Source organism: Peromyscus eremicus, chromosome X (assembly GCF_949786415.1).
Source record: "Peromyscus eremicus chromosome X, PerEre_H2_v1, whole genome shotgun sequence".
Classification (NCBI taxonomy): domain Eukaryota; kingdom Metazoa; phylum Chordata; class Mammalia; order Rodentia; family Cricetidae; genus Peromyscus; species Peromyscus eremicus.
Genome location: NC_081439.1, coordinates 31,266,656 through 31,319,085, shown reverse-complemented (window position 1 = coordinate 31,319,085; position 52,430 = coordinate 31,266,656). Strand labels below are relative to the sequence as shown.

At 39.7% G+C, this 52,430-nt stretch overlaps 2 protein-coding genes across 2 annotated transcripts; both read right to left on the bottom strand.

The window, feature by feature from the left end:
* Positions 1 to 3,040: 3,040 nt before the first annotated feature.
* Positions 3,041 to 47,965, bottom strand: Mbtps2 (membrane bound transcription factor peptidase, site 2). Its single transcript, XM_059250498.1, has 11 exons — positions 47,784 to 47,965; positions 43,436 to 43,584; positions 41,291 to 41,507; positions 29,854 to 29,957; positions 26,158 to 26,285; positions 13,785 to 13,903; positions 11,834 to 12,014; positions 8,726 to 8,820; positions 7,955 to 8,150; positions 5,708 to 5,783; positions 3,041 to 3,964 (listed from the first exon to the last, which is right to left on the bottom strand). The coding sequence occupies exons 1-11, from the start codon at positions 47,856 to 47,858 to the stop codon at positions 3,742 to 3,744; spliced, it is 1,563 nt and encodes a 520-aa protein (XP_059106481.1). The 5' UTR covers positions 47,859 to 47,965; the 3' UTR covers positions 3,041 to 3,741.
* Positions 18,482 to 22,381, bottom strand: Yy2 (YY2 transcription factor). The gene is made up of 2 exons (XM_059250499.1): positions 22,094 to 22,381; positions 18,482 to 21,554 (listed from the first exon to the last, which is right to left on the bottom strand). The coding sequence occupies exon 2, from the start codon at positions 21,504 to 21,506 to the stop codon at positions 20,385 to 20,387; it is 1,122 nt and encodes a 373-aa protein (XP_059106482.1). The 5' UTR covers positions 21,507 to 21,554; positions 22,094 to 22,381; the 3' UTR covers positions 18,482 to 20,384.
* Positions 47,966 to 52,430: the final 4,465 nt, after the last annotated feature.

Genomic DNA, 52,430 nt, shown 5'->3' with positions numbered 1-52,430 from the left:
ATATAATAATATGTGTTAATATTATTATATTGATATTAATATATTATATATTAATATTAACACAAAGCTGACAGACAGACAGACAGACAGACACACACACACACACACATACACACACACACACACACACACACCACTAATGAAATGTGGCTGTCCTCCTTAAAGCAAACATTTCCAAAATGATAAACATGGGCACCTTACCTAAAAGATTTCTTTCTGAGGCCTGTAGTAACTGTCATATACAAATTATATAAATGGAAATGGAAGGCTACTTTTAGAATTAAGAATTTAAGAACAACTAAGATCTTACTTTATGTAAGGGGGACATTTCTATAGAAAAAAATGTACACTAAAAAAGTCAATTGCTTCTTGGCCTTTTTGGCTAAGATCAAGTATAAAAAATATAGCAAGACGCCGGGCGGTGGTGGCGCACGCCTTTAATCCCAGCACTCGGGAGGCAGAGCCAGGCGGATCTCTGTGAGTTCGAGGCCAGCCTGGGCTACCAAGTGAGTTCCAGGAAAGGCGCAAAGCTACACAGAGAAACCCTGTCTTGAAAAACCAAAAAAAAAAAAAAATAACAAGACACAGATGATAACCATAAAATGCTGGTTTACATGTGTTCTTTTATTGCTAAACATGAAATTCTGACAATTATTATACCATCAAGTTAAGGCCTAAAAATTAATTACAGCTCACTCAAAAGAGTTATTGAAAAAATATCTGTGTGCCACTAGTATGTGGATGCTCAATAAATACCAAGGACACAATGATGACAGAGAGTCACATCACTATGAAGCATATGTTTACAATTTGCTGTTAGCACAATGACCTAGAAGTGATTATCAAAAAGTCAAGTTTAACTGTATGTTTCTTCAAACTGAGATGCTGAAAATAATATATACATTCTTTACAATTACAGATGATTAAAATAAAAACCTTAAAATGTAAACAATGCAGAATAGGAACACTGAGAATAAAGTCTTACTGTTGAACAAAGTGACAACACAAAGATACTTCTTCAAATCACCAAAATAAATCATTTTTCCAATATAATTCATTTTTCTAATTGCTCTACAGAAACCAAAATGGATTTTTCCATAAAGATCATAATACACCAGTGACATAAAGATCTTCCAAGTTTTTTTTATGTTAACATATATATATATATACAGTAAATATTCAACAATCCTTTTTACAGTTTAAATAGAAGCATGCTTTTCTATCCATAAATAAACACTAATCATCGTCCATTCAAGCACATTAAGCACTTCTGAGATCTCATGCACTGTGCAGGGAGACAAAGCTGAGTATGAATGACACAGTCCTCACAGTAGAAGAGCCCACAGTGAAGCTGAAGAGACAATATGTAACATCTCCTTTTTAATCAATGGAGCCATTTGTATACAAATCTGCTGGACTTCCAGGAGGAGAGAAGGTCCCACACCCTAACCCTACAGATTAGCTGACAGAGGTGTTCAGCAGCTAATAGGAAATGAGGTTTTCTTTTGTTGTTGCTGTTGCTTTCGCTCAGAAAATGAAGTTAGTGGATAGAATTTCCTCTTATTAAAGTATTTTCAAGGCCTATGGGGTAGTTCAGTGGTAGAGTGCTTCCTAGCATGTGAGGCTATGCTGGGTTCAAAAGTACCACACCAAACAATAATTGTTTTCCTCAGTATTGAAAAAAATGATTTACACACATACATTTTCATTAGTAAACTGCTTAATGCATGCGATCAAGTTAATTATGTGAGTATTCACGGCATTCTCTAAGCTTTACCTAAAAAGGTCTGTGCATTTTTTGTATGCAAATACATTTTGGTCCTGAGTGACCACAGAAGACAGCAAATGCCATATTTTCTGGGATAAGTAAAAATTACTAAATTTGTATGCTTTTAGTACTGTTAGCAACTAATGGCCCATCATTCATAAAATCTCAAAATGATATTTAGTGGATGATTCCTATTAAAGAATGAAGGCAAATTTGTAATAAAGTCTAAACATTTCTAAAAATTGATTTAAAAGTTTTAGGCGCTTAAGATGACTAATGTTCTGAAAAAGGTAACCTCATGAAGTACCTTACTTTAGGAAGGAGGTATATAGCTGGTTATTAATGAATGAATCATTGTCTTTTGTCACTTCTAATGTGTGTGTTTCATCAAATGTATATTTTTCATGAAAGAAACAGTATGTGCATATATCCCTAAGAATAACAGCTTCACCGACTAGCTAATTTTCTGAATTTCCCAGGGTTCCACGGTTGCCCACAAGACCACCTGCTGTTCTTTGGGGCTCAAGAGTCTGTTCCTAGACTGGGAAATCCACATTTGGGCAGCCATTTTCACTATCTTACCAAGTCTTTGTGTACTCACAGAGGTAGCTTAGGAGGAGACGGAAAACAAAGAATAGGTGTTTAATCCCCCAACAGAGAAAAACATACTAGATGCTGGTGAGGACAGAGTATGGCTCAGGGTTGAATGCTGTTGCAGCATAAAGAAAAAGATCTACCCTGGAAGAGTTCCAAGCTGCAAAACTCTAGAAAGTGGTGACTAGATTTGCTGCAGTGTCTGCTCTGTTGTGATCTGTTAGAGGACTCAGCTTAGATCTCAAATTCACCTCTAACTGCCTGAGCTCACATGCTGCTGTGGGAGATCCTTCCCGCAGCATACTCTATAGAACAAGGCTAGTGTGTTGTGAGGGTGTGAAGATACACTGTGAAAAAGACGATACTTGTGCAACAAAACTGTCTTATCACATCACAGGCCTTATCTACTTTCAACTTTACCCATTTACTTGGTATCACTTGCACAGAGTTTTTGCTTTTATGTTAGCAGATACTTTCATAGAATTTCACTGGTTTAATTGTAATTCAGACCTCGGTATTCAGAGTATACAATAATACACCATTAAACTTTAAAATACTTTTCAAACAAGGTAAAGACAAGCATTATAAAACCAAGAACACTTGCTTAATCTTCCATTTAACCAAAATCAAGTCTCCCTAAATCTTTAATGATGAGTATGTGTGTGTGTCTGGTTTTTTTTTTTGTGTGTGTGTGTCTGTGTGTGTGTGTGTATTTGAGACAGGGTCTTGCTATATAGCCAGTGCTGTCCTGGAACCCACTATGTAGCTAAAGATGGAAGACCTTGAATTTATGATCCTTTTGTGTAGCCTCCCAAACACATACAGGCAAGTGTTGGGATTATAGGTGTGCACCACCACATCACCTTAATGGCACTTTCCAATAAATTTTTTCCTGGGGTGGGGGATATAGCTTAGTGGGAGAAAACTTGCTTAGCATTAAGTAGAATAAGTGAGGCCCTGGCTTCAAACTCTAGTAAAACTCACACACACACACACACACACACACACACACACACACACACACACAAAATTTTACCACCAGATTCTGCTTTCCCTTTTACTATTCCAAAATGCTATATAGTCACACAAAATATTATTACAAGAATTAATTTTCACATGTTTACAAATTGTTTCACAAACATTCCAAGTTTGCACATTCAATCTTTAAACCCAGAATGTAGTCAGGACTTATGTTTTTCATTTCTTCCACTCCTTTTCTACTACAGAGTTTGGATTCTCTAGATATAGGAGGAGTTCAAAGATGTTGGCCAAGATGTTTTAAGGAAACACTTTACAATTCATACCTAGTAAGAATTTCAATGGCAACAGATATTGCCGTGTAGCTGTACTTCATACATTCTGTTGGATGAGAGCAAATATTACCGTGCTGTAACCATCCAGAGTCCCAGTGTCACATTGGCAGCCAAAAGTACACTGCCACCAAGCAAGATGAAAAATCCTATCAGATCTTTGACATCGTTGTCTCCAATCACTGAGGTAAGGGTAGCATCCAGGAAAGAGTTTAAAATCCATTGACCATCCAAGGCAAAGCAGGGTACTGCATTAACAATAGCTAGAGCTCCGGAAAGAGAAATCAGATACCTGGGTAAAGATTAGTTAAAGAGCTAGCTATGAAGTGCAAGTGGAAACCATCTTTTGAGAAGTCAGAAAACACTGGACTAGGAGGTGAGATTACAGTAGGCGTCTCTATTTTAAGTCTCAAACATTCTTTTTTATAGCTCTATTCTTTGAAACAAATAAGTTAATATTACTTGGAAGTTCAAAAACTTGGAATAGAAAAATAAAGGCAAACTAACAAATCTACAATGGATTTAATGATAAAACAAACAGAAAGAAATGCAGGCCTAAGAAATCAAGGAACAAGCTGCCAGCAATCTTAGGATCTTGTGCACACTAGGCAATGCTCTACTACTTAACTATGATGCCAGACCCCACATTATTATTTTTTTAAATCTTGAAACTGGGTCTTGCTGTACAAGCTGGTGATATTCTTGTCTCAGCCTCCTAAGTGTTAGGATTACAAGCATGTACCAACACACCAGTCCCCAGATTACTTCAAATTTTTTTTTATATTATGTGTATATATGTGTGCCTGTGTAAATGTATGTGTACCACATGCATACAGAAGGCCATGGAGGTCAGAATAGGTGTTTGGATCCCCTGGAATTGGAGTTATAGATGGTTGTGGGCCACTATGTGGGTGCTGGGAATGGAAACCTGGGTCCTCCAGGATAGCAGTCAGTGCTCTCCAGCCCAAAATTACTTTTTGTTGTTATTGTTGAGACAGGCTTTCTCTATGTAGTCCTGGCTGTCTTGGATCTCACTCTGTGGACCAGGCTGGCCTCAAACTCACAGAGATCTGCCTGCCTCTGCCTCTCAAGTGCTAGGATTAAAGGCATACACCACCACTGTCTGATTATTAATAAGCTCAAGTAGGGTGGGGCAGTGGTGCTATATGCCTTTAACCCTAGCACTCGGGAGGCAGAGGCAGGTGGATCTCTGTGAGTTGGAGGCCAGCCTGATCTACAGAGCAAGTTCTAGGACAGCCAGGGCTACACTGCAGGGCCCTGTCTCAAAAAAAAAAAAAAAAAAAAAAAAAAAGCAAAAAGCTCAATTCGGGGAGAATTCATCATTTCACGAGTAATTGAAGCATCATCCTTTATAAACTTCTTGTAAATTAAGCTCTCAAGTTGTATTATGGGTTCCTTCCTTTCTGCACCGTTTTTATAGGTGTATTTATATATCTCTATTATATTTCCTGTATAACTATATGCTTTTGTGGGGCTAGAGACATGGCTCAGCAGAGCAGTGGTTGGTCTTGCAGAGGACCTGGGTTCAATTCCCAGTACCCACAAGGCAGTTCAGCATATTCAACTCATTTCTGTCGCCCCCTTCTGGCCTCTGTGGGCATTGCATGCACATAGTACACAGACATACCTGAGGTGTCTTGGTGGAAGTGTGCTCCTTGGAACTCTGAGGAAAACTGAAGCTGGCAAGCAGTGGAGACATGAAGCTCCTGTAAGGAGAGTCCACCTTCTCTGCATGTTTCAGGCACTTCCTTCCTGGGAGCTAATTGTTGTAATGCCCACCCACTGTTCTTCCCACAGTCCTCCTTTCTGTATCTTAACCTTTCTCCATACCCAATCGAGTTTTCTTCACTGACTTTTCCCTCATATGTAAAACCTAATCTTTCATCTTTAGTCTCATTTTCAGTTGTAAGCAATTAAATGATAAGGCCTCTATTTGTAATGCTCTGCTCAAGGTAAAAATGATGAAGCCTCAAATAATGCACTTTTAAAGTATTGTTCAAACCAGAAAGGATACTTGACAAATGTCTCCACAATCACTGGCAGATCTATGCTTAGAAAGTTGAAACGTGGGATAAAACTCGTGATGCTCACTAAAAATGAAAAACAAGGAGTAATAAATGTTATCCATATCAGATAAGCAACAACACTATAGATTTACCATACGGTCAAAAATTGCACTAGTCTATTAAAATGAGTGAGCAAACCTTTCCTATACAGGTATAAGCAAGCGATATACCTTATATATAAGGAATCAGGGCCAGACCTTTAATTCCATTACTTGGGAAGCAGAGGCAGGAGGATCTTTGTGAGTCTAGCCTGGTCTATAAAGCAAGTTCCAGGTCAGCCATGGCTATACAGTAAGACCTTGTCTCAAAACAAAAAAAAAGAAGGAAAAAAAAGAGGGATAGAAGGAGGAAGAGAAAGCAGTTAATAAGCATCTACTAAGTATAATGGAATGAAAAAACTTATGTCCCAATGTATACTTATGTTTTGAGGTTACAGTTAGATAAAGCAGACTACAGACCAATTATGACTACCAAATATAGTGTGACTTGAAAATATAAGTTATGGGGGCTGGAGAGATGGCTCAGAGGTTAAGAGCACTGGCTGTTCTTCCAGAGGTCCTGAGTTCAATTCCCAGCAACCACATGGTGGTTCACAACCATCCATAATGAGATCTGGTGCCCTCTTCTGGCCTGCAAGCCTACATGTAGGCAGAATATTGTATACATAATAAATAAATAAATCTTTAAAAAAAAAAGAAAATATAAGTTATATCAAAAGCATTTTTATCTTTTCAAAGAGGTGTATTCTAAAAATTGCATTTGTTCCAACTATTATGCTATTTAAAATGATTGCTTCTTTATTGCTAAGATAAAGATTAACATGAGGGAATCTTTAAAGTTCCCATACTCTGTGGATTCCATTACCCTGTTTTGGTCTAAAATGTATCCAGTCATTAGGCAAAACTCACAATCCATATCTAAATTAATCCCAACTAGAACTATTTCTTCATTTATTGAGAATATATTCAATACTGCCTGGAGTCACTTAACATCAAACCAATAAACAAGGAAAATGATGCAGGCTGTCTCTCACTATATAACTATAAGACAGATCACATGGGGTGGAGCTCGCCTTTAGTCCCAGCACTCGGGAGGCAGAGGCAAGCAGATCTCTGAGTTTGAGGCCAGCACCAGCCTAGTCTACAAAGTGAGTTCCAGAATAGCCAGGGTGACAGAGAGAAAAACAAAAAAGAACAAAAACTATGAAGCAGTTTTGTGTGTGGTGCTGTGTGCCTTTAGTCCCAGCATTCAGGAGGCATCGGCAGGCATATCTCTATGAGTTTTAAGGTATGCCTGGTATATGTAGCAAGTTCTAGGCCAGCCAGGGCTACATAGTAAGTCTCTAACTAAAAAAAAAAAAAAGTAATAAACAAGAAGAAAAGCCTTTTAAAGAATAGCACAAAATTCAAATATTCATCTACTGATAAATGGATAAAGGAAATATGGTCAGTCAAGGATGAACCTTGAAAACATTATGCTACATGAAATAAGCCAGTTGTAAAATATTCATTTTATATGAAACTTATAGAACAGGCACATTTATAGAAACAGAAAGCATATTAATGGTTGCCAAAGGCAAGGGATGTTCATGTTGGGCTGGGGATAAACCTCAGATGGTAGAATGCTTGCCTAGCATGTATGAAGCCCTGGGTTTTATCCCCAGAGCCATATGAAACAGGGTGTGGTGGTGTACCCCCTATAACCCCAGCACTCAGGAAGTGATAACAGGAAGATCAGGATGTCAACATTGTCCTCAGTTATATAGGGAGTTTGAGGCCAGTCTTGTCTACATGAGACCTTGTCTCAAAAGAGACCTTGTCACATTCATGAGACCTTGTCACATTCATGTGCCATGCACTTTTATGTATTCTGGTAATCTCAAGAGCATGCAGCTCTTGCCACTGTTTTGGAGAGTTTGGAAACATTTTATGACCTTGTGGAAAACATCAAGAGATTATCTATCTGACTTGGGCAAAAATTATAGGGAAGAAAAAAGAAATGCCATTCTCTATAGGCTAATTATTTTTCTTCTACTTTAACTCCACTTAATGCATAAGAACAAGTTAAAACTTTGATTGATAAGTGATCAAATTTATAATAAATGGAATCAACACAAGGATTTATATTAAGTTCTTGCAACTGAGAATATATATGAACTTCATGATTTTTAAAGAGTCTATTCCCATAATACCTACCTGTGTAGTGAAGATGCAGTGGATGCCCTACATACAGCATATCAATTTGAGGTGGATGTTTCACTTTTATTAATCGAGTGTGAGTTTCCAATGATGGTACTATACAGAAACTTGGACTTGAGCTGGTTTTGCAATCTTTGTTGGTTCTACAAACTTGAGTAGCTTCAACTGCTTTCCGGGCAGGTAGACATGTATGCTAAAAATATAATATTAGTCAATATTAAAAAATTATTTATTAGCCGGGCGGTGGTGGCGCACGCCTTTAATCCCAGCACTCGGGAGGCAGAGCCAGGCGGATCTCTGTGAGTTCGAGGCCAGCCTGGGCTACCAAGTGAGTTCCAGGAGAGGCACAAAGCTACACAGAGAAACCTTGTCTCAAAAAACCAAAAATAAATAAATAAATAAATAAATAAATAAATAAATAAATAAATAAAAAATACAAAATTATTTATTAACATGAAAAATCTAGGTTGCATTCCTTCATGTTTTTCTCATCATCCAGCAGACTAGGAATGACCTTCATATAAAAGGAATGCTATTGATGTGCACCTACTATAAACTAAATATCAGTATTCCATGTTTGCTTTGTGGATATCATACCACTATAATTTTTAGATTCTCAGATAAAATGTGATATCTGAAACATGAAGGTCTTAATTAAATGACACAAAGCAAATAGAATAAAGAAAGTTTTATAGCTTTTGTTTTGGCTTTATCTATTTATTATAGTAACTATGTCAGACAAGCAAGATTGCCTTGGGGGCAACTTACCAAACGTTTATTAAAATTATTTCTGTAGGAAAAACACACATCTGTGAGGCTGTGATTGTTACAGCATTCAGTAGAACCATCTAGTCGTTTGTATGCTAAAAAGAAACATAGTACTCATTAGAATCGATTTACATAGAAGTATATTTGTTGAAAATTCTGCTTTTTAAAGACAAAAACAGTAAGTAGAGTGGTATATAAATCCCGAAGCAACTGATAATGCAGTATCTAGCTTGACAGCTACTGGCTATAATTTAATTTTATAATATTAAAAAGACCCAATTTGAAATGAGAAGCTACATTCAGGTGCTGGCATTAGTATAGCTCAGTTGGTTCAGTGTTTGTCTAGCACACATGGAAGCCTGGGTTTGATCCCTGGCATCCTATAAACCAGGCAAGGTGGCACACACATATAATTCCAACACATAGAAGGTGAAGGCAGACCAGAAGTTCAAGCTCATCTTCAACTAAGTACTGAGTTAAAGACCAACTTGCGTTACATGAGACCTTGTCCAAAACGTAAACGAAACACAGACAAAGCAGCTGCACTTACTCCAGGTTAGGTGTCCCTATAAACTGATCCACCCATAAAGCTAAAGCTAGAGTGAGATTTAGGTTCTGTGATAGTAACTCCAGGCTCTTTCTGAAGTATATAGTGAAGAAGGGCCTGTCTACCAACTTCTAAAAAGGGACATTTGGGAGTAAGGGACTCTGACCAATGTTTCAACCTTAAAGAATCAGATTGGTCACTAAAAAAAAAAAAAAAAAATCTTAGTATTAGTGGACAAGACATCTGGACTTCTCCCAATTCCATACAAAACAAAGCACTGAGCATTACCTATGAAATACTTTAAAGGGAGGGAGGGAAGGAGAGCGAGAGACAGAGACAGAGATAGACAAGAAGGGAAGAGAGGGAAAGAATCCTGAATCAAATCAAGCCTCTAAATTTGAAAAAGACTACGTAAAGTTTGAGAAAACAAGTGACTCAGTTTCAATAAACATGACATTTCAAAAACAAGGGGTACTGAGATAAACTGAAGAGATTTAAAAGGCATAATAACACCATAACATTAAAACAATAGCTCAGTGAGTAAAAGCGCTTGTCACCCAGCTACGCAAGCCTGATGGCCTGAGTTCCATCCCTAGATCCCACAGAAAGGCGGAAGGAGAGAAACAACTTCACAAAGTTGTCCTCTGACTTCCATACATTAGCAGCATCCCCACACACACACACATATGCACACAGTAAATAAATGTAGAAATAAAGAAAATGTTTTATACCAAAAGGCTCATGGATATATGGAAGATTAAATCTGAAAAGAATCTGGGAGGTGACCTTTTCAGAGGTAAATAAGTTTAGCCTTCTCACCTGCTGCACAGGCCAACAAACGTACTTCCCAGGTCTTTTTGAAAGGTGAGACAACCTTCCCTACATTTCTGCTAAACAAAACACACTAAAGAACACTACCCCAGATGGGTCTGGACATGTTAGCATCCATACATGGCTACTAGAACTGCTTCTGTTTAGGTATATTTTAGTGAGAAAAAGGAAGGGATTATTTTTTTTTTTTAAGAGATCCACCTGCCTCTTCTTCCCAAGTGCACCACCACCTGGTTTGGAAGGGACTCTTAAATGTGCAGAGGGCTTTGTCTTTGCCAATTTCTTTGGATTTCTTTTCATTTTTCCTTATTGCATGTCTGTGTATTATTACAGAATTACTATTATGCAGCCAGGCGGTGGTGGTGCACACCTTTAATCCTAGCACTCAGGACACAGAAGCAGGTGGATCTCTGTGATTTCAAGGCCAGCCTGGTCTACCTAGTGCATTCTAAGACAGCTAGGGCTGTTACACAGAGAAACCCTGTCTCGAAAAACAAACAAACAAAAAAGAATGCTTACGCGTTGATCTTATTTCCTTGGTTGTTAGCTATTAGTTCTTTATCTGATCATACAACAGCTTATACAGGTTTAACTCAGTGTTTATCTAGCACCAAAGGAAAAAAAAATGCTTCTGGCAAGAATTGCTTCTTGTTATGTTTAAAATATTAGACATAGCTGGGAGCAGAAGAGATGATCTCCCCAGCAAGAGCACATCAACAGGTTGTCCAGTGCTGAATGATCAGCACTAAAACCATGCATGTAACATTATATGGACCAAACAGGTTATATTTAAGAATATATATTATATACGTATACATCTATTCATGCAATAACAGTGAAAAAAGAGGCCATGAATTTGAAGGAGAGTGGGAAGGGGTATATGGGATGGTTTTGAGAGAAGAAAAGGGAAGGGAGAAATGTAAGTATATTATAATCTCAAAAATGTTTTAAATGCTTAAAATTTAGACTTAAATTTAGGTACAATTATGTGTCTACACATGTGAAAATATACTACACTGGTGTATTTACTAAAATGTGGTTAATTAATTATAGTTGATGGTTGTTTTGATTTTTGGTTTTGGTTTTGGTTGTAGTGGGGATTGAACCTTGGGCCTCATGCAAGGGCAGGCAAACACTCTACTACTGAGCTACACACCCAGAGTCCATACTGTTGAACATGGATGTTGATTTGAGCATTTTTGTTTGTTTTTATTGCGAGACAGGGTTTCTCTCTATGTAGCCCTAGCTATCCTGGAACTCACTCTCTGTAGACCAGGCTGGCTTTGAACTCAGAGATCCTCCTGCCTCTGCCTCCCAAGTGCTGGGATTAAAGGCGTTCACCACCACATCCAGCCAATTTCATACATTTTTAAAATTATTATTTTTCTGTGGTACTAGAGATGGAACTCGGGTCCTTGCACAGGTTCTATCACAAACACAGGTTCTTGCACAAATCTTCTATCACTTGAGTTATACACTCAGCCCAAACAAAAGTGTTCTGAGTTCTAAAAGTCAAATATAATATTATAAAAGAAATTAGAAGTTCAACAATATATAATATAGGCAACAAATACCCAACATACCAAGAAGAATATCTATTAGTTTGGGCCTGTTTATTTTAATAGCTTGCTGTAAAACAATTGCAACAAAATAAATCAATAGGTCTTAGGGTTAGTAATGGAAGGGACTGGTACTTGAAGCATTATGTTATATTGAGAAAATGCACACACCTCTAACTGGGAAGCTTAATTGTTGTAATGTTGATGCACTTATACAGTAACCAATTTGGGGCTCATATGCAATGGTATCTAAACATTCATTCCAATCTTGCACATTAGTAACAGGGCAATCCTGAAGATGAGTGACAAGGTCTCCCACAAAAAGGCCTCGGGGTCCAATGGCAGGTGAATCCTTGGGAAGAAGGAAAATCAAATCAAACAATGTATTAGCAAGCTATAATCAATCTAAACTAACCATAATAATAGACACTGCACTAATTAAAAGTAGAATACTTTTTAACATTTTTATTAGCTCTTTGAGAATTTCACACAACGTATTTTGAACTTATTCACCCCTCCCTCAACTCCCTCGAACAACCCTCTCCACTCTCCCATTCCTTTCCATTCAGCTTGGAGTTTTCTTCAAAGTAGAGTATTTTGAATAATGCATAAAATAATCCATGTCTAAATCCAAAATGTATAGTCAAACAATTTTAATTGCATTCCTCTGTTCACCAAGACTATGAAGTGTGTGGGGGAGAAGACATGAAGCTTGGGGGGGGGTGACAGGGAGGTGGGGGTAGATCTGGGAAGAGTTAAGGGGAAGAGTGAATATAACCAAATACGTTATATGAACTTGTCAAAGAATAGTATTTTTTAAATTAAAAAGAACCAAAACAGAATAAATATGTACCTAATGAATATAAACAAATTCTGTCATTCTAAAAATAAATAAATAAGCTGGGTGTGGCAGCATACACCTGTAATCAGCACTGGGGAAACCGAGGGCTACACAGTCAGACCCTGTCTCAAAATGAATACATTTTAAAAAAGAAAAGAAAAATCTTTGCAAGCCTTCAGGGGAACAACAAAATAAAATAAAATAAAATAAAATTAAAAAAAAGAAAACCAGAATGAACAGAAACAGGAGCTGAGGAGGCAGCTGTTGGTAAGTGCTTGCTGTGCAAGCATGAGGACCTGAGTTGGGATGCCCAGAACTCACCCGCACACAAAAACATAAAGTGGTTTCTACCTGCGGAAGCAGACAGTAAGATCCCTGCGGCTTGCTGGCCAGCCAGCATAGTCAAATGGGTGAGCTCCAGGCTCAGTGAGAGACCCTGTCTTAAACATCAAGGAGGAGACCTCAAGAGATGGCTTAGTGGTTAGAGCACTGGTTGTTCTTCCAGGAAACCCAAGGTTTGATTCCCAGCACCCACATGGTGGCTAACAACTGTTTGTAACTCCAGTTCCAGGGGATCCAAAACCCTTTTCAGGCACCTGAGAGGTATGTGTCTATGTGTGTTTGTGTGTGTGTACACATATTCACATTCATATGTGTGTGTACGTGTAGGCAAAACTCCCATACACATAAAATGATACAATTTAAAAAATAAGTGTTCAAAGCTAGCCCACTCTACATTGTGAGTTTTAGGACATCTAGGACTACATAGTGAGACCCTGTCTCAATAAATAAATGCATATTAGGGGAGAGCATTAAGGAAAACACCTGATGTCGATCTCTGGCCTCCACACGCATCAACACACACACATGCACACACCCACTTGAACACCGATTATAAACACATAGAAAATACCTGCTTATTAAAATTCAAGAGAGATGGCTCAGCAGTTAAGCTGTTCTTCCAAAGGACCTGAGTTCGGTTCCCAGTACCCATGGAAGGTGGCTCTCAAGAAGCTCTAATTCCAGCTCCAGGGTATCCCAGACAGTCTTCTAGACTTTGTGGGCACTGTTGCTCTTTCAGAGGACCTGAGTTCAGTCCCCAGCATCCATGTGAGGCAGCTTACAACCACCTCCAACTCCAGCTTCAGGGGATCAAACAATTTTCATGACATTAGAAAAAAATCCAACATATTTCCCCACACTGTGTTTGCATCTGGAGGGATTTTGAACATTACAAGCGAGCATCTGGTGAGAGCACACCCTAGGTGACCCATTACTAACCTCTGCGACTTCAGTGATAAGTACCCCAACTCCAGTATAGTAAAATGGCAAGAGGATTATCGGGAGGAGAACAAGAGCTAAAATCCCAAGGAGAGCAAGGACAAAATTATGCCATATACCTGCAAAGAGAGAGGATCAAAGTAGTAAGTTCAACAGTAGCAAGAACGATATAGTTTGCTTGACTTCATAACACATGGCATTCCAATAAGATTATAAATAGAACGGGAGTTGTGAGGCAGAAGGATCTACTCCCTGTTGCAGCAGACATATGCTCACTAAGTCTGCCTTCATTTCAGATACTAAAATCGGAAATGTACATAATACTATAATTATGAAGACATTATGAGATTAGGATTTAATATAAGTAGAACCAACACCTTCTAACTATGCATTCTTTATAGAATATACATATACATCCTTAATTTAAACATGCCCATGTTCTTTGATACAAAGCTCAAGTATATACAAACCAAAGTCAAGGTGAAATTAAAAAGCAAAATTCTTAGGGCTGGGGAAATGGTTCAGTAGGTAAAACACTTGCTGTACAAGCATAAGAATCTGAACTGAAGCAGGGCAGCGGTGGTGCACGCCTTTAATCCCAGCACTCGGGAGGCAGAGGCAGGCAGATTTCTGTGAGTTCGAGGCCAGCCTGGTCTACAGAGGGAGATTCAGGAAAGGCGCAAAACTACACAGAGAAACCCTGTCTCGAACCCCCCCCCCCAAAGAATCCGAACTGAGATCCCTAGAATCTGCATGACAGCTGAGCACAGAGGAACCTATCTGTAATTTCAGCACTGGGGGTGAAGACAGGCAGACCCTGGGGGCTCACTGGCTAGCCAGTCTAAAACCATGAGCTCTAGGTTCAGTGAGAGACACTGTCTCACCAAACCTGGTGGTGGGGAGGAGGGAGAAAGGTGTGGACATCAGTCTCTGACCTCCTCAAGTGCATGCTTGGGTGACTGCACCTGTGCATACATTGCATACACCCCCCACACAATAATAAAAAATTTTTTAAAGACTTTTTTTTTTAATTCGGAGCTGAGGACCGAACCCAGGGCCTTGCGCTTGCTACCACTGAGCTAAATCCCCAACCCCTAAAGATTTTTGAAAATGTATTTAAAAAATTTAAAATTATATTATTTTAGTGTGTGCACACTCATGTGTGCTACAGTATACATACACATGGGAATCAAAGTACAACTTGTCAGAGGTTTTTGTTTTCTCCCATGTGAGGCCTGGTGACTGAACTCAGGTCATGAGACTTAGCAGCAAATGCCTTTATCCAGGGGCTGGAGAGATGGCTCAGAGGTTAAAGAGCACTGACTGCTCTTCCAGAGGTCCTGAGTTCAATTCCCAGCAACCACATGGTGGCTCACAACCATCTGTAATGAGATCTGGTGCCCTCTTCTGGCCTGCAGGGATATGTGCAAACAGAACACTGTATACATAAAATAAATAAATAAATCTTTAAAATAATGCCTTTATCCACTGAGTTGGCTCAATGCCTCAGTATAAAATTATTTATCAAATATAGTTAGCAAATATGGAAAAACTATCAAAATTATAGCAATCTCATCAATCCCATGTCTTAGATCTGGTACAAATGCAATTATTATAAACTCATTATTAAAAATCTTTTCATTAGCTGGGCAGTGGTGGCACACGCCTTTAATCCCAGTACTCAGGAGGCAGAGGCAGGTAGATCTTTATGAGTTTGAGGCCAGGCTGGTCTACAGAGCTAGTTCCAGGACAGTCAGGACTGTTACACAGAGAAACCCTGTCTCAACCTCCTTCCCCTAATCTTTTAATTATTATGTGTGTGTGAACTTGTGGAAGCCAGATATATGGGATCCCCTGAAGCTGGAACCACAGGCAGTTGCAAGCTGCACTATGTGGGTGCTGGGAACTGAACTCAGGTTATCTAGAAGAGAATATGCTTTTAAGGGCTCAGCCATTTCTCCAGCCCATAAACCTACCCATTTACTTATCAAGCTCCTTATTAACAATCACTTTACCAGCGTTGTGATAAACAGCTTGCTTTAACTGTTTATGTACCTAAGTAAGTATGTATGTGCAAGAGCAGAGCGAACACTAGAAAGGCGGGGCCCTAGGAAGGCGGGGCCCTAGAAAGGCGGGCTCTAGGAGGAAGGCGGGGCCCTAGAAAGGCGGGCCCTCGGAGGAAGGGGGGCCCTAGGAAGGCGGGCTCTAGGAGGAAGGCGGGGCCCTAGAAAGGCGGGCCCTCGGAGGAAGGGGGGGGGCCTAGGAAGGCAGGGCCCTATGAAGGCAGGGCCTTAGAAAGGCGGGCTCTAGGAAGGCGGGGCCCTAAAAAGGCGGGCTTTAGGAAGGCGGGGCCCTAAAAAGGCGAGCTTTAGGAAGGCGGGGCCTTAGAAAGGCGGGCTTTAGGAAGGCGGGGCCTTAGAAAGGCGGGCTTTAGGAAGGCGGGGCCTTAGAAAGGCGGGCTCTAGGAAGGCGGGGCCCTAAAAAGGCGGGCTCTGGGAAGGCGGGGCCCTAGAAAGGCGCGCCCTGGGAAGGCGGGCTCTGGGAAGGCGGGCTCTGGGAAGGCGCGCCCTGGGAAGGCGCGCCCTGGGAAGGCGCGCCCTGGGAAGGCGGGCTCTGGGAAGGCGCGCCCTGGGAAGGCGGGCTCTGGGAAGGCGCGCCCTGGGAAGATGCTCCCTGGGAAAGCGGGCTCTGGGAAGGCGCACCCTGGGAAGGTGCTCCCTGGGAAGGCGCACCTGCAGCTGTGGTAAAGAACCCAAGCGTTGCTCCACTAGGTGGCAGGCAATTACTCTGCCAAGGCCTGCCCCAAGCCAAAATAGGCCTCAAAGGATGAGTGTGGGGAGGGGAGGTTATGGTTCATTAGACAAAAAAGTGCAAACAAAAGGGAAGAGGGGAGCAAAGGACAAACAGGCTGAAGTGGTTGACCAAGAAACTAAAGATCTACCTGCAGAAAAACAACCAAGAAACCGAAACAAGAGTCCAGCCTCTGAAGTACAAAAGTCTGACGAACCATGCATCATGTCTGTCTCCCTCCTTGTATAATATAGGGGATTATTATTTTTTTTTTGAGACAGGGTTTCTCTGTGTAACAGCCCTGGCTGTCCTGGAACTCACTCTGTAGACCAGGCTGGCCTTGAACTCAGATTCACCTGCCTCTGCCTACCAAGTGCTGGTATTAAAGGTGTCTGCCACCACCATCTGGCTTTCCAGAGGAATATTTTTATCAACTACTTTGTAAATGCAGTTTTTTAGCTCTAGAAATATATATATAAATGGGAGGAATTCTACCTCATCCTATTTTAAGTGTAAATTATTTTTTAATATGATCAATTCACTTTTTGGTACAAACAATAATAGTGGGATACTGAACCAGGGAAGGCTATAGCTGTCTTGGAGTCAACATAACAGTCCACATAGCAGGGAGGATCATGAGTGAGACCAACCTGGGCTACATAGGGAAACAAACCCTGGTCCAATAAACAGCAGCAACAAGTAAACCCCAAACAAACAGAAACCCCAATATGGTCCATTGGCTCTGCTGTAATAAATCTTTCCCACTTTATAATAATATACTCACACTTTCTTATAGTAATTTCAAAGCTTCATTAAAAAAAATAAAAAGGGACCAATTCTATCACTAGATTGGTAAGGGTTCTTGCTGCCAAGCCTGATGACCCGAGTTCCATTCCCAAGTCCCACATGGCAGAAGACAAGATTTCCTTTAAGTTGTCTTCTGATCTTCGAATGCATGCCATAGCATGCACATGGCCACACCCACCTCTCCTAACTTCACTAAACAGACAGAATATTAAAAAATAAAGATAAGTCAATCTAAACATGGTGCGTCATGCCTATAATCTCAGCACCTGGGAAGCTGAGGAAGAATTGCTGCAAGTTACAGGCCAGCATGGACTACATTGTAAATTTCAAGGCAGCCTGGGCTATGACAAACAGAACAATCAAAACCAAGGAAAACCCCTCCTTATTTCATGCACTAGAATTTCTTCCAAACAAACTAATTCATAATACTGTATGAATTAGTTGCTAGTAACAGAACAGGCATGGGCATGTGAACAAATGTGGGGTCACACAATAGCACTGGTTTCTTGACCCTATGGATACTTTCCAATTGTCTTCCAGGCTTGCAGCTGGTACTGTTAACCCTCTAAATTCTGAATTTGCCAATGATGGCAAGGTAAGAATGGATGTGTGTGAAGCAGACATGTTTCATTCATCTAAACAACTCCTTGCCCATTAATGCTTTGTTTATAAGTATACTTCTGAAATACTTCATACGACTTTTGCTTTCTCCAGAGCACGGTTTCTTAATAGTGACACAAAAGACAGTTTGGCTAGCTAATTCTTTGTCACCGGTGACTGTCCTGTGCACTATCAGATGTTTTGTTAGAATTACCATTACTGAGCCGGGCGGTGGTGGCGCACGCCTTTAATCCCAGCACTCGGGAGGCAGAGCCAGGCGGATCTCTGTGAGTTCGAGGCCAGCCTGGACTACCAAGTGAGTTCCAGGAAAGGCGCAAAGCTACACAGAGAAACCCTGTCTCGAAAAACCAAAAAAAAAAAAAAAAAAAAAAAAAAAAAAAAAAAAAAAAAGAATTACCATTACTGATTGTTACTGACCTGATGGCAGCAACTTTCCCCTTTCCTTATTTTCTAGCTAAGACATTCACACAAGCAAGCAGTTTTTAATTCTCCAAACAGTTACTTTATTTTTGCTTTTTTCTACCACACAAAAGTACACACCAAACATGCAATCAATTTGAAGACAAAATATTATAAAATCAAACACTACTCTTAGTTGATCAAAGAAATAACACTCAACAACAGCACCTTAGGTACTACGAGGGGAGGGGATGAAGTGACTAAAAGATGCTTAAATTGGCTAATATGACTAAATCATCTAATATTCTATACTGTACAATTCGGCTAAGAGAAACTTACACAAAATGTCTTGACATCAAGGAATAGTGCCAAAATTAAGACGGTAAACAAACCTATAACATTCCTTTAGCAGGATAATATGTATGTATAAAACTGCCCATGTGCCGGGCGGTGGTGGCGCACGCCTGTAATCCCAGCACTTAGGAGGTAGAGGCAGGTGGATCTCTGTGAGTTCGAGACCAGCCTGGTCTACAGAGCTAGTCCAGGACAGGCTCCAAAGCTACAGAGAAACCCTGTCTTGAAAAACCAAAACCAAACCAAACCAAACCAAAACAAAAAACAACCAAAAAAAAAAACTGCCCATGTTTTAAAGACTACCTCTTATCAACATCAACTCCACAGAAACCATATATACAATTACTAAACATATTCCTAAAAGTATAAACATGAGTACTTGGAATACACAATTAAAAAAACGTAAGTAGTAAGTAAACTTCTTATTCATGAGAATGCAAAAGTGCCATTTCTAACACAGTTGTATAAAGAAATGTAATTTGACATGAATTTTATGAGTTATTCTCCTGCCAAAACCAAACTTCACAAAAGCACCATTGCAAAATAAGACAGAGCATCTTATCGAGAATACGGGGCTCATGAATTAGTCTCCTGTTGAAACAAAACTTCACAAAAACACCACTGCAGAACAAAACAGGGCATATTGGCAACATTATGCTGTAAGGTGCATGAATTCTTCTCCTGTCAAAACCAACTTACAATAACACCACTGTAGAATAATACACCTTAGTAATATGAGGTTCATGCATTAGTCTCCTGTTGAAAGCAAGTTTCATAAAAACACTACTGCAGAATAAAGCAGTCATTTTAGCATATAAAGGTCATGAAATCGTCTCTTGTTAAAACCAAACTTCAAAAAAATACTTCAGAAGAAGATAGGATACCTTAGCAATATGAGGTTTATGATGTAGTCTCCTGTTGAACCAAACCACAAAAAAATCACCCGGCAGAAAACACAGAGCATCTTAGCAACAAAGAGGCTTGTGATTTAGTCTCCTGCTGAATTCGAGCTTCTCAAAACACTTCAGAGCAACATAACACAGGCCATCTTTAGAAACAATGTGGTTTATGAGTTAGCCTCCTGTTGAAAGCAAGTTTCATAAAAATACCACTGGAGAATAAAACAGGTCATTTTAGCATATCTAGTTTGTGAAACAGTCTCTTGTTCTAACTACTTTCATGAAAATACCACTGCAGAAGATAGGATATTTTAGCAATATGAGTTTCGTGATTTAGTCTCCTGTTGAAACCAAACTTCTCAAAAAGTCCGGTGCAAAATAACAAAGGCCATCTTTAGCAACAATATGAGCTTTGTGAATTAGTCTCTTGTTGAAACCAAGCTTCAAAAAATAACAGTACAAAACACATGGCATCTCAGCAACTATGTGAGGTTAGTGAATTAGTCTATCTTGTTGAAACCAAACTTCACAAAAACCCCACTGCAGCACAAAATAGGGCATCTTACCAACATAAAACTTTTAACTTTTACTCTATCAAAAGATAAACCTCAGATATGTAGAATTCATCTGCACTAACTTTTCTAGAACTATGCAAACAAGAGGCATATTTATTCCCAGGCACATTAGTGTAAAATACTTCCCAGGCTTCAGAAGGATCTTCTCACTTTCTTTAATGGTCATTCTTGCTCTTAACATGTGTTAAAATATGTGATTTCAAGTTGGTCGACTGAGCGAACTTCTTGTTGCAGGCATCAAATGGGCACACGAAGGGCTTGTCTCCAGTATGAATTCGGACATGAGTGCGCAGATTGAAATCCAGGGAAAAGCGTCTCCCACAGCCTTCAAAGGTACACTGGAAGGGCTTCTCTCCAGTGTGAACCAGCTGATGACGTTTCAGCTTCGAACTCTCAACAAAGGCTTTGCCACATTCTGCACAGACGTGCCCTTTAGGCCCATGGATGTGCAAATGCTTTTTCATGGCGGCGTTATCCCTGAACATCTTCTCGCAGCCTTTATGAGAGCAAGCAATAGGTCTTGGGAAGTCTCCTTTGGGCTTTTTCGGTTTCATGCTTGTAAATTCTGCCAGCTGTTTGGGATCAGACAGGTCAATGCCAGGTATTCCTTCAGGAGGAAATTTCTTTCCTGTCATGTATTCGGAATAATCAGGAGGTGAGTCGCCAGCCTGCCCTTCGGCCATGGGATCTTCTTGTTCAGTAGCCTCCCATATGGCAAAGGGTAATTCTCCTGCAAGAGCTTCGATTTCTATCTGCTTCTGCTCCCACTGTTTGTCGCCCAGGTCAGGGTTCACGCCTTCTTCTGCACTGGCCTCGATAATGGTCGCCAAACTACAGAGATTCCCTTCATAGGGGCTGAGCTCACCTTGACCATGCTCTGTCTCCAAGAAGCCTGAGAAAGAGGCAGTGGTCGGCTGGAGATAGTCGTCTTGATTAGTAACCGGAACAACCATCTGGCTTTCAAATTCAGCACTGATTAGCAGGTTGTCTGAGTCCTGGTAGCCCACCACCTCCTCTCGTGTCTGCACGATGACCATTTCCTGATCATGGTCCCCATTACTCAGGGTACTGCCCGCAAGTGGCTGCAGAGCAATAAGAGGAGAGTGGTAGTGGCCACCATGTGCCCAATCGACACCTACGTCTTCGTACAATTCGATGGTTTGAATTGCACTGGTTTCCACAGAAACCGTTTCTACATTGAGTGGCTGAAGCTCCACAAAATCATCGGGAATTTCTGCGTTTTCTGAGGTGAAACAGACAAGTTTCTCTGAGGCCATGGCTGAGACCCACGTAGCAGTACTGGGTAGCAAGCAGGTGGGAGATTGCTGTGGAGTAGAAAAGAAATCAGGAAAGAAAAGCACGCGCTAGCGTGCTTAGAAACAACAACAACGACAAAACGACAAAAAAAAAAAAAAAAAAAACAACCCAAAAACCCAAGAGCTTGACAACGACAAAACAACAGGAAAAAACGAACCCAAGAGCTCGACAACAACAAAACAACAAGAAAAAAACGAACCCAAGAGCTCGACGACAACAAAACAACAAGAAAAAAACGAACCCAAGAGCTCGACAACAAAACAACAAGAAAAAAATGAACCCAAGAGCTCGACGACAACACGAGAAAAAACGAACCCAAGAGCTTGACAACGACAAAACAAGAAAAAAACGAACCCAAGACCTCAACAACGACAAAACAACAAGAAAAAAACGAACCCAAGAGCTCGACAACACGAGAAAAAATGAACCCAAGAGCTCGACAACGACAAAACAAGAAAAAAACGAACCCAAGACCTCAACAAGGACAAAATAACAAGAAAAAAACGAACCCAAAAGCTCAACAACGACAAAACAAGAGAAAACGAACCCAAGAGCTCGACGAAAAGCGTGCGCTTCGGAGAAAAGCTGGCCGTCGTCTGAGGCGTTAAGTGCTGTTTCCGGCAGGATATGCGCATGCGTTGGACACGCCACTGCATGCGTCACTGGACGTGCCACTGAATACGTCACTGCACTGCGACAGACCATCCAGGAAGCATATCCTGCGCATGCCTAAATGATCTGCCTAAATGATAGCGCACCTCTGAAGGGCTTATGGAGCCTGCACTGGCTTTCCTGCTGTCCTAATTACTAAATGAATATAAATTTCCCTTCTAGGAGGTTCTTTTCTGAAGTTTCCTTATTTTATTTCAGTTGATTTTCTTAACTCCCCTCAGACAGGCTTATATCAGATCTGGAGAAAAGAAAAGTCTCTTTCCTTGTTTTTTTTTTTTTTTTTTTTTGGTTTTTTTGAGACAGGGTTTCTCTGTGTAGCTTTGGTGCCTGTTCTGGATCTTGCTCTGTAGACCAGGCTGGCCTCAAACTCACAGAGATACGACTGCCTCTGCCTCCTGAGTGCTGGGATTAAAGACGTGCACCGCCACCATCCGTCAAGTCTATTCCTTTTTAATTTTACACTTGGTGTCTGCATATTATACAAGCACCCTACCACTGAGCTATATAACCTCAGACTCTTTATAATTCTTTATTATACCTTATTTAACCACAAGACTTACTAATATACGTGCCATAAGTAATACTTGATTGTCTTGTCCATATATATATATATATATATATATATATATATATATATATATATAATTTATTTATTTGGTTTTTCGAGACAAGGTTTCTCTGTGTAGCCCCGGCTTCCTGGAACTCGCTCTGTAGACCAGGTTGGCCTCAAATTCACAGAGATCTGCCTGCCTCTGTCTCCCAAGTGTTGGGATTAAAGTCACGCATGCACCACCACCACCCGGCTTTGTCCTTTAATATATTTAATAAATACATGAAATATCCAACTACTCCTTTTACTATGATTTAAAAAATATTAATATATGTTAATTTTGTTTTAGTCTTAACATCTTAGATGAGGAAAATTTTCCCTGATAGTTTTTAATAGATGATAAATTTTCATTTTCAAAATGTACTGTTAAAGTATCCTTGCCTTCTTGAAATATACCACATTTTGTGCTTTACCACAAAAAATATCTGTCAGTGCTGCATTTTCTTAACAAAACAAAACTTCATTTCTGCTAGGTATTAGAGGGCATATGTCTACACTCTCAAGTCTCTGAAGGTGGAGGCAGGAAGAACTGGCATTCAAGACCAGCTTGGACTACATAGTGAGACCATGTCTCAAAGAACAAAACAAAAAACCCCAAACCCTCCACAAAAATCCAACTACAACAATCAAAACAATAGAAAGCTTAGCTGCCTTCTGTATACGATCTGAAAAAGTTTATGCTAAATTTTCTTTTCTTTTTTTAACTCTACTTCTGATAAAATACATATATATAGAATGAAAACTGTGAAGAAAACTACAAAATATGCTTGAACTATTTTGAAAATATTTGCTGAGTGCTATGCATGTCACTTAAACTTCTGAATTATGATAGTACTTTGGAATGTTAACTTTATACAATACATCCTAACTGCTGTGTGTATCTAAATATTTGCCTCAATATAAACATTATCAGTGAACTAATATTTACTGTATAAATAAACATTGTTTACTAGGTATTAGAACTGCATTGTACTATAATATCAAAGGAAAAGGACTACCATGATGACATTTGGCAATTATTTAATGTTTAAAATGACACATTTTTTGACTACCAAGGCATACATACACTTTATAATCTTTTTTAAGAAAAAAATTTATTAAGGATTTTTTTGTTTGTTTGTTTTTGTTTTTTTCGAGACAGGGTTTCTCTGTGTAGTTTTGGTGCCTGTCCTGGATCTTGCTTTATAGACCAGGCTGGCCTCGAACTCACAGAGATCTTCCTGGCTCTGCCTCCCGAGTGCTGAGATTAAAGGCATGCGCCACCGCCACCAGGCCTTTATTCAGGATTTTATTATTCTACCTATAAAACTTTTAGGGAAATTCTTTATCAACTTTTGTAATTTCTTCTCTTGTAACTAGCCTATTTAGTTAATTTCAGCTATCTTCACATTCTTATATTTCTTCATTTTCTGAAAACTTCTTTTAGATATGAACAAAAAACACTAAAATCATATAATTTTCTGTATATCAGATATTATTCACCAATCTGAATATAAATTCTGTCGATAGCTGTTTCTCCCTGTTGTTTAATGTTTTATTTATTTTTTCCAAATAACTCTTGGGTTTAACACTCTGGCTCTTCTGTAACTTCTTATTTTTTGATTGTATCATTATTAATTACCCCATTATTTCTTTATATGTGGTAATTTTCCCTGTATATTTCTTTATATTATGTGTGATAATTTTCACTGTATGTATGTACATGCACCACATGCCTATCAGGTGTCTGTGGAAGTCTAAAGATTCATCAGATTCCCTGGCCCTGGAGTTAAGGATGGCTGTAAACCACCATGTGGGTGCTGGGAACTAAGGTCCTAAGCTAGCTAGGTCCTCTGCAAGAGCAGCTAGTTCTCTTAACCTCTGAGCCCTCTGTCTAGCTCAGATCACATTAATTCTTAACTATTTTATACTTGTCTTCATATGTCTTAAGTTGATTGCCTGACTGACTTATTTTCATTTCTAATTTTATAATAACTGTGTATGGCATTGAATTTTTCTTTTAGTAAAGCTTTATACTGTGTATCTAGTAAAATTATCTCATTATTATCTATAAATAATTAATCATAATTATCATATCATTAAGCTATTATGTTTTTTAATAAAATGGACCCAATGTGTGATTAAGACAAATTTCTAAATTCTCCTATTATTCTTTAGATTTGAGATTTGTGAATATATGGATTTATTTTTTGTTTGTCAACTTCATGGGCATTTAAAAAGAAATTGACTCCTGTGTTCATAACATACAATCGAACTTACCTATTTTTATATAACTAATTATGAGATTCCATGGTTTTACTTTATAATTATCTCCCATGTTATGAGATGAATATATTATATTTATATTTGTCCTTCTACTTTATCCATTTTGCTTGGCTTGGTGTTCTGATTTGGTATTTCACAGAATAAAAATCACAATTATTAGTTCTCATGGTAGATTGTATTTCTTATTAAGTGACTTTCTATTATTTGCATAGAATATTCTGATATTCCAATATTTGATTAATTTTTGGATAGATTTTTCTAAACACCACAAACTTGGAATACTTTTTAAATCTAAACTAAGGGCTTTTTTGTACTGCTGGAGATCAAACCAAGGGCCTCATAGATGCTAGGCAAGCACCCTACCAGTGAAATATATATATATATTATGATCCCTTAATTAATAGTAGTGTTTTTAAATCAGACAGTGACATGCTTTCAGCATCAATCCTTGCATACCATCTTTTCTTCATTCTTGAATTAGGATTTATCATGTGACTGACTTTTCATGTTCTCTCTTGACTTTTGCACATTTCTTTGTATATTTCAGCTAAGTTGACATTCTTCACGTTGTGGTTTTAGGTTTTGACCATTCCTTTGCTTTAGTAAATATAAAGTTTTCTCCTCTGCTTTTAATTTAAATTTTTAATAATTTATGTTGGTTTAAAAAAATTGCTTTTGGCCAGGCAGTGGTGGCACACACCTTTAATTCCAGCAGTCAGGATAGAGAAGCAGGTGGATCTCTGTGAGTTCAAGGCCAGCCTGGTCCACAGAACGAGTTCCAGGACAGCCAAAGCTGTTCAACACAGTGAAACCCTGTCTCAAAAAACAAGCAAAAACAAAAGAAAACAAAACAAAACAAAACAAATTTGTTTTTGAGGTAGTATAACAAATTTGTTTTTGAGGTAGTATAACAAATTTGTTTTTGAGGTAGTTTAAGAAGTTAAATTTATTAACCAAATGTTATTTTTCATAAGAGTACTTTCAATAAAATCACTAAGCACAGAAAATCCAAACCCAAACAACACAGAAACATTTAAAAAAACCCAATGAAGTCTATTTGTTACCTGCACAGAATATCCTCAGCTGCTGGACTGGTGATATAAGTTGTAAATGGGCGGTGAACAGATCAACAAATGCTCCAGGATAAATAATGAAGAGAAAAATTCCAAAGCCATTAAATCGAACTTGTTCCCTAAGAAAACATGGAAGAAATCATGTAAAACAAATTTACTGATAGTATAGTATTTGTTAAATTAATAATGATGGAATCTTTTTTTTTTGGTTTTTCAAGACAGGGTTTCTCTGTATAGTTTTGTGCCTTTCCTGGAACTCACTCTGTAGACCATGCTGGCCTCGAACTCACAGAGATCCGCCTGCCTCTGCCTCCCGAGTGCTGGGATTAAAGGCGTGTGCCACCACCGCCCGGCATAATGATGTAATCTTAAAATTCATTGTAATTCAAATTAAAAAAAAAATCTCCTTGGATAAGTAAAACATATAAAATAAAAAGTAATAATCATAACTTTAAAATAGTGTAATAAATAATAAAGTTTTGGCCTAGGCGCTAGAGAACACTGAAATATACTTAAAATGCCAAATTTTTAGGATTTTGCTATTGTTGAATATATAATTGAAACTTGATGTATATAAAGATATAGCTAACAATTTTATGAGAAATCAATGATAGAAATTTATACAAAGTACTAGAAACTATTTTCAGAGAAGGACAAGGGGGAATAAATAACTCAAATATATGATTCAAACACATTTGTCTTAGTTATTATAAATAATCCTCAAGATTTATGTAGGTATATTTCTGTTGAGCTAATGTTGACTGCATTTAAAAATAGTTAATGGTGCCAGGCAGTGGTGGCACATGCCTTTAATCCCAGCACTCAGGTAAGATAGTCCTTAAAAGGAGTAGTTTTCCCACCATTTCATTTCTAAAAAACATATATTTAATAGTCTCACAGGTACTATGAGGAAAGTACTACCTTAACAGTAAATGCACAAGACAACCATGTGATTCACTCTTTGTTGGTAATGAAATTTATAAATAATTCATAGTTCATAGTGGCAGACCGTCTATGCAGTCTGCTAGAACTGTAAACCTTGTGAGCTATAACAACAAACCAACCTGCCAAGATTGTTCTGTGGATAACCAACCACTTTTCTGATTGGATTTAGGCCTGTTCTACAGGAGGGAACTCATGCTTCCTACTACTAAACCTGGCTAAAACACTACATGTGGGGAGGTGTGGTGGTTTAATGAGGATGGCTCCCATGAGCTCCTATATTTGAATGCTTAGTCACCAGGGAGTTGAAGTTTGAAACGATTAGAAGGGATAGAGGTGTGACCTTGTTGGAGTAGGTATGGCCTTGCTGGAGGATGTATGTTACTGGGGGTGGGCTTTGAGGTTTCAAAAGCCCATGTCAGGCCCAGTCTCTTTCTCTCTGCCTGCAGATCAGAAAGTAGAACTCTCAGCTACTGCTCCAGTGCCATCTGTGCCTTCCTGCTTCCTGCCATTAAGGATCATGGACTAAACCTCAAAACTGTAAGCAAGCCTCCAGCTAAATGCTTTCTTTTATAAAAGCTGCATTGGTCATGGTCTCTTCACAGTAATAGAATAGTGACTATGACAGGAAGTCACAGGCCCTAAGGAAGAATCTACTATTATTGTTTTGCTAAATAGATATAGTATTAAACTGCCTTCTAAAGCATTAATTATCTTTATATCTATAGATTAGTGCTGTTCTCAATCATTATCAGAGACGCTTGTGCTATTTAATTTTTGCACTGGATGGCAGTTCAACAGACTCACAACTGGTCAAAGTGCAGCAAATAAGTGACTGTGAGTGCTCAGCTGTAAACGGGACATTGATATACACCCATTCCCTCGAGGCTCAGGCAGACACTGGAGAAGCGGAGGCAGAAAGACTAAGACCAGAGTTTGGGAAGGACTGCCGCCAAACTATCTTCCTGATGGAACTTGGCCAGTACACTCATGAACTCACAACAGCTATGGTTGCCTGCAGAAGACCACAAGATCAAACCAGTCGACAGCATAGCATGACTGGAGGAGGAGTTCATGAGGCACTTCCTCCAGCCGAGGAGTGATTGGCAGTTGATGGTTTCTGGGAGATTGCCAATGCTCCAGTGGATGGTACTACAACCATGCATGTAACAGGTAGCACTAACTGAACTTAGTGGGTTACTTACTAAGTGGTGCGGGGAGAACTTGGGAAGGAGATGTGGGGGTCTGAGAGGAGTTGGAGGCAAGGACTAAGGGATGGATATGATCAAAATGTATCATACACATATGTGAAATTCTCAAAGAATAAATAAAAGTATATTTTAAAAGTTTTCCAATATGTTTCACAAACATACTGTAAATTATGAAACTATTAATAATAATGTAAAACCCTAAAGTTTACAGGGCTAAACATATGGAAGGAAAAATGAAATTTATAAGAGGTAACCGGGGCTGGTGAGATTGCTCAGTAATAAAGCTGCTTGTTACCAAACTTGATAACCTGAGTTCAAGTCTAGGAACCCACCTGTAGGAAGAGAAATAATTCCTGAAAAATGTTCTCTACCTCCACACATGTGACACATGTATACACCCATCCCTACACTCACGTACATTGCCTCTTTAAACCAGTAGTGTGCACATATGTTCAAACATGCTGTGTTAAGATGAATGTCTATTATCAGAAGCTAGATTTGTTCATAAGCAACTGGAAAATAATGATTAATCTTCTCCTCTAGAATAGTGATTTGCCTTTTCCCTGGTCCACACATACAAAAGAGAAAACATACCTGTCAGCATGCTTCTGATTATGGCAGGAATTGCCATGGAGTATCAGGGAAGTAGTGACTACCCTTGCCTTCTTCCCATCTTAATTAGTTAGGTGTAAATAGAAAGATACATTTGGGTAGTCAAAACCACCAACACAGCATGACTCCCAAAGTCAGTCCTAGGTCTCATCCTCTATCTTCCACCTGGGTTGCTAGGTAGGCTTAGATATCATTGAACCCAGCACTTCTAGCCAACTTTTTATTCTAGCTAACATGAGACAGGGACAGAAACAGGAAACTGTTTCAGTTGATAAGGTAGAACCAGGTACAGGGGCACACACTTATTTTCCTAATACTTCAGAGACTGAGGCAGGAAGACCCTGAGTTTGAGGCTATCCTGGGCGAAAGAGACCTTTCCTTCTGACTACATTCTGAGCAGTGGCAGAGACTTGAGTTCAGTGACTACCAGAGGACCGGTTAGCAAACTGGTTCTGTGGATAAGGGAGCTTTCTGCCAATCCTGTGACCTGTTGGAATTCTGGAATCCACATGGCAGAAGGAACATAGCAACTTTCACAGGTTGTTCTGTGACTTCCACAAGCATGCCACAGCATGTGCATGTGTGTGCACACATATACAATAAATAAGTATAATTTTAAAATAAAAAAGACTAGATAAAAACCCTGAAGCACTGAGATTACAATCATGCTGGCATAAAGCAAAGGACAGAAAGAGTTAGAATACAGATGATCACATGATTAAAAGGACACATCAGCAATATATTAATTTTTTTCTATAAAAGAGACACTGCCCCAAAATAATAAATGGAGGGCATACATTGAGTAATATCTACCGAAAGGGAAAAAAAAAAATCTCAAATATACCAGATTTGAGGAATGAATCTTCTTAAATGAAAAGCTTCTTTGCATGTAGTAGGAAAAGAGAAAGTTAAATCTTATTACCTAATAGCTGCTATACCGTGTCCAATTTCATGTACAACACCACTAATGAGGACTGCAGCGAAGAAGTAAGTCAGCTGATTGACAGGTAAATTTATACCGGGAACCTGTTTACAGACACAACACAGCAATGATTATCAGTGTGAGTACAGCAGAGTCCTATTTAAAAACCAAGAGGTATGACCTTCACTCTGTCTTACAGCTGAAACCTCCAAACTTAGTATTCCATGATCTAAAAGCATTATGACCATTAATGATCAATTTTTATTTCTAGCATAACTAAGGAAAAGAAGCGATGTTTTGTTTTATTTTAATCTAGGCAATTTCTATAAATCAGGTTTACTATCAATTTAAATGGGATTTAAATTTTAATTTCATTAAATAAAATGGGAAGGACTGCATTAAAAAGTTACATATCTAGATTCCCAAGAACTTCACCATGGGACAGAATGAGGGTACCCTGAGTGCCAGGGAAAGCAGGGTGACAATGAAGCTGGCAGTGGTTGAGCCATCCTTAACTTAAGGGTTGGATGCTCAATTTGGGAACTCTTCTTAAAATTCTTAGTCCTAGCCAGAGACAGTGGTACACGCCTTTAATGCCAGCACCCAGGAGGCAGAGGCAGGTGGATCTCTGAATTGTCAGTCAGCCTGGTCTACAGAGCGAGTTCCAGAATAGCCAGGGCTACCACAGGGAGACCCTGTCTCAAAAAAAAAAAAGTAAAAAATCCTGTTTTTGAACTGTTAAGAGATATCAAGAGTTTGTGCTGAGTCAGACAGGACATTCTCCCAGGCTCTTTTTAATACTCACAAGTTATAAGAGGTAATAAAAGGTAATGGAAGCTATTATAACAAAGTGTCTGGTCAGTGTTGGTGCACCATGCCCTTCATTCCTCTTACCCTTATCAATTTACCTATCAGAAAAATAGAAGCAAAGATACACGACTTAATACAATATAGACTCATGGCCAGATGAAGAAGCAGGAGTTGTTTTACAATCATGTACTCTAAAAATGTTGTGCATTATGAGTATCAGTGCATACCTAAGGAAAGCTTTCTATAGCCAGGCTGAACAGTAAAATTCTCTTAGAGCCAAGAGGTCCAGTAACAAGGTGGTATCTGTTAAGGAGAGAGCTTGAACATATGGACCACACATTTCTCACAGTACAAAGACTTAGAACCCAAAAGAAATCTTTCTGGAGAAAATCCCTTCATTTATGAATTATCATTTGAATACTAACTAAAAGTGCTTAATACAGGCAAATTGGGGTCTAGAGAGATGGATCAGTAGTTAAGAGCAGTATACCGCTCTTGCAGGGGAGGTGGGTTAAACTCCCAGTACTAACATAGTGGCTCACAAAACTGTAACTACAGGTCCAGGGGATCTGACACACTGTTCTGGCCTCCACGAACCAAGTCCACACATGTACATACATGCAGGCAAAAACAATCTTACACATAAAATACAAATAAATAAATCCTTAAAAAACTAAACAGGAAAACTTAAGTAGAAGCCTATAATCCTGCAAACAGAAAACAGGACCATTCTCAATGCTTTGCCGTATCTTTCTAGTCTTTCCCCTTTATACCTACTTTCAAAAATTATACTGTAATTATAAACATGATTTTGAAACTTGTGTTTTCATCTAATATCTCTTCATGAGTATTTTCTAGTTCTATGATTATTTTTTTCTTGTCTTTTTTTTTTTTGGCGGGGGGGGGGGGGGGAGAGTCTTACATATACAGCCGAGTCTACCTACTACCTCAGTCTCCAGAGGGCTGGGATTACATGTCTGCATTATACCACATCTAGCTTAACATGCTTTTTTTTAGGGCTGTAGAGATGGCTCAGTAGTTAAGAGTACTTGTTCTTATACAGGATCCAGCACCCATATCTTGGCTCCCAAAAATTCATAATCCCAGCTCCAGGGAATGTAACAGATATGTCGTGTACATACATTCAAGCAAAACATTCATACATATAACATAAATCAAAAAAATAAATCTTTAGATTAATTTTATGTGTATGAGTGTTTTGTTTGCATGTATGTATGTGCACCACATATGTGCCAGGTGCCCATGATGTCAGAAGAGGACATCAGATCCCCTGGAACTGGAGTTATGGATGGTCATGAGCCATGTAGGTTCTGGGAACCAAACCTGGTCCTCTTTTTTTTTTTTTTTTTTTTTTTTTTTGTTTTTGTTTTTTTTGTTTTTTTGTTTTTCGAGATAGGGTTTCTCTGTGTAGCTTTGCGCCTTTCCTGGATCTCTCTCTCTGTAGACCAGGCTGGCCTCGAACTCACAAAGATCCACCTGCCTCTGCCTCCTGAGTGCTGGGATTAAAGGCGTGCGCCACCACCGCCCGGCGAACCTGGTCCTCTTTAGAGCAACAAATGCTCTTTTTTTTTTTTTAATTTTTTTTTTTTTGGTTTTTCGAGACAGGGTTTCTCTGTGTAGCTTTGCGCCTTTTCCTGGAACTCACTAGGTAGCCCAGGCTGGCCTCGAACTCACAGAGATCCGCCTGGCTCTGCCTCCCGAGTGCTGGGATTAAAGGCGTGCGCCACCACCGCCCGGCCAACAAATGCTCTTAATATCTGAGATACCTCTCTAGCCACTACCTTGTTTTTAGAAGATCTCTCTCTCTCTCTCTCTCTCTCTCTCTCTCTCTCTCTCTCTCTCTCTCTCTCTCTCTCTCTCCTCTCTCCCCCTCTCTCTCCTCCCCTCTCTTCCTCCCTCTCTCCCCCCTCCCTCTCCCTCCCCCCCCTCTCTTCCCCCCCTTCTCTCTCTCTGGAGAGATGGCTCAGTGGTTGAGAGCACTGACTGCTCTTCCAGAGGTCCTGAGTTCAATTCCCAGCACCCACATGGTGGCTCACAACCATCCATAATGAGATCTGGTGCCCTCTTCTGGTGAGCAAACATACATGCAGACAGAACACTGTACACATAATAAATGAATCTAAAAAAAAAAAAAAAAAAAGATCTCTCTCACTTAGAGTTCAATAATTAGGCTAGGCTGCCAGAAAGACCCAAGAATTCTCCTGTCTCTACCTTCTTGCATTAGAGTTGTGAGTATGTACCATCAGGCCTGTTTTTTTTTTTAAACTAGCATCTCAATATGGTTTTTAATCGCTGCATTATGTTTTCTGGAATGAGTTGTTGGTCATTTAACTATTTTACATGTTTTTGCTTTTTGTAATTATTTTTGTGACTTAATTCAATTCTCAAGTGTAAACTTTTGTGCGTGTGCAGGTACATACATGCCTCTGCACACACATGCAGAAGCCAATGATGGGTGCCTTCCTCTATTGCTCTCTACCTTAACTAGTAAATTAATTGTTGCATGTATGTTTGGGAGTATATACTTGCTACACTGTGCCTGTGGAAGCTAGAGGACAACACAGAGGAGTTGGCTCTCTCCTTCCAACATGTGGATCACTCAGATAGTGCAAAGGTTATCAGGCCTAGTGGCTATTATTACCCACTGAGCCATCTTGCTGGCCCCCTCTGTAACCTATGTTTTGAGACAGTGTCTCTCACTGAACCCAAAGCTCCACCATTTCAGCTAGGCTAGATGGCTAGTGAGCTCCAGAGACTGGACTGTCTTCACCACACGATACTGGGGTTGCAGGCTGCAAAGACACATGGGTGCTGGGAATTTGAACTCAGATCCTCCTGCTTTCACAGCAAGTGCTCTTATATCCACTGAGCCATCTCTTCATCCAAAAAGTGACAAATCTGACTTAGCACAGTGAACATTTCTATCAATTTAACACCATGCTACTTCTTATACTTGTTTACTTATGTATTGGCTAGTTTTGTGTGTCAACTTGACATAAGCACCATCCACAATGGGCTGGGGCCATCCCCATCAATCACTAATTAAGAAAATGCCTCACAGCTGGATCTTATGGAGGCATTTTCTCAACTGAGGTTCCCTCATTATATATAACTCTAGCTTGTGTCAAGTTGACATGACTAGCCAGCACAACTGATCCCTTGTCAACTTGACACAAACACATCACTAATAAGCCACAATCTTTCCTTTCTTATTTGTCAAGATCTCACAATAAAATCATAAATAACTTTAAAAGTCCCAGTTTTTACAAATTCAAATACATTAAAATCTCTGTCTCTTTTAAAATATTCAATCTCTCTAAAAATTCAAAATCTCTTAAAAGTCCAAAGTTTTTCAGCTCTGGTCTCCTGTAAAAATCAAAATTACATTATCTTCATATTTCAAGAATAAAGAAGCAGGACACAGTCACAATCAAATCAAATCAAAACCAAACCTTAACCGTGTAAACAACACAATGTTCAACGTCTGGGATCCACTCACTATCTTCTGGGCTCCTCCAAGGGCTTGGGGTCACTTCCTATGCTCCGCCCTCTGCCACACAAACAACTTGTCTTCTAGGCTCTGGTTGGCTCCACTCCACTGCTGCTGCTGTCCTTGGTGGCTATCCCATTGTATGGCCATCTCCAAAACTGCTGGGGTCCTCTGCTGCAACTGGGATGCACTTTCAACATCTCTGCATGACCCCTTCAATCCTCGGCCTTCAATTGCCACTGAGGCTGCACCTTCACCAATGCCTTTTCCTGGCCTCTCACAGTGCCATGCCTCAGCTGCTCTCCATGACCCTCTCATGCCTTCAAAACCAGTACCACCTGGGTGACTCTTACACTACCAAGTTCGGCTGCCAGCACGAGGTACAACCGAGGATGCCTCTGGAACACAGCTTCTCTGTGCTCTCAGGAAACACTTCCCAGAAGATGTCACCCTAACAATGCTGGTCTCTTCTTAATCAAGTTCTCAGCTCCCGCCGACTAGCATCAAGTATCCAAGCACTGCAAAGGTTTCGCTTTAGTAGTTCTGGTATCTTGTTAATCACAGCTGATTCTTCAGCCCCAGCTAACCACAACGACAGAGCTAAAATAGCAAATGGCCCTGATAGTCTTTAATCTTCCCTCTGAAACTTCACAAGCCAGGCCTCCATCCTCTGCACTTCTCTCAAATTCTTATCTTCCAAGCTTCCACAGAACATCCCACTGAGCTCTCAACACTCAGTAGCTTTTCTAGCCCAAAGTTCCAAAGTCCTTCCACAATCCTCCCAAAACATGGTCAGGTCTGTCACAGCAGTACCCTATAATCCTGGTACCTTTGTCTTAGTTAGGTTTCTATTGCTGCAACAAAACACCATGACAAAAAACAAGTTGGGTAGGAAAGGGTTTATTTGGCTTCTACTTCTATATTGCTGTTCATCACTGAAGGAAAACAGGACAGGAACTCAAACAAGACAGGCACCTGGAAGCACAGGTGCTGCTTATTTTACTGACTTGCTCCTCATGACTTGCTCAGTCTGCTTTCTTATAGAACCCAGGGCCACCAGCCCAGGGATGGTACCACCAATAATGGGCTGGGCCCTCCCCCATTGATCACTAATTAAGAAAATGCCCTACAGCTGGATCTTATGGAAGCGTTTTCTAAATTGAGGATTCCCTTCTCTCTGATGACTCTAGCTTGTTGACATAAGACTAGCCACCATAGATATGTATATCTTATCAAGCTGCTCTCTTAAAAACAGACTTAGCTATATCTTTAGGCGAGCTCATTTTCTTCAAATCTGCAGTCTCAGTAGTCTATTCATGACCCAACTAGTTTTCTCCTGATGTAATTCATATATTTGTTGTTTTATTTGAAACAGAATGACATATAAATTGGTAGGGAGACTAGCTTGATCTTGAACTTACAGTGACTCTCCTGCCTCTGCCTCCTGAGTATTGGGATTACAGATATGCACTGTCACATTGAGCAGTATTCCTCTCTTACTAGTCTGTTAACTGCACTTCAAATACTAGTATTGGTCCTTTGTAATACATGTCAGAAATGTATCCTCCAGTTTATTTGCCATATAATCTTACTTTGCTTTTAGTTTTTGGTATTAAAAAACTTAGGGGTATCAAATCTAACAATATTCAACATTTCCTAAAACATCAAGACTGACATTAAATGTAAACCCTGGACCCTGGGTGATGATGGTCCATTGGTTTAGATTTACCAACAGTAACAAGTGGACCACTCTGGTTGGGGCATCTGTGTTTGTGTGGGAAGTACATGGGAAATCTCTGTATTTCCTCTCAATACTGCTATAAACTTAAACCTGCTCTATAAATAACATCTTTAAAAATCAAAAATAACTGAGAACAAAGGTACACTGTTTACTGTTACATAAAAACATCCCATAGTTCTGATGTTAGTTTTATGTCTTCCTCATTCCATGTTCACATGAATGAAGAGCCTGATTCTTCCTTTTCCTTCCAGGACTTTTGTGACCCTGAGTTTTACCACTCTCTCAATCAGACTTTGTTTGGGGACTGCCCAGCAAATGTGTTTCACTTTTTAAGCCTTGATTTAAGAGGGGTTTGCAGAGTGTGTGTGGTTCAGTCATTTTTGAAAGTCCACTGATTCCAAGTGCCCATGGTCTGATTATGAAACCCATTTCCATAATCAACATTCTTTGTGTGTGTGTGTGTGTGTGTGTGTGCTATCTTGTTGTGTGTGCTATCTTGTTATGTGGAATTCTCTTTACGCAGACCTCACTGAATGACTTTTTTCTCCCACAAATATCAGTGTCCCTTGTGTTCCACAATTTTTCCATTCCCATGCTGGGTAACTCATCTGCTCGGCTTAGTAGCTTCCCTGTTTCTGAGGCCTCTTTAAATGTTTTCCCTTAAGATTAGCTCTCATACATGCCATCTAGCTCACAAAACAACCCACACCAAAGCACAGCTTGCCTTTATTTCAAATAACTCATTTCATTTTATGCAACCAGCTCTTTATTCCTTCTCTACATTATCTTCTAGATACACTAATAAGTAAGACAAGGTAAGAGGTCTGAGTTTGTGACTGACTATAGCAACAGATGGCAGGTCTTATTGCCTGGCAACAGTACAAGATGACCATCTGTCTCTAATATGATTGCACAGAGTATTAGATGTACCAGAACACTGAATGCAGAACACTCTTTCAACAGCACACAGTGCCAGGCTTGTGGGAATTAATACTGAACAAGGCTGCCGGGAATTAGAGAGGAAGCCAGAAGTATGTTCTTTAGGCTCCAAGGGCTCTATCAAAAACAAGAGGCAAGGCATTTTTTTAAATTATCCACAAATATGCACGGTAGACTATAGGGCTTCTGGTTTTTAATGGTTCCAAAGTACAGCACACCTGGTATTTTTATGAACACTGAATAAACTGAGAAGCAAAGAGAAGAATAATTTCTTCTCTACATGACAATTGCCATTGGAATTCTAGCAGGCAGACAGGCTAATGATCAGATTTTCTCTAAAACGAGCTTCCTTCCCTCGTCTTTTTTGAACACTAACTAGTTGTATAGCCAAGGGTCATCCTTAAACTGTCCCTGCACCCTCCAGCTTCACATTAAATTAATCACTGTCTGAGAATTGTAATGAAAAACCATCATATGTATTCTCATTTTCTCCCCTTTGAAAACTGTTTGAAAATTTCATACATACAGATAACGTGTTTTGATCAAATCCACCCTCCAGTCTCAAGCCTCCAACTCCTTCCTTATCCCATCACCACTTTTCCCTCCCAACTTCATCTGTTCTTTTTTTTAATCCACTGAATACTTTTATGTGCATGGGTGTAGGACCATCTTCTGCATGGGTAGCCTCTCAGGGGCCTTCATTCTCTTTGCCACAAATTTAGTTTAGATCCTTATTACTTCTAACGTGAATCATTCCATCTGTACTCTTAAATGATCTCCCCATCTTTGATCTAACTTTGGCCTATTTTGCACAGAACACTAACCTATAAGTAAAAGAGAAAATTTTTAGAAAGGTCTTTCACAGTCTGGATACTACCTATATATCCCATCTTATCTCCTACTTTTCATACTGTTCTCTTATAATATGCTTACTTAAACTTTCACCATATTACTCATAGGGGCAGGCCAAAATTATATATACTTCTTTGAATGAATGACCCAACCCATCTACTCACCTGTTTCCCCCTCTTACTCCTCAAATTGAACCCAGGGCTTAATGCATGCTAGGCAAGTGATTGAGTTATGCCTCCCAACACTTTCTTTTACTTTTTACTTTGGGAGAGGTTCTCACTAAGTGGCCCATGTTGGACTTAAACTTGCTTTATAGCCAAGCAAGCTTGCAATCCTCCTGCCTTAGCCTCCCAAGTAGCTGGAATTATAGGCCTTCATCACTAGGCCTGGCTTTTATTTATCTTTTTAAAAGAGTACAACATAATATGCATAGACTCTTATCATCATGGATGACAGACTTACTATTTCCTAACTGTCACCATGGGCAAATGATGTAATGTCTCTGGGCTTTGGTTTTCCCATCTGTATGTCAGGGAGTACAAAATAAACTTCTTGAGTGTATCCTGCCTACTGTTAGAGTTTTTTTGGTATTGCCTGGCCCACAGTCAGGACAATTTTTCTTACCCGCCAGTCCTGCAGACGCTCAGACCCAACCAAGTAAATACATAGAGACTTATATTACTTATAAACTGTATGGCCGTAGCAGGCTTTTTGTTAACTGTTTTTATATCTTAAATTAACCCATTTTTATTAATCTATAAGTTGCCATGTGGCTCGTGGCTTACCGGTATCTGAACATCTGTTTCCCATTGTGGCGGCTGGCAGCGTCTCTCTGCCTCAGCCTCCCACTTCCCAGAATTCTCCTCTCTCCTTGTCCCACCTATACTTTCTGCCTGGCTACTGGCCAATCAGCACTTTATTTTTTTTATTTTATTTTATTTTATTTTATTTTTTTTGGTTTTTCGAGACAGGGTTTCTCTGTGTAGCTTTGCACCTTTCCTGGAACTCACTTTGGAGACCAGGCTGGAACTCACAGAGATCCGCCTGCCTCTGCCTCTGGAGTGCTGGGATTAAAGGTGTGCGCCACCACCACCCGGCCAATCAGCACTTTATTTATCAACCAATCATCTATAACATCTGCTTATTGGCCATGTTCTGAGAGAACAAAATCAAACACATACAGAAATCTCATATGGAAAACATTGCTTATTACCTACTTATTTATGATCACTATGATAATTCTCCCTGTGTTCCATGTTACAGTGATCCTTCGATTCCTGAGGTGCTCAGTTCTTGAGTTCCATCTTCCTTTTCCAGGCTATGTGAACTGTCCTCACACTTCCACTCTTCTTTCCTAGTGCCAGATACACCTTACATTCCTTTTGTTGCCATAGCACCTTGTATAATGTCCAATCAAAACTCGGCAGTGCTGGCGCACACCTTTAATCCCAACACTCGGGAGGCAGAGGCAGGTGGATTTCTGTGAGTTTGAGGCCAGCCTGGTCTACAAAGCAAGTTCCATGACAGGCTTCAAAGCTACACAGAGAAACCCAATCTCAAAAAAAAAAGTACAATCAAATGACAATCATAGCATCTCACCTTCTAGACTAAAAGTTCCATGAGTGTGAGCACTGGGTTTTGTTCCCCAGGGACCTGGGACTCAGTACATGGCCAGTAAGCAGGACACACTCATAAATGTTTAGTGAAGAAATACATCATGTCTTATGCAGCTGACATAATCATCTCAACTTCTAAGAAAGAGTTGTGACCATCCTTTACTGTTACTCTCACTAGTTGATAAATAAAGCTGCTTGGCCAAAGGTGAAGCAGAATAAGGTTAGGCAGAACATTCAAATGAAGACAGAGATGAAGAATGGCGGAATCAGGGCAGATGCTGTGAGCTGCCCAAGAAGCAAGATGTGATAGAACCAGTAAGTCACAGGCCATGTAGAGAGATACATAGATTAATAGAAATGGGTTAATTTAAATGTAGAGCTAGCTAGTAATAAGCCTGGGCTATCAGCCAAGCATTTATAATTAATATAAGCCTCTGAGTGATTATTTGGAAATGGCTATGGGACAAGGTAGGGCAGAGAAAAGCCTCTAGTTCCATTTGGCATCCAAAGTGGGGCTTGAACCCATGACCCTGGGATTAAGAGTCTCATGTTCAGGCCGGGCGGTGGTGGCGCACGCCTTTAATCCCAGCACTCGGGAGGCAGAGGCAGGCGGATCTCTGTGAGTTCGAGGCCAGCCTGGGCTACCAAGTGAGTTCCAGGAAAGGCGCAAAGCTACACAGAGAAACCCTGTCTCGAAAAACCAAAAGAGTCTCATGTTCTACTGACTGAGTACTACTCTCTATAAATCACATGTAAGTTTTTCCCCATTGTCCCAGCTTAGGAGAGGTCACTTCTTTTTTTTTTTTTTTTTTTAAATCTGTTCCTAACCCTTAAATGTCCTATTAACAAGAACATGATTAAATATAACATTTATAACTCATGGAATGGAAACTACAAGTATAAAAATGTGAGTTAGAAATACATAAATAAAAGTTGAAAAAATATGAAGCAAAAGTGAGCCAACATCAAGCACTCTTGCAAACTGAAGAAAGCAAAAAGTAAGAGATAAGAGCAGGGGCTTCAGCTCAGGAGTAGAGCACTTGGTTTACATGCATGATGCTGTACTTTTAAACCCCAGTATTGCCAAAAGGTAAGATATAAGCCTACACCTGTGCTTTAAAGTAAGAATTACTATATCTTACAACCAAAGGAATAAAACCTAGCACATTATTTTTTTTTATATTAAGAAATCACAAGGTAGAGACTGGAAAGATGGATCAGCAGTTAAGAGCACTTGCTGCTTTTGAAGAGGACCAAGATTTAGTTCCTAGCATCCACATAGTAGCTCACAATTGTCTGTAACTACAGTTCCAGGGAATGCAACGCCAAATAAAATAAAATGAAAAATTCTTAAAAAATTCACAACATAGGTGTAGTGACTCATATCTGAAATTTCAACACTTGGAAGGCTGAGGCAGGATGATCTCCATTGAGTTCAAGGGCAGCTTAGGCCATTTAGCAAGTTCTAGGCTAGTCCAGTTAACAGAGTGAGAGCCAGTTGCAAAGAAATGACAGTAATCATTCAAAAATGTCTTATACCTTTACCCCCAACTGTAGCCTTATACTTTTAATTTAAAGATTATTGATTAAATTCTGAAAAACCATGAAAAGGACAGGGAACGTTGCACAGCATTAAGATGCAGTTTACTTCCATGTTATAGAGATCTCAAGTCAGAATGCCTACTCCTTGCAATCACATCTCAAGAAGACAACCTGAGTTGAGAGAAACCTGTAATGGCTGCCTTGTCTTATTAGTGGTTAATTTATTCTCTGCTATAGGTATTGCCACTGCCATCAAATACTGTGACACTTTCTGCTAATCTTGTACTAATGGTTTGTGGTTAAGTGTGTAATTTTAAAAATTACGAGGTATTTTACTTTCATGTTTATGTTATACATTGCAGCCATACTAGCCAGAAAATGTTATCTGTGTTTTCAGCAGTTTAAAGCAAAAAAGCGTAAACTTACCACAACTTGCAACACCTGTTCATTGTGAAGAGAGGAGGAAGAGGAAGATGAAGAAGAGGAAGAGGAGGAAGCGGAAGAAGAAGAGGAAGAGGAAGAAGAAGAAGAAGAAGAAGAGGAGTCAGCCATCATCTGTGCCAAAGTCTGCATCAGTGTTTTTCCAAGGAGAAAAAAGGAGCTGAACATGGCAATTACGCCAAACACCATTCCAAAATTGAACCTGGCAACAAGGACAAAAACAAACATGTAAGTGTACAATTCTTCACAATGCATACACTAACAAAGTAATCGACTAGCCATGCTTCACAACTTTTAAACAATGGGTAAAAAGATCAATAGCTGGCCTGGTTTTCTCCATCTAAACTAACTGACTCACAGACAGTTCTAACAAACTAAAATACTCTGACACCCAAAAAAGCTGAATATTATTACCAATTTACAAAAGGGACTGGGGGGGGGGTTCCTCTCCACTGAATCATTTATATAGCACTGTTTTGATTGTTTTTAATATAGTTAGGAATGTTCTTAACATTGGGGCATGCATTCATTTTTCATCCATTCTACTGTTTGCATCTTATTTTAGCTTCACTTTGTGATAAAGTAGTTTAAATATCAATGGAGTCAAATTTAATAGTTTTATTCTGCTATTTTAATCATTAAAATTACTTTTACAGTTGGGGCTGATCTGTTTCTTTATAAAAAACTTATAAAAGTTCTGTTGTGAAATTTAAAGTTGTAGAATTGTAATAGTATTATTTTTGTTTTATTGTTCACAGAATTTGAAGTATTATCTTTTTCAACTATTATAATTTTGGTTTTTTGAAACAGGGTTTCTCTGTGTTGTTTTGGTGCCTATCCTGGATCTCGCTCTGTAGACCACCCTGGCCTCGAACTCACAGAGATCCGCCTGGCTCTGCCTCCTGAGTGCTGGCTGGGATTAAAGGCATGCACCACCACCACCCGACTCAATTATTATTTTTAGTTACTGTTTTTTCTTAATCATTCATGGCCTAGACTTAATCAATTTTATTAGTCTTTCCAGAGAACTGAATTTTTGGTTTGCCTATTTTTATTACTGTATACTTTTTGATTATCTAATTATTTACATTTAGCTTGAACACATTTGGAACTTATATTTGTATATCTGTATAATATATATATTATATATATATACACACACACATCTATATCTATCTATATATATAGAGAGGGGCAAGAGAGAGAGAGAGAGAGAGAGAGAGAGAGAGAGAGAGAGGGAGAGGGAGAGGGAGAGGGAGAGGGAGAGGGAGAGGGAGAGGGAGAGGGAGAGGGAGAGGGAGAGGGAGAGGGAGAGGTGTCTCACTATGTACCCCAGACTGGCCTGGAATTTGCTATGTTGTTCAGGCTTCCCTCAAATTCTCAATTCTCCTGCCTCAGTATTCTGAGTGCTGGGATTAATGCTTGGAGCTTTATTTTTAACAAAAAGTAATTTAAAATACACTATTCACAAACCCAAATTTCTCTTAACTAAGAACCTGTTATGAGGAGCTGGTGATATGGTTTAAGAGGTTAAGAGCACTGACTACTCTTGCAGAACACCCAGGTTCAGTTCCTAGTACCACATGATAGCTCACAACTGTCTGCCTGCCACTCCACTTCCAGGGGATCTCATATCTGCCTGGCTCCCGTGAGTCCTGCATGCAGGTGGTACACATTCAGCAAAACAAACATACAAAATAAAAAATAAATACATCTTTAAAACAAGAAATTGTTAGGATATTAGGTATCCCAAAGACCATGGAAAACACAAAAACATAAATTTCCCTAAGTATCTTATTTACTTATTTATTTTATTTTAACTTTATTTGTGTCCTCTGGAAGAACAGCAAATGCTCTTAACTGCTGAACCACCTCTCCAGCCTCCTCTATTTTATTTTTTTGCTTGTTTCAGACAAGGTTCTCGTGCAGCTCAGACTGGCCTCAAACTTGAAATCTAACTTAGGATAGCCTGGAATAAGAGGTATGCACCACTATGGTCTGGTGCCATGATTTTTAATGTATGAAAAAGCACAATGATACAATTGCTTAAACATATATATTTAAGCTATTTCTGGTGATGATAATTTAATTAAATGACTAATAACCCCCCAAATTAAAGATGAAAAGTACCATTGGTAAAGCATCCTTGCTTTCCGCCGTCCCCAACTGTAAAAGGCACGATTAAAAACTGAAGTTTGCCATCTTATATGAAAAGGAGAGATGCTCAATCCATTTTTTCCCAGCCAGTCTTCATAAGAATGTTTAAAATACACAGATGACTAAGAGAAAGAAAAGTTCAGCATCACTCAAATTTGAAGGACAGATTTATAACATAAATAAAGGTTAAAAATAAAGAAAATAAGTACTGTATAAGAAATCAAGATGTTAGTGGCTCAACAACAGTGGTTCTCACCCTTCCTAGTGCTGCGACCCTTTAATACAGTTCCTCATGGTGTGACCCCAACCATAACATTATTTCATTGCTACTTCATAACTGTCATTTTGCTACTGTTAGGAATCATAATGTAAATCTCTGTGTTTTCTGATGGTCTTAAGTGACCCCTCTGAAAGGGCCATTCGACTCCCCCCACCAAAGGGGTTTCAACCCATAGGTTGAGAAATCACTGGTTTAGAGTATTTTTTGAGATAGTTTCACATAACCCAGGCTGGCCTCTAGTTTCCATGTAGCCAAGGATGACCTCGAATTTCAGATCCTCTTGACTCCCCCTCCCAAGTGCTGAGATTACAGGCATGTGACAACATGTCTGGTTACATAGTACTGGGAGCAAACCTAGGATTTTGTGCATGCTAGACAAGCGCTCCACAAACAGAGCCACAATCCCCGCCTCAAATATTTATAATCTTAAAGCCTTACATTTATTCTTCAAAGTATTAAAGGTCTTGGGTTAACTGGATAGCTGGGTTAGGGTCCAGGGAAATATAGTCCAAGAACAAATCTGGCTTATAGCCTACAATATAAGAATAGTTTTTAATTTTTTAAGCGATTCTTTCTTTTTAAAAACAACTGCTGGGGATGGGGGTTATGTTAGTTACTTGTCTAGACACTGTGACAACAGGGCAGCTTTAGGAAGGCTTTAATTTGGCTCACAGCTCCAGGGTAAAGCCCATCATGGAGCAGAAGCTATGGCAGACAGAGGTTGAGGAGGTTGGTGGTTGAGGCAGCTGGTCACATTACATGCACAGTCGGGGGGCAGAGGGAGATGAAAGCTTGTGCTTAAGTGCTTTCTCCTTTTTTGTCCAGTCCAGGACCCCATCCCATGGGAATAGTACTTCTCACATTTGGGGTGGGTTTTTTCCCTCAATTATCCTAATCTAGAAAATCTCTTGCAGCTACACTCAGGGAATTGTTTCCATGGTGATTCTAAATCCCACTAAACCAACAATCAAAAGTAGCTAGCACAGTGGTGTGTGCTTGTAATCCCATCACTTTACTGGAGAAGGAAAGGCAGAAGTATCTCTGTAAGTTCACAGCCAGCATGGTGGACATCGTGAGTTCCAGGCCAGCCAGACACACATAGAGAAATGCTGTCTCAATCCTGTCTCTTCGAAATAGACAACAAAACCCAAGAATATGTAACAGAGATCCCATGAACCATAAAGCTTAAGATACTTACTATTCCAGCCCTTAAAAATATCCCAACCTTGCCAGGTGGTGGTGGCACACAACTTTGAACCCAGCACTGTGGAGGCAGAGGTAGGTAGATCTCCATGAGTTCAAGGGCAGCCTGGTCTATAGATCGAATTCCAGGAGATCCAGGGCTACACAGAGAAACCTTGTCTCTGGGGATAAAAAATCCTGACCTCTGCTTACAACCATGAAGTCCGTAAGAAATATGTGAGTCAAAAATGCAAGCCACATATAATTTTAAAGTGTCTAGTCACCAAATTTTAAAAAGGAGAGATTCGTTTTCATGTATTTGTAATCTGTAATATCCAAGGTATCATTTTAATGAGTAATCAACATAAGAACACTGAGACACTTGTTTCTAGTATTCTTTGAAATGTGGTATCAAAATTATACTCATAGCACATCTCTATTCAGACAAGCTTTTTCAAATGCTAGGTAGCCACATACAGCTAATAACTACCACAGTGGACAGCACAGGTTTATTTTATTGCCACAGGAAGGAAAGAAGTCTTTTGAGATCATTTTTAGACTTCCAGTGGATTCTACAGAAGAGTTAGCTTAGTTTGAATTGGTATTTTCTATTTTCATCTAAGTAAGCCTCAAGTTAAACCAACTTTGACCAAATGAAAGTACAAAATTTACCCACTGTCCTCTTGGTCTCAGTAGCAGCTCTTAAATTTCCCCAGGGGTTATAGTGATAGCTGCTTATAAATAGTCACAAGGGTCTTATCTTTTAGAAAGGCTAAAGTCCTTGACTAAGGTAGATCTATAAATACCAAGGCAGTTACAGAAAGCACTGGAAGTACAGTACTGTCATCTGTATAAAAAATGCATTTGTCCTACAAGGCTATTTCAGCTCTTTTACCATCATAAAGAAATGACCTGAGTCTGAATGCCAGTATCTGTAATTGTCTCTACTGTCTTCTGATGGCATTTTAAGTTTGCTTGTTTTCCAGGACTTGACAAGGAGATTGGCACACCTGTGTAGCAACAGTCCACTGTGGAAAGCTAGAAAAATCAACAGTAGAACAGCAAACCAAGAGAAGGTGAATGTTCTTAAAAGGCAAGGTCTCAGTCACTGGAAAGACAGCTTAACCCATAAAGCAGTGGCTGCTCTTCCAGAGGACCCAGATTCAAATCCCAGCACCCACATGGTGGCTAAGAACCACTTGTAACTCTAGTTCCAGGGGATCTTACAACTTCTTCTGGCCATCAAGGGCACTGAATGCATGTAGTGTACATACAAACAGACGAAACAGCAATATACACTTTTTTTAAAGGCAAGGTCTTAACCCCAGACACTGATCAGTGCCATTGCTCAGGGGTTGACGCTTTCATGTAGAGGATGCCTCAGAAATTAAAGCCATATCCTTATCACTCACTTGCTTGACCTGGGACTCACTGTACAAGTTTGATGAGTTCTTTTTATTTGGAAAAATTTCCACATATGAAACAAGAAGAAATCACATGGCTTTTTCTTTTGAAACCAATCACCAAATCACTGAGGCTTGTGCTGTTAAACACTATGCCAAATCCATTAGTGATTTCCAAACAAATGTGCGGAGAAATCAGTGGGGAATCCTGTTAGGCTACAGATTCTGATTATACAGGTCTTAGTGGTGAGACCTGAAGTTCTGTCATTCTAACAAGTGCCCAGTACATCCAAGTGTTATCAGTCATTGAACCTCAGATTTATGTAGTATATCATGGAGATGCATTAATATAATACTCTGCATAATTTTAGGTGATCCTTCCTATTGTTATCCCTATTTAAAGACAAGAAATGGAGCACAGGTAGTTATTTGCCCAAGGTCACAAAGGTTAGGAATTGGCAGTGCCTAGTTCTCCTAAGGACTACACTTCATAGATCTGGCTTTAAAGTTTAAATATGACAAAGAAGCACAAGGGCCATTTAATTTTATTGTTATCTAAGACACAATGCCATGAGGCATTTTGTTTAAAAGAACACATGAAGGTTTTACTATTCATGATTTTAATTTTTAAACCCTTGGGAATTTTTATGTTCGTATTCTCCACACCCATTTCATTCTGAAGGTGTCTAAAGCACGTGCTCAGGCAACTGTTGAAATTTCTTCTTACCATTCCAACACCCACAACACTCAAAGAACGCACTGTATGCCCAGGGTGTGTGTCGTCACTGTGAAGAAGGGAGTGTAGGGTGTAAATTAGAATTTGAATAGAAAATGTGGCTATCTAAATTCTTACTACGTAAGCATGCTACTTTAAAGCATGGTCTGTGGGTCAGCACTGTCGGCGGGACAGAGGAACTGGTTGGAAATACAGAATCTTAGTTTTCTTTCCAGATCTGCTGAATCAGAATCTAAATTTTAACCAGAACCTCGGATACATTTGCGCACTTTCGAGTTTGACAACGGTGATTTAAATCACGATTTGAATTTGATTTATCCCAATACCAACAGTGTCTCTCCGGTCGTAACCTTAGCACAAAGAAGGAAAACAATGCCTTTTCCTAAGCGGATGTTTTAGTTTCTTTCCTCCTTCGAGCCCTGCCTCCCAAGCCCACACCACAGGCTCCTCCCGGGAAGGAGCCAAAGGCTGCAGGGACCCGGCGCCCGCAATGCGGCAGCGGCGCAGGCCGCCACACCCCTCCCGCAGCCTGCCCGGCTTTATTTACTCCGCCGGACGGATACACCACGCGGAAGGGCGCACGTAGACACCGCCGGCAGAGCGGGTTCCAGCCCCCCGGAGGAAACTTGGCAAGGGAGGGGGAAAGGCCTCGGGCAACACAGGACCACGCGCACCAGCCCTGGACTCTGCCGGCTAAGGCCTTAGGCCCGAGGCCCTCACCTTCAACACCAAATCGGCCAGGTAGACGGCAGTCCAACCACCCACCACCACCACCACCAGCGACACCGGAATCATAGTAGCAGCGGATGGGCGGCGGGCCCCGGCGTCCTCCTTCTTCGATCCACAACCAGCCGACCGCCCGGCGCCTTACAGCCCCAGCACCCGCGCAGGAACCAAGTTGCTACCGGGTTCTTTGCCCGGGTGGCAACGTTTCCTTCCGGACCCTTCCGGTGAGGACACTCAGCCGGTTTTGCGAGTGCCGGGAAATGCTTGGTCTTTTTTTTTTTTTTTTTTTTTTTTTCTTTCCCCTGGGACTCTCCGGCTCGGTAGTTTTAGAAGCACCTTGCTTTCGGTTGCCAGAGTGCCAGTGATTGCTTAGGCTTGACCCTCCCTGCTGTTTGCTCTCCCTTCTCACTGATTCTTATCTCCGGTTTGTTGTGCTTTTTAACATAGCAGGGGTTTGGAGTTATTAGAAATAATGATACATACCCACATTCAAATTAACCACGTCTCTTTGTAACCGGTTTATTTACGGCGACATGTTTTGATAAGTGTATCTGTCTGTGTACCTTAATCCAAATAAGTAACATGTCTATCCCTGCAATTTCCTCCTAGCTTCCCTTCCTAGTCATTTCTGCCCCCTGTCCCATTCTGATTTTTTTTAATATTTAATTTTGCGTAAATAGAATCACACCATTTAAATAGGGATTATTTTGCGCGACATTTTAAAAAGATATGTCCATATCACTGTTTTTGTTTGTTTGTTTTCTTGTTTTTGTTTTTAAGACAGGGCCTCACTATGCAATCCTGGCCTGGCATTCACTGTGTATACCAGGCTGGCTTTGAGCTCTCAGAGATTCCCCTGCACCAAAATACCTGGCTGTTCATTAATTTTTAAGAACTTCTCATCAAAAAACCTTGAGTTTGGTGCTACTATTACATATTGGATGGAGCTCTGAGGATGGCAAAATAGCTCATCAGGTAAAGGCACTTGCTGCCAAGCCTGACTACCTGAGTTCAATCCCAGGGAATGACTTGATAGGAGGGAACCAGCTCTTGCAGAGTGTCCTTTGAGCTACTCACACATAAAATAGGTAAATAAATAAGTTAGGGAAACTTCTAAAAATGGGAGCATTGAACATCTGCCCAATGACTTAGAGTGTAGTTCTTAGCTTCCCCAGGGGAATTAAAATTCCTGATGCTTATTGTATAGCCTGAACCAATTAAATCAGAGGCTTCGTGAAACAGACCCTAGTCTGTGTTTTTTAAAATCATTCATGCCATGTCACTGTGTAGCCCAAGTATAGATCCACCAAACTAGATAACCTCCTGAGGTAAGGACAGGGCTTTGAGCATGCCAGGGATATACTGTAACTAACCCTGAGCTACATCTTCTAGCCACAGTGCATTCTCTCTCTCTCTCTCTCTCTCTCTCTCTCTCTCTCTCTCTCTCTCGTTTTTCGAGACAGGGTTTCTCTGTGTAGTTTTGGAGCCTGTCCTGGATCTCACTCTGTAGACCAGGCTGGCCTCGAACTCACAGAGATCCACCTGACTCTGCCTCCTGAGTGCTGAGATTAAAGCCATGAGCTACCACTGCCCAGCTTGCATTCTCTCTTTTTTAAAACAAAGTATCTGTATCCCACACTGACCCGGAATCCCTACACAACACAAGAAACTTCTGGTCCTCTTATCTCCACTTCCAGCTAGCTACTGCTGGATGCTGGGATCAACAGAAATGAGACTAAGTCACATACGGCGGACAAGACAGGCAAGCTTTATTGGGACTTCAGCTCCAGAGCAGAAGGGAGCTAACACTAGGCAGAGGCTATCAGGCTGCTTTGTTGAGGAAAAGGTGCAGCATGCTTTTACTGATTCTTTTTGGGGAGAGTGGAGTGATTTGGCAATTGCCTCATTAATTGTGAGCATCTTTTCAATAGATGCTCTTTTTCTTTGCAGCAAACATCTTGGTCTTGTACCGGATGGGCAAACCTGAGGTGATTTATCCAGGGAACATTTGAGTTCATCCTGTTGCTGGCATCATTGCTTTTCTGAAGGTCTTTTAGAATTTGACTCTGGAGCGGTTGAGTTCCTTTTCTTACTGTCATCACATGGCATAAATGCCCTAGCCTCATGGCATGCTTTCCAGTTTCTAGAGCTGAGGGATATTGTACTTGGGCTGCCGCAAAAGTGTAAAGGTTGGGTAGAAAAAAGTGAATGTTCCTCCAACAGGTAATAAGCCACGTTAGTCTCGAACTCAAGTCAATATCTCTACATAGAAAACTGACTGAGTAGAGTGAGCTCAAGGGTTAAGAGAGCAAAGCCAGGTGTGGTGGCTCATGTCTATAATCACAGCACATGGGAAGCTGAGTCAGAGGGTTCGGCATGTCTAGAAGGCTAACCTGAGCTACAGAGAAACCATGTCTGAAAAGTTATGACAACCAAGGGAATAGATTCGGTATGAGGGCAGATGCCAAGCCATTTTGGTCATGCATTTAGATGTCCATAGGCACTAGAAAAACAGTTTTGTTTGTTGTTTGTGTTTGTGAGGTGTTTTGTTGTTTTGGTTTTTTTCTTTATTTCTTTTCTTTTTTCTTTCTTTCTTTTTTTTTTTTTTTTTAAGCAAAAGTGGCCTTCAAGTTTCTGTAACGTAGCCTAGACAATTGTTCTAGGATACATACCATAGGTGTTGTCTACAGTGAAGCTAGTTGGAAATCCCTGATTGCTCATATGGAACTAGTAATCTAAACATTCTAGCCTTGTGGCAAAGTGTGGTATTGTGTTTTATGTCAAAGCTGTTGAGTGAGCCGGTGAGCATGCTAGCATTGGAGTTAGAAAGAAAAGGCTCGCTGGGCAACGTCTCTCTGGCTTCAAAACTGATTTTGTTTTACCTATTTGTATACATTATTTTTGTGCTTTTTAAAAATGACTTGAATTTTCTTTTAGTGTTATAAATGTTGACATTCAAGCACCCTGTGGATTCATGATTTTCCATATTTCCCTAGTGTTGTGTTGACCTTTGAGAATTTCTGAAGTATAAATGATAGCTATCCACTTACAAAAACTATTACTTGAAAGCTTATTTAAATTTATTTTATACTTTAAACTAATTTTTATTTTGTTTTGTTTATTTTTCTTTCTCTCTCTCACTCCCCCCTTCCACCTTTTTTAGTTTTTCAAGACAGGATTTCTCTGTGTAACAGCCCTGGCTGTTCTGGAACTCGCTTTGGAGACCAGGCTGGCCTTGAACTCACAGAGATCCACCTGCCTCTGCCTCCTGAGTGCTGGGATTAAAGGTGTGCACCACCACTGCCCAGCTATAATTTAAATTTTTAACTTTAATTTATAATAGTAAATTTTAAATAGTTTTGGATTTTTAATCTTTTAATCCCTCTAACAAAAAAATGACATTGGCTGAAACAAAAAGTTAAACGATATTTACTGCTCAAAATTTCACAAAACTAAATAAACATGGTTGAACTTTTATTTACACACTATTTTCAAACGTTCTTTTGTATAAATATGTTAGAATTTGTACTTCTGAATTTCCAAGTCTATTGGTACACTGTTACATTTGATTTGACCTTTGTTTGCTTTTATAGAATGGCTCTGTGGTTTTAACCTTGTTCCTTCCTGGGAGGAGACTATTAATTTAACAGTGGAAATGGCTTCTCTTTTGTTAGCCTGGAGCTTTGTCTGGACCACTTGCTGGGACAAGTACCAGCTACTGTGTGGCTATCTGATAACCCTAGATGTGAAGGAAATGAGTTATTTGTGATTTTCAGTTCCCAGCCTAAAAATGTAGTTATTCATCTGAGTTGATTTTCCTACCAGGAGCCCAGCAGTCAAAACAAAGCACTGAATTGAATCCTGCTGGTTGCTGGAATTTAGCAGTAGTGGAAGCCAGTTGGTGGCAGCAGAAGAGGCCAGATAGGAGACAGAATGGCAATGAAGAGAGCTGGGATTAAAAAAGATCAAGGTATTTTTCAGTAAAATAAGCTTGTGACTTCATTTGCAAAACATTTTGGATTTCTGTCAAGGAACTGTTTTAAATAAAGGATACATAACTGAGCTTTTATTCGTTATTTGTAGAGGAACATCAAATATGTATTTTGGCTGAGTACAAACAGCTGCATGTTAAAAATTGATACTTGGCAGAAACAGAATGTCACTATCTTCTGAGATAAAAAATATACATGAAATGTAAATTTTTTAAAATTGTATAATTTTAAATTAAAGCATTGATATACAATTAGTCATTGAATAACATTCATATTTTCAAAGCATGCCATATAGTGTGAATATATCATTTTTATTTTTCAATTAAAATATTAGTATTCAAAAATTGAGAGTTTGCTATTACATGCATGAATATTTCTCCTCAATTTAAGCTGATCATTTGCTTCTGGTTTCTGATACTAACATTTTACCAACCAGGATTAATTAGTGTGTACCATCGAAACAAGCTCAAATTCAGTTGATTTATTTACTGTTTAAATATTTATTTTTATTATTTTTAATTATGTGTAAGTGTTTGCAGATGCTCTTGGAGGCCAGAGGTATTGTATCCCCTAGAGTTGCAGTTACAGGCTGTGAGCCACCCAACATACGTGCTAAGAATCAAACTCATGTCCTCTAAAGAATAGTGTG

Excerpts from the sequence above, each read along its gene's own strand:
- Yy2 (XM_059250499.1), bottom strand. The coding sequence starts at position 21,506 with ATGGCCTCAGAGAAACTTGTCTGTTTCACCTCAGAAAACGCAGAAATT.
- Mbtps2 (XM_059250498.1), bottom strand. The coding sequence starts at position 47,858 with ATGATTCCGGTGTCGCTGGTGGTGGTGGTGGTGGGTGGTTGGACTGCC. Across the intron at positions 8,821-11,833 it reads ATTAAGCTTCCCAGTTAGAG|CATACAAACGACTAGATGGT; the intron begins GTGTGTGCATTT and ends GTTTCTTTTTAG. Across the intron at positions 8,151-8,725 it reads ATAATTTTAATAAACGTTTG|CATACATGTCTACCTGCCCG; the intron begins GTAAGTTGCCCC and ends TTATATTTTTAG.